Genomic DNA, 72,089 nt, shown 5'->3' with positions numbered 1-72,089 from the left:
CAATGATTATTGCTCAAAATTTATTCAAACAAACAAATTTCAGTTATAATCGTGCAGTGTAAATGCAAAAAAAATCACTCACTAGAATGTGAAGCACTGAGCGAGAACCCAGCGATCCAGCAGTAACTCTGCCTGCCTCAATGCTCTACATGGGTGCTAACGACCTTAGCGGTGATGTAAGAGCTTGTGCAGTCATTTAGCCAACTGCCATGTTAAAAGGCCATAAGTTTTTATTGATAGGATAAGGAAGCTCTTCATAGACTCATCCCTTGATAAACATGAACTGGACAGACAAGGGCAATGACCGGTGGTAGAAGGCAGAAAAGAAAAAGAAAAAAAAAATATATATATTCTTATCATTGTATTCCAAGGGCTGTAACTTTCTTTATTTTTCACTCATACAGTCATTTTAAGGAACTTTTAAATTCATTATCGTAGTCTTTACTGGTATGGCAATCTAGTATGAAATATGAAGCTGCTTTAGGGCTCAGTCCCACGGGCACATCGGCGCCCGTGTTGCTGCAGAGAGCAGACAGCCGTACCTGAAGACGGATGTCTCTCTGCAGCGCCAGAGGAAGAACATGTGACCGGCTCCATTGCTGGTCATGTGTTCTTTCATCAGCGCTGCAGAGAGACGTCCGTCTTCAGGTACGGCCGTCTTCTAACTGTCAGTCACATAGGCGCATCGGCGCCGGTGTATGGGTGCCGATGTGCCCGTGTGACTGAGCCCTCAAAAGTGACAATGGGCCCTTTAACCACTGCGCCCCTGTGTAACTACACAAATTACACATGCAGCATGTTTGCCACGGATACATTGTTATGCCTTGGGTTGCTACTTTTTTCACCCACAAATACAAGCAATGTTAGATAAACTGCTGCATTAAAAAACACCCTAAAGGCCCATTTACACACAAAGATGATCACTCAAAAGATGGCTTTTGAGCTATTATTTTGCATAAACTACTAATTGGTACTAATGCCAATTAGTAGCTTATTAATATGTGAGAGCTGCCAGGAGCTATATTCAGGGAACAGTGGGTGGTCTGTTCTCTGAATACATTTCCTTTGTTTTGCTGATGGGGTGACAGCTGAAACAATGTTATCAGCGCTCCCTACGAAGAACACAGCGTGAAGTCCCTGCTATCAGCTCTTCGGCCAAAGGAAGGATTTTATGCCAAATATAAAATCATTGTTTGCCAGAAAAGTGAAAGATGGGCACATTTACATGCAATGATTATTTCTCAAAAGATGGCTTTTGAGCGAATTTTGAGTGATAATCATTGTGTGTAAAAAAGGCATTAGCACAAGTTAAAAAGTGGGTGTGCTTCTGAGGGGTGACTTGGTAATGACTTCATAGTGTTATTAACTACTTACGTCTGAGAGCCTCAGCCAATGAATAAGTAAAGCCGTCAGTATCTTCCTCCTCTAACCCCCACTCAAGACTCTCGGGGCCAAAGAGGCAGGCAGTGTGCACATGTCTGGATACTGAATATGAGCGCTCTGACTCTGCTACCTTGGTCCCTGCAATCTCCTGATAGCATAACTTCTACATTTGACCTGAAACAGCTGCTGGTCTTAGGACTGGGCAAGCCAAGCAAAAGAAGAGTATTCAAACAAAGGGGGTATTGTAACTGTGTGACATACTGTCTTAATATATAAAAAACAGCACTTGTTGCCAATAAACAAAATATTTTAACTGGAACCATCCTCCCAGTTTTGACATCGATTGGACCAATGGTGGCAACCCTAGTTCTACATTACGTAGGGCCTAGGGGGAAATGTAGGGATTTTCCTTCTGGGGAATCACAGTGTCAAGCACTATCTTGTAAATTAAAGGGGTTGTCCCGCGAAAGCAAGTGGGGTTATACACCTCTGTATGGCCATATTAATGCACTTTGTAATATACATTGTGCATTAAATATGAGCCATACAGAAGTTATTCACTTACCTGCTCCGTTGCTAGTGTCCTCGTCTCCATGGTGCCGTCTAATTTCAGCGTCTAATCGCCCGATTAGATGCGCTTGCGCAGTCCGGTCTTCTTTCTTCTGAATGGGGCCTCTCGTGCCGGAGAGCGGCTCCTCGTAGCTCCGCCCCGTCACGTGTGCCGATTCCAGCCAATCAGGAGGCTGGAATCGGCAATGGACCGCACAGAAGACCTGCGGTCCACCGAGGGTGAAGATCCCGGCGGCCATCTTCGCAAGGTAAGTAAGAAGTCACCGGAGCGCGGGGATTCAGGTAAGCACTATCCGTTTGTTTTTTTTTAACCCCTGCATCGGGTTTGTCTCGCGCCGAACGGGGGGGGGGGGGGGGCTATTGGAAAAAAACCCTGTTTCGGTGCGGGACAACCGCTTTAATATTGAATAGATAGACATTATATCGTTTTGGGAAATCTTTACCTCTATGACCATTTTAAATAATTTAAAATGACTCTTTCACATGTCACAAGTTTTTTATTAAATAACTAAAGTAACCCTCTAGTTTCAGGATGAAATTCTGTTCTGGGACCCGAGGGGTCAGGGGCTACATTACCTGCAGTTATTCTTTTCTGCCATCCTAACAATCTCCAGTTTTGGGTCCTGTTTTCAGCCATCAAATTATGGTTGACATAGTCTTCAGACTACCTAATCTCCTACAGTGCATTGGTAATGATAGACTACTAATGCACTATACCTGCTCTCTGGTTGGCCAAAGCTGTTCATGTGATCAGTATTGACCAATCAAAAAGTAATGCAAAGTGTGCATTGGGTAGTTAATTCAAAAGGGCTGCATTGCTGCAGCTCTTTTGAACAGCAGATCGAAGGGCCATCACAGAAGAACAACTGCAGATATAGTTTATGTCCTCCCTTCCCTGTCCTAGGAAAGAATTATCTCCTGAAACTGAAGGATCACTTTATTACAGGGGTATGCCTTTAAAATCATTGTTGCATGCCTCTATATGGTCATATAGAGTCATGAGATGCAATATTATAGCTCCATGCAACATCGAGGTGTAAAGATTTACTATGTGTATGTGTCCTAAATGTAGCACTGCGCAATATATCCGTATGTGAATGGCAATTTATACATTCCCATTCATCCTTATCTAGTGACTGTGTTTTAAATTTGTTTTTAACGAGGCGTCTAGGAAAGCTAAAAAGTAATATAAAAAGAATTACAGTGAAGTAAAGAGGAGCTGCATACAATAGATTCATTGTATATAATAGATTGATCATAAATGATTCATAAGTCAGTCAACATGTGAAAATCGGTCTAGCCTGTATTGACACTTTTGATAACATTGACCCAACAGTTGTGGCTTTTGTATGAACTAGGTAAACAAGGTTATCAGATAAAGACCCACATCATCACGCCTGTGTGCTTATCAAATGGCCAGAAAGTATTGTGGAAGCAGTAGCAGCACTTTACAAACTGATCATGTTTTTTGACCGCTAAGATGCCAAAATTTGATAGAATTTTAAAAAAAGAGAATAGGTCCAGCTGCTGTGCAAGACGAAAAACTAAGGGGACGCAGCACTACACAAGAGATGCCCACCATTTATTCTCAGGATCCGTGGGAGTCCCAGAGGTCAGACCCCACCATTTATAAAGTGATGGCATATTCTAGCGATGCCATCCCTTTGTGAGATGGGAAAACCCTGTTAACGATAATTTTAAAGTACTATGACACCAAAAAAACTCCTTTACATCTGTTGCTCATTGTTAACCAATATGTTTAATTGAGGGTTATTAGCAATAAGTCACTGTGAGGTACATTGATTCTACTGGTTGCTGTTACTTTCATTTATAGGGTAATTAGCCAGTGTTAAAATATTCAAACAATACTGGATAATTTATGTGTCTTCTGGAAATCTAAGACACCTTTATATAGTTCCTTAGGCTGGTGACAGACATGCATAGTCCAGCAAGACGGATGAGTGTCCTGGCCTGACCGCAAATCTCCTGACCTGAACTTAGTGTGTTATAGATTCTTGGTCTGAATTTGACTTAGGATACCTGCGGTCAGGCTAGAAATCGAGTCTCTATTATGGACACTTAAAGTGTCTGGAATATGCTCGTGTGACACCCACTTAGGTGTCCGACAGCCGTCCCAGTGATAATCACGCCTGTGCATTAAAACAACAGTGAACTCTCAATGAATGGAGGCAGAGCGGGATGAAGATTGCTTCTGGCCATGCGCCTGCATTCACAATAAACAGGCAGTCGTTCATAGATTAACAACTGCCTGTTTGCATGGGCTGCATTGTTTAGTTTTTATGTCTACCCAAGGCTACGTACACATAGGAAAGAGCAAAAGTCGGCCCGATATTGCGCTCGTCAATGTGCGTTTTTTTTCCAGAAATCTGTGAAGTAACACTTCTCTGATGTGGCTTTCAGGTAAGTTAGAGGATCGGCAAGTGTTTCCCATTGTTTTCAATGGGCAACATCGCAACACACTTGCGTGCACATTGAAAAGATAGGACAGCGATTTTTTTCAAAAGAATCGAGTTCATGTTCGCGCACGTTTTGTACGTCTCACAACGCCCCAAACTCATGCGAGATTCTCAACTGTCTGAAACCGACCTAAACTGAACAACAAAGCAAACAAATTATTGTTCATCCTTCAGTTGCCGGCAGCATTTACACTGAAGGATTATTGCTCCATGTAAAAGGACCCTGAGTGTTCTTGTAGCGGGACAGATGCATTTTCTTGCAGATTTCCGGTTTTCTTGCAGCACGTGCAGGAGAAGATGGAGAATAAATAGTTAAACAAACATAAGGTAATCAGTAATACCTCTCAGAGGCCAACACAGCAACACAATAACAAGGAGGCCGATGACAGATAAGGGCCACCTGGTTCATTAAATGTGCGTGTTTCCCAGGCTTGCACAAAGCCTTCAGCATTGGATTTCAGCTCTAAATCCCATTGGTGTATGATGTCTACACATTAGAGGGATGAATCAAAAACTAAAAACGCTCAAAATTATTACATTCTGAGCCATCCTAAACCAGTAAATACTTGGATAAATATGGAGCGGACATTATCTTTTTGTAATTTTGTCAATTATTCTGTAATCAATCATTTTGGAAAATTACATACAGATGCGACTCTGATCTGTCAACTTAGTTGAAAATAATGTTTTATGCCCCCCTTTTATGGGGAAATTGTAAAAAGTCAGCATTAATTGGTGCTCCTCTCCAGAAGAGGTACAACGTAAATCAACTCAGATGTAGGATTTAGAGTTGGACTGTCTACAGGTTCTGACAATAATTTGGTGCAGCCACTCTGGGAGCAACTGACTCCCAACAAAACCCTCTCTGAAGTTGATATTGGAGCATCATTTACAATAGTTTTTTTGAGTAATACAAAATCTCTTAACCATTAGTGTGTGAGTTTAAAATTTAATTGTCATGTAGATATTTTTTGTAGCTGTAGGATGGGCCCCGAGAAAAATTTTCATTAGTGAATCCTAGAAACTCCATAATACAACGGTGAGTCAAAAAATTATCCGCACTCTGGCTGTAAAATTTTTTTTAACAACTTTCAAAAAGATAAATACATTCTTTTTTTTATAAAATCTCCCTGCTTTCGTATTTCCTTGTTAAAAAATGTTTTAGGCTGATCTGCAAGGCACAAATGCACTGCTGTCTTCACCTTTTCACCAGACACAAACCCTCATCCTCTTAGGGCTTCTTTCAGGGGACCTAACAGGTCTGATAGGGCAAGATCAGGACTATAGGGAGGATACTTTAACACCTCAAAACGTTCATGTCCACGTTTAATGTAGTTAGCACTCGTGGACCTGCTCCCTCTTCATGGCTGACACTTGTGCGACCTTCCTTGAACATCTCTATCTATTTATGCAAGCGTGGGCTGGGCCGGGGTGGACAGGGAGGCACAAGCCCCACAGATTGGTCCCCCAGCAAGGGTTTTGAGCCACGCCAGGCCTTGTAAGTTAATTGCTCTGCGGTTGCTGTGCATTCTAGTCATTTGTCACATGGAAGGTCCGTGCCGCGCTCCGTCTGTGCCCATGCTTTACAATGTTTGAATATGGAATTGCACCTCATTGAAGTGCAAGAGATGAAAAGGACCAAGTCAGGAGTGTTGTGCCCACCTCTTCCTGCTGATCCTGGGCTGTGGTTATGCTCAGAGTCAGCTCCCAACCCAACTTGCTTTAGCTGCTCCAGCTTTTCAATTGAAGGGAGAAGCTTCTTGCGAATCTAAAACAAATTTCGCAACAAAATCCAAACCAACGTTAGAGATTCTGACACAGTTTTTGCTGCAGAATTTGTCAATAATTTGAGTGCAGAATTTCCATACCATTTCTGCTATGTATAAAAGTACTCTTAAAGGAGCATTCCCATTTCAGACTTTAATGACATATCTACTACATACACATTAAAAAGATGTGGGTCCTACCTCTGGGACCTGCACCTTTCTTGAGTTTAGGGGCTCCACCACCCCCTGACTATCCTGAATGTGCTTGAGTGGATAGAAATAGCTGAGCGCCTAATGCTGTGCTGTTTTTGTAACTGATTGACTTCCATGACAGTTAGAGAATCTGCATATTTATGTACTAAGCTTGGCTCTGGTGGTGCATTTATGTTATGAGTTTGGGTCTGGTGCTATATTTATGTACTGAGATTGGTTCTGGTATTTTCTTTGTATTATTAGCACACAATTGGCAGTGATTTTTGCGGCTATTGACAACCATGGTTTGGATGCATGCGGCCATCTGCACTGTGTGTTTCCAACTATAGGGTGGGCCCCTACACATGGGCCAGTGCTGTTTGCTTGCCCCCCATCCTCCAACCTAAAACATGCTAGCAAGCCCCTACATTTATACACACCTCTTCACAACAAATTACTTTCTCCATACTGTGCACAAAGTCTTTAATAAATATCGGCACCAGATATACCCTCAGACCACAAAAAACGATCACTTTATGCGTCTCTTATCTTGTGCAAATCAAAAGTAGGATAGCCATTTTTTCTTGCACTACTGTCACAAATTAACTGATGTAACACATTCAAACCTGCACAGCAGTGACTGGGAAGACAGCGACCTACAACGGAAAGCGTTGATAAGACAATGCGGGCAACAGAAGTTTTAATATAATTGGAATGATGATTATTTTTTACTTACGGTATCTTTGTAATATTGGTAGAATACTGTTATACTCGGGAATCACATGCACCATACAACTGCAGTAAAACAGAAATTATTTGTCCCTATCTTCACGTTTCCAAAGCAAAAAAAAAGAAGACCCCAGCGCTCGCGGGTTCCCAGGATATTAACGGACCCAAATATCCATAGAATTTAAATAAAATTTTGATTATAATAAACGTTTGCTACGCGTTCCAGCAGACTGAACCGCCCTCTTCAAGCATAACGTAAACACTTAACACACTTAACATTTATATAGTTTACACTCACATGAGCCCGAGGACGCAGCTTGTCGGGGCCATCTTGCGGTCACGTGGTACAATACGTAGTAATCACATGTTCAATACGTCACCCTCAATATCCTCCCATTGTTACTATAGTGTTCATTCATAAAAACTGGCATTTGTTCGTTATAAGTCATTCATTATAAGTTAATATATTCTTTCACCTATTCATTCTAAAAGCGTTTATATGACATTAACTGATTATTATAATAGTAAACATAAAAAAGAGATATATATATTTCGTATATATATAAAAAAAATGGATATTGAAAGAATATATTAACTTATAATGAATGACTTATAACGAACAAATGCCAGTTTTTATGAATGAACACTATAGTAACAATGGGAGGATATTGAGGGTGACGTATTGAACATGTGATACGTATTGTACCACGTGACCGCAAGATGGCCCCGACAAGCGGCGTCCTCGGGCTCATGTGAGTGTAAACTATATAAATGTATGTGTGTTAAGCGTTTACGTTATGCTTGAAGAGGGCGGTTCAGTCTGCTGGAACGCGTAGCAAACGTTTATTATAATAAAAATTTAATTTATATTCTATGGACATTTGGGTCCATTAATATCCTGGGAACCCGCGAGCGCTGGGGTCTTCTTTTTTTTTGCTTTGGAAACGTGTGTATGCAAACAGCCGGATTTGGGCTGTCTCCCCGATGATCGCTCTCCGGTGAACACCGGATAGGAAATCCCAGGATTGTAATACAAGTGAACGAGGACATAGGTGCCGGTTGATCCTCTAGGCAGTGGATCATACCGAGCACCAGGTGAGTGTTTTCAATATTCACGCTGAAACCTTGAAACTCATTCCGATTGAGTAGGCGCTGATCTTCTTTTATTTGTCCCTATCTTGAGATATTGAAAAAATGTCTAGACAAGCTCTTTTCTCAAGCTTTGACTGGACTCGCTTACTTAATAAGTCCCAGTCTGTTGCTCAATATGCAGCTGTTAATGGGATATTCCCATCTTAGACTTTTATGGCATATCCATAAAAGTCTTGATAGGTGCAGGACCCACCTCTAGAACTCACACCTATCTTGAGTTAAGGCCCCCACTGTCCCCATTCACCCTGAATGCAGTGGCTGGAGGTCGTCAGGATGACAGAAATGGCTGAGAGCCCTCCTCTGAGCTATTTTCGTAACGCCCATAGGAGTCAGTAAAAGTTACGTAAACAGTGTAGCTAAGTGAACTACGCTGTTTCTGAGACGGAAGAGTAATGGAAACAGTGTAGCTTTGCTGAGCTCGGCTTTTTCCTTCTTCCTAACCCCTTCATAGTCAGCAGTGTTTGCATCTCCAAGGCAGGAAGGGAAGCAAGGAACTCTTGTGTCTATCTAACAGATGTGTCTCTCATTTGGAAAAAAAGCCGTTGAATCCCACGACATCTAGGGTAATGATCAAACTAAAAGCTCTTACCCCTATTAAAAACTGAATTAAAAAAGGATAAATAATGCTGAATATTAAAGCAGGAGGGGGGGGGGGGGGTAGGTCATTGCTAGTAACCAAGAAGGAATAACAAAGTGAACAATGACAGGGACACACTTGAACTTTCTCTGTTTTAAAGACCCCAAACTGTTCTGTTATTATAGAAACAGGATGTTGTCTTTGTGTGAACTATTGGTTTAAGCTATTAAGGCCTTTTTAAACTTGGCTTATTAGCAGCAGGACTTGAAGATTAAGAAAAAGACTTGGAGGCAATTAAAGGATCCGTGGGATCAAGTTCCCCTTACGACGGCACCATTGTGGAACCAAACAGAAACCGTGTTATATCTACATAATGCTTGTCTAATTCTCACTGAGTCGAAAATCCATTTCTCTGTAGAGGCTACAGATACATTGGAGACAGAACAGCGGGAGACTCCAATTAACACATCTTCTCAGACGGAAATTGAGTTAAGCTGTACACCAAGGTCTTTACCCAGCAATATTCAATTGTTGTGGTTAATTGTGTGATGACAATTGTGTGAAGCCAATGTGTAGATATTCAAATTACACTGATGGCTTTCAGAAAGCCTCAATGTTTTAATCTAATTATTTTAATGAGGGTATTTTGTGTGATACAGAAATTAATTTTGCTAGGTTAGTTAGTTGTCCAGAAGCTAATGGAGCTGAGTGACCTGCATGTCAGGAGGCTGCATGCCACCCAGGTTGACAGTACTTAATAGCTTTGGTCACAATGGAAATTTTACTTTTAACTGGTTAGACAAATCTATAAATATTGGAGTTGCTGACAAGCTGATTGAGAAAAGAAATGAATAATCCTAAATCACATCATGGGATTGAAATGTGTGCCTGTTAAACTGATAAGATAAATTTTGATAAAACAGGAACCAAGTATTGGAAATTAAGATGGCCAGCAAATAATCTCCCCATTTGATGACTGTTCTAGATTTTTTCATATTATATGTATCATATATATGCCTTAGCTTGTCCTTTGTCGGTTTGTAACTGAAATACTGCCGTCATGTGGTTGGATGACCAACATGACACGCTAAGGCTTTTATATATGTTGGCCAGTAGAGGGGGACTTGATACCTAACAGTTTATACCATAGAGGACACTGTGGCACACACTCACTAGCTGGGGCTCGGGGTTGAGGGAAAAAGATGCCGCAGCACTCACTCCATAGTGTAGTGGAAAGCGGCTCCTTTTACACTCACATTCAGCACCCACATAGAATGTACAGTGTGATGTAGGTGGTACCAAGCGGAGGTATGGGTGTAGGAAGCCATCTTATCCAAACTCACTCCGCTGTGTCATACACTCAACTATTATTCCTAATTCCACTAAGTAATTTTTGTAAGCATGGGTATTTATGTATAGATTGCAGTCATTGTCGAGGGACAAGAACTCTGCCCTCAAGGGTGGCCTCACATGAGCACACTTGCAGCAAATAATCCCATTGACTTCAATGGGTTCCTTCACATGTGGTGTTTTTTAGCGCACATTTCAAGTGCGGTAAAAAACACAGCATGCTGTATTTTTCTGCGCAATTGCACAGGGAAGACATGATTTCATGGCTTAACCCCTTGAGTGGCACGCCCGGAAATTTTCCGGGACGAGCTCCACTGCCCATAGCGATATAGCCCGGAAGATTTCAGGGCTATGTATCACTATGGGAGCTGCAGAGCACAATGCCACAAGCTGTGGCAGTGTGCTCTGCCTGCACAGTCCCACAGAGAACAAAGCAAGGGCTTTGAAAAACCAGCAGAACATATTGCCGATCTGCCGGCAATCTCCTACTTCTAAGTCTCCTGCTTTGTTTACAGGTTGCCATAGAGACCATCGGCTTGTCAGAAGCAAGCCGATGGTCTCTGTGGCAGGGAGAGCTAGTGCTTGGCTGTCAGATGACAGCTAGGTACCAGCTCTTACAGCAGAGATCAGAGAAAACCTCCGATCTCTGCTGTGTTAACCCTTCACATGCTGCAGTCTATGTGACTGCAGCATGTAAAGGGCTGTCACCATCGGACCCCCGGAATGTGATCAGTGGGTCCTGATGGGTCCCTGTGGAAGTCCCCTAAAGGGACAAAAAAAAAAAAGTTAAAAAATAAACAAAAGTAAAAAAATTATTAAAAAAAAATAATAAAAACACTTGTCTACCTTTACTTGGTAAAAAATCAAAAATAAAATCACACATGTGGTATCCGTGTGCGTCGTAATGACCCAGAGAAGGAAGTTAATACATTATTTAACCCCTTAATGACATGGCCTCTTTTTTTCTTTTTTCCCCATTTCTTTTTTTCCTCCCCCCCTGTTTAAAAAATCACAACTTGTCCCGCAAAAAACAAGCCCTTATATGGCCATGTCAATGGAAAAATGAAAAATTTATGGCTCTTGAGACGCAACTGCAAAATTAGTTGAAATTCAATGATTATACCATTTTAAAAAACCTGCCCTGGTGGGTCTGACAGGGTGGTAGGAAACTCGCCACTCAAGGGGTTAAACGAAAGCGCCTAGGTCAGCTGACCCACCTACCGAGTCTCCGGTCCTATTACTAAGTAGGCTGTCCTGCCTACTCAAACATGGCGCTACTGAGACCGCCTGATGTGAGTTGGCACAATAACGTAAAAAATGTGCCGATGCGGGATATAGCCCGCGATCATGTGCCATGCATAGAGCATATACGTCCCACGATAGTATCTTTGGAATAATAAAGTACATGCTACAAAACACTACCAATAACAGCAAAATAATAGAAGCCCTATAAGGATAATATAGGATCAGGATAAGAATAATTTTTGTGTTTTATCCTTCATCTTAATATTTTAATATTTTCTTTTTTAGTTTACACAGCAACAAGGAGCCACCATGTTATGGTTTGAATCTTTATCACTGCAAGGTATCAAAAAAACAATGCTTCAATAGCACTGTTAAGAAATCAACCAAGAACTTTAGACTAAGGCCTCCTTCCCACGAACGGATTTCCGCCGCGTAATTCGCGGCGAAAATCCGCTGCGTTGCACGCAGCTATTAGGTTCTATTGAACCTAATAGCTCCATGCTCACGATGCGTAATTCCACCGCGGAATTACGCACCGCGATTTCTCCCGTCCTCACCCGCAGCATGCTCTATTTTCTGCGGGTGAGGACGGGCTGTACGCACTGACGGCTTCCATTGCAGTCAATGGAAGCCGTCCATTCACGCTATCTCCCGCTGTAACCAGCGGGAGATAGCGTGAAAAAACGCTTTCCCGCCCACCGCCGAGCGTCATATGACGCCAAATGACGCGGTCCGGCCGCGTCACGTGACACGGCTGGTGACGCGAGAGCGGTGGGCGGTGACGAGCGGTGACGAGCGGTGACGCGGCGGTGGTGGGCGGGGAAGCGATTTCACGCTATCTCCCGCAGGTAAGTATAGGGGCTCTGGGGGGCGCCGTGACGGGCTTCACAGCGGAATATTACGCTGCGGAGCCCGTCACGCTCGTGGGAAGGAGGCCTAAGGCTGGGGTCACACGGGTCATATTCTCGGCAGAAATCTCATGGTTTTGCCGCAGCAAAAAAACGTGAAATTTTCGACAGGAAAGCGCAGCTTAAAAACCCACAGCACTTAGTCACGGGTTTTGGAGCGGCTTCACCGTATACTTTTCTGTTGCAGCCGGCTCTCCCATAGAGGAGAGTGCGGTCGCAGCAGAAAAAAAAAAGAATGGATATGCTGCATCCTGGAAATCCGTGCCACAGCGCCGGCTTCTGCCAGCTTTGCCACAACGGATTCACCACCCTGTGTGAAAGAGATTTTTGACAAATTTCGTCCACGTGTCTGGCCAAGCCCGGGACTAGCGGCTGCAGGCAGATTTGCCGCAGCGAAATTCTGCAGCAAATCCGCCCCGTGTGGCCCCTAGGCTTACTGTACTTCAACTTTTAAAGGCATAAGTATCTAATTTTGCATATCCTCACAAAAAAACAGAATAGAAAGTAATCAAAAAGTTATATAGATTATTAAGTGGTACCATTAAAAAGTACAACTCATCCTGCAAAAACCCGCTCACACAGCACTGCTGACGGAAAAAAAAGTGGTAGGGGCTTTTCAATGCGACACCCTGATCCCTGACCATTAAGCCCCATAATGTAAATTATAGGGCTCAAAGGTCATAACTGGTTGCCTTTAAACTTCATATGGACGAGGGACCCAACTAAATCTTTACCCCAGGTGCAGGAAAACCTAGGTATGCCTCTTATGTCTCTTGAGGATAATTCATCAATATTTTAGTCCTGGAGAGATAAACTTGTGTGATTCATTGCTGGCTGCCTATATGGAGAGTTGTGCGGGGGTCTTATACAACATTGTGTTTTTTTAGGCATTAAAAAAGAGACAGCATGTATGTGCAACCACCCTGAGGCTACCTTCACGCAGCACTTTTTGGAAAAAACACCACAGCAGCTTTTGATGCAGTTTTGAGAAAACGCCAGCAGTGGATCTCAGTCATTAAAAAAAAAATGGCAAGAAAAGCTGTGATGTTTTTGCAAAAATACGTTTGTGTGAAACCGCCATTAGGCCCAGCTCAGACAGCCGTAATTTGCTGAGTGCTGCCCACGAGATACATGTGTGCGGCATGCAGCACGTACGCAATGAACATTGTGTGCTTGGTGTGTGCCACCAATGCCATGAATTATCTTGCCATGTATACCCGTGTAATACGCGCGAAGATAGAACATGCTGCGATTTATCTTGCACATATTTCGTACAATATGTGTGAGCGGCACAATGTAAGTCTATGGCAGCTTGCTACAGCGTATTACCCGTGGGTAATACCCAATTGCAATACGGTCGTGTGAGAGCGCCCTTACGGCACATTGCAGATGCCATAGTTTCACAGGGTTAGTCCCAGGAGCTTTAGGGGGCCCATAAGGCCTCTCTTCTCCATATAGGAAGCCCAGTACTACTAGTAAAACATTATAATTAGGGGCCCTGCTACACATTTTCCATTGGGGCCCAGGAGCTTTAAGTTACACCTCTGTTATATTAAAACAAACTCATAGTGAATAATTGTACTAATAACTTACAAGTAGAGATGAGTGAACCTACTTGTTTCGAGTATTTACTCGATTGAGTACCGCTATTTTCGAGTACTTCAGTACTCGGGTGAAAAGATTCGGGGGCGCCAGGGGGCGGGGGGCGGCATGGCGGCGCGGGGGGTAGCAGCGGGGAACAGGGGGAAGCCCTCTCTCTCTCCCTCTCCCCCCCCCACTCCCCGCTGCAACCCCCCACTCACCCACGGCGCCCCCCGAATCTTTTCGCCCGAGTACGGAAGTACTTGAAAATCGCGGTACTCGGGCGAAAAAGGGGCGTGGCCGAGTAGGTTCGCTCATCTCTACTTACAAGTTTCTAATAAATTCTCAAATATGTATTAAAGTAAAACATGCAACCCTGCTTGATGAGAAATGTGTTACTGCAAGAAAAAAAATTGTGTGGGAGTAATATAAAATTCGGCACTGGGGAGTACATATTCAGAGTCAACAGGAATCAATTAGAAGAGATGTGTGTGAATCTGGAAATAAGTAACAGGTGGGCTGTGGAGAAAGGAAGTCAACAAGGTCAGGGCTGGAGTTTGTGAACAAAGAGCAGAGATGCTTCCATCAAGACATAAAGCGTGACTATTGTGATGATTATTAAAAATTGCTACAAAATACATTTACTATGGACCTACAGCTTGGGACCATGATGCTTCGTGGCAGAAAGCTGCATTCAAACTGCACTGAATTTATGGTACTGGCCAAATTAATATTTTATTTTGATACATACTGGGCCTCATTTATCAAAACTGTCTTTGTTGCTCATAACAACCAATCACAGTACAGCTTTCATTTTATCAGAGCTATTTCAGACGTGAAAGATGGGCTCTGATTGGTTGGTATGGGAACAAGGAAAGTTTTCCTATTAGGCAGTTTTGGTAAGTGAGGCCCAAGTATGTTTTAATTGTGTTTTTGTTGTAAAAAGGTTTTATTGGTTGGAATCTTATGGTTGCTACAGCAGGCACTGTTACTTATTGTTTAGTCTGTCCATGACATCCTGGTGGCACAATGCTACTGTGCAGGATTTGTCTCTTCATGTTGTGGCTTGTCTGGTAATCTCTTGTACAACATTGTTGGCGAGTTGTTGGAGTTTTTGAAAAATGGGCAGAAAGTGTTTCTTAAAAATATTTCAATGACCCAGGGTAGGAAATACTTCAATGACCCAGTCTGAATTGGGTAGGAAATAGTTCATAAATCAATCAATAATGTCCCACATTAGAAAGTGACTGGATTTAGATAAAGGCTTGTCTGGGAATAGAAAGGGGCGCTGAGGAAGAAAACAAATCACCAGCCCCGGGGATGACCGATCACTTTGAAATCTGTGTTGGAAAAATCGGAAGGCTCTAAATCTTTAAAGCTGCAGATAGAACAAAATGGTGTCAAGTTTAGCATTATAAATAGAGATGAGCGAGCACCCAAATGCTCGAGTCAGCGTTATTCGAGTTGAGCTTTTTATAAAATTCAAGAGCTCTACTCGAGTAACGAACCCCATTGACTACAATGGGAGACTAGAACATTTTTGTATGTGGGACGGCGGGTGCCGAGCTTTTTTTTTCCCCCTCGGTTCTCTCTCTCTCTCTCCCTCTCCCGAGCCAGCCAGCCAGCCACCCAAAAAATTTGCCAATGAAGCGCGCTGCGGCGGGGAGCGCCAAAACAGGCACGTCACAGCGGGGAGGAGCCAAAAACTGGGGCGGGGTTGAACACGGCTTGATGCTCGTTCGAGTAACGAGCACCATCGAGTACGCTAATGCTTGGTTCTCCGTTTATGGCTATGCGAAGAGGGGCTTAGAGGTAATATGCTAATAGAGCTCTCATTGTGTATCTATGATTCAACTAACTAGAACTGGCATAATAATTTAACAATATATGTAATAGTATAAAGAAGGGGTAGAAGGAGTAAGGCGGATAGGGGTGGGGTATGGACTGAAATGGGGGTGGGGGTGGGGATGTGAATAAAGTAGGAGAGGGGAACAACATATAAACAAGAAAAAAAAAGTGGGAGAAGTGAGGGGAACCAGAGGGTAGGGCAGATTCGCTTAAGAGAGATTTATACTCAGCTGTATATTGGAATGCTATCCATGGAACCCATGATGAGATGAAGGATTCGTGAGTATCCCAGAGCTACACGATGACATCTTTCATCTCCATTATCTCATCCACCCTATCTATTCAAGTTAAGCTTTAATCTGTAGGACTGTGAGGAGGAGGCTGTGCGATGCAGATGACTAAGGTTATTGATCTAGGAAGAAACTGTTTTCAGCTCCAAAAATAAAAGCTTAACGCCCTACTCGGGCCAAACAGTTTAAGAATTGGAGTTCCAAAGATTAGGAAAGAGTGTACTTCTTTGATGAGGCAACAACTGAAATGATGGATAACTGTATGTAAGGAGAAAGTAGAAAGAAGATGTCCTAGATGACTGCGTTGCCCAAAAAGTTAAATATCTGGACAAACTGATAGTCTGGGCAGTCATCTAGCTAAATGAACCATCTGCATACAGTAAAAGGAATGATAGATCAGTTTCAGTATTAGAATGCCATTGAGAATTGTCTGTTCGATTAGCTCAATGAGTGGTTTTCGAATGGGATCTGCATTTTTAAGCAGGATGGAGCTCCTTGACACGATAAAAAGTGTGATGCATATCTTTAACAAATCAAGACTGAAGGCCCATTTACACGGAGCGATGATTGCTCAAAAATTGCTGAAAATCGATCGTTTGAGCGATAATCATTGCGTCTAAACGTGCGGCCATCATGCACTTTTCGTGCACTGCTAGCTGATCGTTAAATTCAGTCCAACCTAAAAATCGTTCTTCAGCCTTATCAGCAGTTCTCCGCAGGTAGTGCTGATAGCATTGCTTCCCGCTGGAGAACAAACAAACTGAAAGCAGATAAAAGCCCTCGGGCTATTAACTGCTTCCAGCTAAGGCTTCATTTGCACACTTAATTGCTTTTAAGTAGCTGAGTAGCTACTTAAAAGTTTATGTAAAATGAGCGCTCAAAGCTGTCACTCAAACTGTTGTTTGAGCGATCTCTAAGCGATAATCTCTCCGTGTAAATGGGCCTTAAGGGTGCTTCCATGGCCGGGCAGCAGCCGGGACATGAACCTAATAAAAAAGTTTGGTGTAGCATTAAAAACAAAATTAATGCAGAAGGGCCTGTAACCAACAAAATTAAATAGATTTGAGAGACTATTGAAAGCTTGGTTCCAGGATCCCGAAATAAAGGAAATGATCATAAAATCCTTTTGAGGAATGCCAGAAAGGGTAAGAGCACTATTAAAAGCCTAAGGAACATACACAAAGTACTAAGATATGTTGTTTGATGTTGCAGGTATATAGTATTTTGCTAATTATTTTTTTTATAATTCATTTCTAACTAAATTTTAAGAAAGCTATTGCAAAAATTGCCTTATGTTATTAATCTAGCCAGTAATGTAGATTCTGTAAGGTGAGGAACAAACACCCAAAAAGATGGATGCAACTCTTGCCAAGTTTAACCTTAGGTTGGTTGGTGCCCAGTGCAGTATCTTCCATAAATGCCCTTCCCCATTAAAGAGGCCCTTTTAGGAGACAAATTCAGTGGGGCTGGCTACATGGCTTTGCAACCGCCACCCCACTAACTTTATCCTTTTTTTCTCATGCTTATCTCCTGCCCTCGGATGGGCACTTCTTAGGTCTGACTCCTGGAGCTGTGAAGTGGGCAGGCCCCACCAAAGACTGTGAACAGATGATGTTGGATTTGATTAACAGTCGGACATCAACCACTGACAGTATACTGTAAGGACCACTCATTTGACACATTGACAGTGACAAGTGTTGGACCTAAGAAGAGCCTGTCCAAGTAAATGAAAAAAAGTCAGTGGGCCATGGTAGCAAAGCAATGCAGGCAGCCCACTAACTTTATCCTAAGGCATGTCCTCTTTACAAAAAAACATTTTGTGTCCCATATAGTTGCCTAAATAATACTATTCACTCAATTAAATGTAGATGAATCAGTTACAGTTGCTTTCCCATAGGTCTGGGCACCAAGTGTGGGATCAGTGGAGAAAGCAAAAGTTATGTGCCCTATGCATCCCCTAAGGATGGTTATGGCTTCTGCTTTGTAAGCATTTGTCTCCTACGAACTCAAAAACTAAAGGCTTTTTTACACAGCTCGATTATTGAGCACAAAATGTTCCTCTAAACGTTCGTTCACCTGACAACTGAACTGTGCAGAAGTGCCAATGAACAGCTGATGAATGACCAAAAGCTCATTTGTTGGCTGATCAGTGACTTTCAGCTTACATCTCTCTGTTTGAATAGGGAGATATGCAACCAGCCTATGAGGGCGAACAATCATAACTACGATCGTTTGTCATTGTAGGCCAATTCTCAGCCTGTCTACAAGGAAATTAAATGAACATCGATTGAAATGCATGTTGATCAGCCCTCGTTATACTGCGCTGAGAATTCAGCTGATGCAAAGGACCTATTCTTTGGTATAGTGATAATGATACAACAGTACTAAAAGAAGCATTCATGGGCTTATAAGTCTCCTTACGCCTAAGTGCTCCCCTTAAGCAAAAACTTTACCGCTCTTGACCCATGTCAGGGGTGTAGCTTAAGGCTCTTGGGCCCGGGTGCAAAAGTTTATCTTGGGTTCCCTCAACTTCTCTTAACCCCTTATCCATGTCAAGGGTCTCTCACCCAGCCAACCAGCAAAACTACTGTACACTAATGAGGGGCAAAACCCTGAAATAATCTGTCTGGACTTGGTTATCTTTTCCTTTGGTAGAAGACTGGCTTTGGCTTATATTTGCAGTAGAGATGAGCGAATGTGCTTGTTTAGAGCAATTACTCGATCGAGCATCACTTTTTTCGAGTAACTGCCTAATTGGGCGAAAAGATTCGGGGGGCGCCGGGGGTGAGCGGGGGGTTGCGGTGGGGAGTGGGGGGAAGAGAGCTCCCCCCTGTTCCCCCCTGCTACCCCCCGCTCCACCTCCGCGCCACCCGAATCTTTTCGCCCGAGTAGTCGGTTACTCGAAAAAAGCGATGCTCGATCGAGTAACTGTCCTAAACGAGCACATTCGCTCATCTCTAATTTGCAGTCATTGTCACTAGGCCTCTTAAAAAGTCAGACATTGACTTGCAGGAATGATAGCTTCTAAAAGGCAGCACTGTAGAAGCATTGCTCCATCTTTACATTTGCATAACACTGTATAGCCCCTTTTACAGGGGACAACTGTCATCATAGTGATAATCGTTCCTGTGCTTTCATATAGGAGCGATAATAAACTGAGGCAGAAGGGGTCGGAGACAGGGGCGTAACTATAGAGGATGCAGGGGCTGCAGTTGCATTGGGCCCAGGAGCCTTAGGGGGCCCATAATGCCTCTGTTCTCCATATAGGGAGCCCAGTACTATGAGTAATTTATGGCTGATGGTTTTTTACTTAATGCTTCTACATTGCGCAATTATGGTGCAAACTGCTCAATCAAACAAGCGATTGGCACAATAATCATCCAGTGTAAAAAGGGATTTAAAAGAACATGCCTTCATTGTCTCATGAGGTTTAAAGCTTCAGGTTTTCTTCATTGACATGAATAACAGACCACAAGGAACTGTAATTACATTAGTGTATTGCTTGTCTATTCCTTTATGTTTCTAATTAAGGAAGTTTCTACTTAAAGAAATAGTTGCATTTCACTCCACAAATACTCTTTGGAAAAGGAAGGATATGACACGTTGCTTTTTTAAATTTTATTTCAAAGCAAGTTCTTCTGGTACTTTGTAAAACAATGAACCAGTGATACCTTAATGTGGTCCCATATTGTCACTGCAATGCTTTGTGAGCCATTCACAACTTCCACCCCTCCCTATTTCCTTCCCTTGGCACAGGCCCAGTATGAAGGTTTCTACATCACTACACTATCTAGAGACTTTTTTACTCAAGGACATTATGTAAATATAGTATATATGAGAGTTGGTAGCAATTGTCCAGTGTAAATGGAAAAATCTAATTTACCGTTGATGAAACTGATCACTCACGCATGCAAACTTTGAAAATCAAAGACATAAAAAAAAGTATAGTATCATTTTCTGAGCTGACATATTGGACAGATACTAACAAGGCAGAAAGAACACAAAATCTAATTAGAAGTGTCCAGAAAAAAAGAAGTGTCTTTAGCTTTAGGGGGCCATTAGTCAAAACTCAGGACTCCTTTGTTTGTTCCCTTATTGCCTGAAGGTACTCCTTTCAAGTTGTCAGAAAAAAACCTACATATATATCATGCTTAATATTTGCATGAGAAGACTCCAATATATTTGGGGGGGAAATGCCCTATGGGCCATTGTTTTCACAGATGAGGGTCAGTACCAAGATTCTCGGAGCCCCTCTGGGGCTCAAGTGTCACCATGCAAGTCTGAATATGGCTATTAGTGAACTTCAGTTGTATATATCGTCTACATACTGTATCATATAGCAATGAAATAAAAAAAATAGGTCAATTTTGACAATCCCTGTTCAATGAAGTATACAATTATCATATACCATTGTAGCCAGATTAAAGAAAAATTTATCTTTGACTTGTAATGCGCATTTCACCCTTGCTAAGGAAATTAAAAGCCTCCTTGTCTACCCCATCCATACAGGTATGGACTTTTTTAGTCAGATCTCCTGCTTGTGGCCGCCAGAGTCTTAACTGATTGGCAAAATGTGTTCTGCTGAGACATACATAGTAACAAAGTAATATAGTTTGTCTGGCTGAAAGGAGACAATGTCCATCTAATTCAGCCTGTTTACACCCCCTATCGATTTTGCCATCACCACGTCCTCTGGCAGAGAGTTCCACAGTCTCACTGCTCTTACAGTAAAGAACCCCCTTCTGTGTTGGTGATTAAAACTGTTTTCTTCTAGACGTAGCGGATGTCCTCTTGTTACAGTCATAGTCCTGGGTATAAACAGATCATGGGAGAGATCCTTGTATTGTCCCCTCATGTACTTATACATGGTTATTTGGTTGCCCCTTAACTGCCTTTTTTTAGGGTGAATAATCCCAGTTTTGATAGCCTCTCTGGGTATTCTTGTCCTCCCATCCCGTTTATTAATTTAGTTGCCCTTCTTTAACCCCCCTCCAAGCACTGCAAGACGGTCATACGGTGGACAATGATACAAAAAGGTGCATCAGAACAGCCAATATTTAACACCAGGAAGGTCAGGATGTAACAAATGTTCATGGTGGTGATATCAGACCATGCATGCCATTCCTATTGCCATAACAATCAGATGCAGCCAAGCACAAAAAGCAGAGTCACTGCCAGGGAGCAGGAAAGCGATACTGGGCTTTTGAGAGGTAACAATTCATCTACACAAAATGTTAGGTATTGCATTATTTATTGTGCAATGTTCCTGATTGACAGCCTGTATTCTCATTTGGAGGTACATTCATAATTCTGCAGGCTTCAGTGCTGAAATTGCTGGTTCATCATCTCCTCAGACATAAGTCTCCTATACACAAAAGAAAAAAAGTCAGTCAAACCTGCCAACATGGTGGAACCAGCCAACTATATTATTTGCATTGGCAAGGAAGGAAGGAAAGATCAGGCATGTTGAAATTGACATGCCTGTTCCATTTATTCTCAAAGAGCGATAAGCCATTGTCAGAAAAAACATGAAAGCTAACCTGCGTCAGGAGAAATAGCTGCCAGCCAACAATGATTGAAATATTCTGTGCACTTTAACAATCCAGGAGTTCATCTAAGCCATAGAGCGGTTTTACACAAGCAAATATTCTGCCCTTAACAAGTATTGACTGATTATTACATGTCGAGCAGCACGCAGGAACGTAAAGTACAGCCATGTATGTCTTATTCTCTAACACTGAGGTGGGACCCCACCAATATCTCCCTGTCCCAATCACCTATACTGACAGGTCCCTCCCTGTATACAAACAGTAAGAGCCTAATCTAGTTGATTTGGGTGGAGAGAGGCCTGTTGCAAGCAAGTTTTCCAAGTATGTTTAAATGTGGTAAGGTCTGGTACAGGTTTTGTATTGGGGTCCAGTAGTTTGAACATCCTACTCTGCATCTGACAGCATTAAAAATCAGATACATGTTTGGCCAAGTTGGAGAGCAAACAATCCCACAACATAGTGTTCATCTGCACAGGGGCCCAATAGGTAACGAGGCACATTGCCACTTTGAAAGCAGCTTTGCACTATTAGATTTCTTATAAGGGATTGAGCTAATGTGATTTATGACTTATAATTTGTGGAGTGTTAGAGACAAAGAGCGGATATACTTTGCTGAAACTCTGGAGACGCCCTCTGCTTTCTTGAGCCTTGTGTGGCGCAGAGTGTTAGGCAGCAGAAATGCAGTCCTAAGCCCTCACTCATGACCTGAAGTTTGCGAGTTCAATCCCCGCTTGGTTCAGGTAGCCAGCTCAAGGTTGACTCATTCTTCAAAGGTTGGTAAAATGAGCTTGCTGGGAGGTAAAAGATGACTGGGGAAGGCAATGGCAAACCACCCTGCAAAAACAGTCTGCCAAAAAAACGTCACAATGTGATGTCACCCTAGCAGTAAATGGTCAGATGAACGCTGATGATCCTAAGCTGTGTTCTCCATGGGAGTGGGAGATTACATTGTATTCTGCCGGCAGCCCATGTGAGAACAAAGGAACTGTGTGCAGCGCTCCGAACACATGCTGTGCTCTGCAAACAGCTCCCAGAGGCCCTTTTACACACGAATGATGCTAATAAAGCGTTAATAGACACTAATTATCACTAAAACTGTCAATCTTTCAATCATTTGCGTGTAAATGCCATCAGTCATGACTCGGTGCCTGCACCAGGGAACTTTACCTTTACTTTATCAGACTGATGTCCCTCTGCTTAATTATTCAGTCATTCATCTGATTGATAGGAAATCTGTATGTGTAAAACCCAACCTAAAACAGAGATGGTGACATGTTATCTGCAAGCTGTCAATTGACATGGGAGAAGTAACATAACCAGGAACTGAGTGACTCAAGTTTTTGAAAAGGACCTTTTGTTTAACTAGTGTACTCTTTGATAATGTAAAGTGTGCAGTGCTCCACCAGGTAATAACCTGCCAACAACACGAACAATGGCGTCTCGCTCTGGAAACTTTCTTTATCTCGAAGGATAAAAGAATGCCAGTCACATGAACACTCAAGACCAACAAAAAGAATATCAACTTTGTGCAGAAACACCTACAGACTATGTGTGAAGGAAGGGACAAAAGAACCTTTATCCGACACAGTGTGGTTTATGAGCACCAGTTAGCAGCTGTGACCATAACAGGGTCTTGATCCATCTATTACAATCCATTGGATTTCATTTTGTTACATAATAGCAGTGCACAGTTGTCGCCGTGGATTTAGCCGCTAATTACATTTAATTTGTAGGCTGAAGTATCTGGCAAGACTTTTCTTGCCCTATATAATAGCATTGTGTTGCTCAATTATGTTTTCATTATATAACATCTCAATCAAATTATTGGGCTTGCCTAAAATCACAATGACATTAAAACTGGAAAATGGCTCTATATTCAGTCTTCTGGCCTAGAACAAGCTATTATAGGTTTTCTTTTTCCATTAAGAAATTTGCTCTATGGCATAAATATAAATGTAACTTTTTTAAAGGGATCTTTATATTTGGACAACTCTTTCTCATTGTAAGAAATATGGATCAGTGATATTCCAAGAAAGCAGTGGCTCAGTGGTTAGCACTGTTCAAACATCTGCATGGAGTTTGTATGTTCTCCCTGTGTTTGCCTGGATTTTTTTCCAAGGACTCAGGTTTCCCGCCCACACTCCATAAACATACCAATAGGTGAACTTTGGCTGTGATCCCCAATGGAGATATCAAGTGATGTACAGCGCTGGGAAATAGGTAAGCACCATATAAATGTGTGAAATAAATAATATTTCACCTATAAGGCTGCCTTCACACAGGCAAAAAACACTGCAGAAATGCCGCAGCATTTACAGTACAAGCCACGTAGAGGAGATTTTATCATATGGTGCGCAAATGTTATGTGACAAATCCCAACGTTTTTAAAAACCGCTGCAGACTCTAAATCCACACCATGTCTATCTATGCTGTGGAATGATGCAGTGGAATTCAACCCTTGAAATACAAGGGTTTCATTTCACAGCTGGCCTGCAATTAAAAACGTGGCTAAATCTGCACCATTTATGTGTGAGTTTGGGCATGGTGGATTTCCTGCAGAGTTGCTGCTGGTATTTCATTGAAGAATTCTGCTCTGTAAGAAAAAACACATGGCAATAGCACTCAAATACATTTTTTATCAGAAAATACAAAATTCTAATGTATATGCTAGCCACATTACAAAATGCAAGGTTCTTAGTATATAGTTTGATCAAAGGATATTGGCCCATGCACCAACATTCCAGGTGACCATGCTTATGGAGGGTCCTAACACGAATACCAGGCTGACTTATTCCTTCTTTTGTCTGTGTGGTATGAATAGTGGTGGAGTCGTGGCTGCCTCGGCCTTGTGGTGCACTCCCGCCCATCTACCTCCTGTCCCCTTACTTTGGCCATATAAATCGGTATCCTACTTTCCTTGGTTTTACTTGTAGGCTTAGGCCCAAGAGAGATGTATGCTAAAAGGTAGGAGTCCATCTTTCTCAGGTTATGGTTAAACGGCCTGGTATTCGTGTTAGGACCCATCCATAAGCATGGTCACATGGACTTTGGTGGATGGGCCAATATATTTTGATCAAACTATATACTAAGAATCTTAAATGTTCTAATGTGGCTAGTGTATACATTAGAGATGAATCTTTTTGATAAAAAAATGTATTTGAGCGCTGTTGCCATGTGTTTCTGCTTGTAGTGTTAAGTCGCAGCCATGTTTTAACGTGCACCTCTAGATTTATATTTGTGTAGTGCTAACATTCCTTTTTCTGCTCTGTGAAAGGCGGCCTTAGACTCACTTCTCCCTTTACTTCTGTAATGGTTTTGTTGCGTCCTACCGGACGTGCAATATCCAAAACAAACGAAAAGGCATGACAGAGCAACAGAAACAAAAACTACGGGAAATCCTCTCCCTACAAAACCCCTAACCCGGGAGGGGGCCCTGCCTACTCGGCGGGCCGATCGCTCCGATAGGTGCGGGCCCGCACACGTGCCTGGGCCCCTGACAATTCCCTATCAGGGAGCCCTAGCACAAAAGAAAGGGAAACAGAAAACCAAACAAAGCAGGAAAGAGAACTTAGCTTGCACGGAGGAGCTTCAGCCAGGGTGAGTTCCTCAGCAGCTGTCCAGCAGCAACTAAAGCATTGACCAGCGCAGGACTCAATGCTAGCACTGCTTAAATAGGAGCAGAGCTACTCATCACCAGGTGAGGAATGACCTCACTCTTGCAACCACCACATCCCTCAGCTCCAGGAGAGGTAAGGATACTGCCAAACCCTGGTCTGGCCTGAAAGCAAGGTGAGGACCTCAGAACAGCTGCAACAGGTTCTAATGACCTGCTGGCAGTATGACTTAGGCCCCTTTTACAAACAATGATTATCACTCAAAATTCATTCAAACTATGGCTTTTGAGCGATAATCATTGCGTGTAAACGCTTCCATCTTTCACTCTTCGGCTGAACGATGATTTTTAGGTGAGCATAAAATCCATTGTTTAGCTGGAATGAGATAGCAGGGACTGCATGTTTTGTTCTCCACAAGAGCAGCTGATTACATTGTATTAAGCTGACAAGCCATGGCAGCCAATGCGAAGACAATGCAGCTGAGTGCAAAGTCCAGACCACATGCTGGGATTTGCAAACAGCTGCTGAAGGCTCATTTACATGCAAATGAAGGAAATAAGCTGCTAATGGACATTAGTGTCCATTAGCAGTTTATGCAAAAAGATTGCTAAAACTGTCAATCTTTCAATTGTTTGAAAGATTGCCTTTGCATGTAAATGGGCCTTAAGGGCTCATGTCCACGACTGCGTTTCTACCACGTAACATGCGTACGTTGCGCGGATGTGTGATACGCTGTGAATGGAGTCAATGGATTTTCATTGATTCATGCACACCCTTGTGTAGACACTGTGTATCCATACGCAAGAAAAAAAATCTCAGCATGCTCTATTTCTTTGCGTATGTACGCAGCGTGAGCCCTATAGACTTGTATGGGCTGCATATGATATACTGTCCATACGCAATACATGCGTATGAAAATGCTGCCCAACGTGTATGGGCAGCATTTTCATACGCATCCCCACTCTGAAAGAGAGTGGGGAATTAAAAAAAAAACTCACAGCGCATATCCGTGTGTGTGTGATACGCGGGCATGCGCAGTGCCATATGCAGTGATACGCGGTCTCTGCCAGCTCTCTGCTGGCACAGAGTATGAATGCAAAATGTGTAAAACACTGCAGGGAGGCGTTTTACGCATACGCCCGTGGGCAGGAGCCCTAAAATGAGTGTTAGTTATCTCATAATTGATTCTCTGGGTAATTTATGTGGAACAAGGGAAAAAAAATATAGTGAAGCTAGGACTTTTTAAGACCATAGTCTTGTAGTCATCTAGGAAGGTCAAAATTAGTTGCATCAAAAATGCTATCAAAATTAGAGACACAGTAAATGCAAAAAGAGAACAAGGTTACACAAAGTATAACAGTAAAGTCATACTAGGTCAGGAAATAGAAAAAGTCACTAATCCAAGTGGTGCCTATCGGACCACACAAGCTCCCCACCACTTGGATGATTCCAATACTTGTACACAGTCCAGCATTTTTCTGTTTCCTTAAAGATGTAGGGCCTTCATACATTACTTTCCGGATATCAACTGTATCAATATATGTTTTATCTTTTAACAATAAGGGAATCGGATCTCAGATGAAGAGGGGGAAAAATTTATTCATAGATTGTTTTCCCTCTGATACAAGAGAGTAGAGTTCTCAAATATGATATGCATGGGGCTAATCTGAGAAGTAATCAATCCATCTGTTTATCAAGGGGTTAATATTTTTTCAAAATTGTTATGTCGGCCTAATCCTGAAGGCTTCCAGCTGTGTCAGTTTGAAGCCCTTTTTCATGGGCCGATATTGGCAAACAAGTGTTCATTAGAATGCTTCATGTAAATACGGCAGTAATAACCCAAAGAAGGAGCAAACCCATCTTTCAGCTTATCACATCTTTTGTGCAATAGGAAAGTTCATCATTTTTGGTAGCATGTGTACCTGCGCTTACGGGGGATGCACTGCCGCCAGCGATGAAAGTGAATGAGGGCCAAACGATCGTATAAAACAATTGTTTGTCCCCCACAGTTTGAATTGGCCTGAGTCAACGGTTAACGAGTGATGACCTCAATGATTGGTGCTCGTCAAATATATGATATTGGAACATGTAAAAAGACCTTCCTCTCTTCTCCCTGTACCACTGATATGATTTCCCATACTCATGCATTTCCATTACTCGGCTATAAACCTTAGAATAAAACCACACCATACTCTTGCCATCCTTATTTGCCCTTGAGGCAAAATCATTCACTGGATCATTTTGATCTTTCTTAGTGGTTTTATTATCGTTATACGGAAACGGTATCTCCCTCTATTAGGCAATAGGGTAAAGTTTAATGATTACGTTATGCCAAGAAATCATTGGCATTCATTAATTACATAGTTACTCATACTGTGAAGTATTCAAAAGCAGGTTATGTTGGGCAATACTCTCATGTTAAAATAAGATCTTCAGAACATTTACATATAAGGATGAAGTACTTCAAAAAATCAACACTAATTATTACACTTTGTTCTCTTTCTTTCTTTTTAGAACTATACCTTTACTTAAGGAGATCCAGAAACACAACCAGAAGATAGCCTTTTCCTGATGTGTGCCTTTGGTGGCTGACAAGCTAACAACCAACTTTTTACTCGTGCACTCGACTAAATGCCAACGAACGTGAAGAATGTAAAGGTACCTTTATACTGGCTGATAGCGGACAGAATAATCGCTTAAAGGAATGATTATGAGTAACTGTCGGCCCGTATCTATAGAGCCCCAGCAGGGCACTTAGCCGGAAGTTGCTCTGTTTTAGGAGTTTAAATGGAATGCCAATTGATCAACTTCTCGCTAAGTGTAAACAGGAGTCGTTCAATCTTTGAGAAACTGACTGTTTGCAGTACATGGAGGCGGGCGGCCGGAGGAAATCTCTGGTGTGCTCTGTCTACATTCTCTGACTATCCCTTCGGTGTGAAAGCACATCGGTGATCGTTTCTGGGACAGCTGTTGGACACTGATGCGTCTGACAGCTGTACTGTGTAAATGGTACCATGTCCACAGGGAAAATCAGGCCCGCTACGGATTCTCCATGGAGAATCCGTAGCGGGTCCCTCCTGCCCCGCGGACATAAACTCACCTCTCGCACGCTGCGGATCTTCCCTTCTTCGCGGCTTCATCTTCTCTCCGTCGCGGCCGGATCTTCTTTCTTCGGCCCGGCGGATGTGCACGGCATGTCGGTTACGTGCCCCGCGCATGCGCCGGCCCGAAGAAAACAGATCCGGCCGCGACGGAGAGAAGATGAAGCCGCGAAGAAGGGAAGATCCGGAGCAGGTGAATGTATTCTTATTTTAGGTCTCCCGCGGATCCGGATGGCTTCCATAGGCTTCAATAGAAGCCCGCGGGAGACCCGCACCTAAATGGAGTATGGTCCAGATTTTTTCATGCTCCATTTTTTTTAAAATCACTTTTATTGACCATCCGCGGGTATTTATCTACCCGCGGGTGGTCAATGTATCCCTATGGGATGCGGATCCGCATGCGGGTGATCCGCTGCGGATTTAAAATAATCTTTTGCCCGTGGACATGAGGCCTAAGTCTGTAGGCCCTGCAGCAAATTTTTAGGACAAATGAAGCAAAAAGCCCCTCATCCAAGCATTTTCCAGTTCTTACAATCTACTCCTGATAAAGGAGCACATCTGAGCTTGATCGTCCATCTATGTGGAGTACTCTGCCAACCTTACTGTTAGGCCTCATGGCTGTATTACAACTCCAGACAAATTCTGACTTTTGTAGAGCCATCATAAAGCAACCATGGAAGTCTACGGAAACTTACTGTACCATAACATGGAACTCAATATAAAAAAAGATCTGCACCGATCGAATGCTGTTTTATGGATATATCCCCCCTAGAAAGTAGGATACTACATGGAGTGCTGAAAGTAGTGATGCGTGATTATTGGAATAATCAGGTCAGATTAACAGGAATCCTGATGACCTGATTTCAAGTCAATGACAGTAAAAATCGGGCTCACTAATTTGGACTCCAAAAGGTCGCTAATAATAATTATGGAGGACGAGAAGATGCTGCCTCTTTAATGAATGTGGTTTACAACCAGGCTGATTTTTTAGCAATTTTCGCTAAAAATTGGGTTTGGCTGCTGATCTGATTTTCTAAAAGACATCCTGATTTTATCACCCAAGTATGAGAAACACTGCTGATCTGTATGTAGTACAGAGCCATATGAACTTACACAGGCTGCCTGTGCACAGCCCTATGTTGTGCATAAAACTTTCGTCAGGCCCCCTGCACACGAACAGGTCAGATTCCGCATGCAGGAGCCCACAGAAGAATCCGACCATGACAGCAGCCGGCGACCCCATGTACCTGTCTTTTTCTTCTTTTCCCTGTACTGTGGATGGCTACGGCGAGCCTCCATCAGACATGCACAATACAGATTTTTTTTTTAATATTTATTTTTCCTGCGCTGATGCTAGGCAATGACACGGAATCCGCGACCCGTCAACAATGTAAATTGCGGATGGGGCACGGGTCAGACGGATTCCATTGACTTCAAAGTAAGCCTTCCATGTAGACACCACCCGAAAATAGAGCATGCTGCAATTTTTCCGCTGCTCACGGAAACCACAATTGGTTTGCATGAGTGTGCAGGAAGAATCGATTTCTCATAGAATTCTATGAACGGCATTTGCTGCGGTTCCACGGTGCAGACACCAACAACGGATTCAGCAATGCAAATCCGTTCGTGTACAGGCGGCCTCAAACTTTTTTTTTCCCACTACAACCTTTGGATATACTATACATGAGCATCAGAAGCTAGACTGATTTCACACATTGCAGCATAGATACACATCCTTGGTAATCAACTACAAAGGAGCAAATGTGACTAGCAGCCCTACTTAGCAGCAATGTCCAGGATCAGAGATCCAGGCAGTTTACCTGTATAGACATGATCACTAATGACTGTTGTGTTATCAATGTGTTTCAAAACACTTTTATATTGGAAATATTGTAATATTATTGAATGGCTAAAAAAGAACAAAGTGCTTTAATAAGGAACTGCATACAAGAACAAGGGGGCGCAATCTGAGATATAAGGGGGGGTTGCACAAGAAACATTGCCAGAAAATATTATTTCACTTAAAAAGTAGATGTTTTGAACAAACTTCAAGCAGATGTGACTGTAAAATCAATAGGAAGTAATGTAAGCATGCCAGATATAAAGGGCAGACAGGATGGATTGTGTTGATTGTCCTACCATCAGTATAATCTGTTTCTTTTGTATATACTGTATATAACAAAACTGTCTAAAGAAAGCATCACTCTTATACAGCTATGCTGATGTAAAAATAATAAAACCCTATGACCACTGGAATTCCAAGAGGCAAAACCAAAAATTCTTGTGGTCACAATTGGCTTCTTTCTTAAGGGGTTAATAAAATGAGACAAAAAATGAAAAAAAAAGAATCTACAGGCATGAGCTGCGTAGTGTTACTTTGGGGGCTGCATTTTCGGTAAGGTAATACTTTAATAGCACAACGGCATCATGATAAATTGTGACAGGCAGAATTTTTATCATATAATCTTAGTCATGCTCAAAGCGGTAATTTGAAGCTGCTGGGCCTCAATGCAGAATATGAGACAAGATAGCACAACTAGTGATGAGTGAAATTTGAAAGTTTGTCTGAATTAGTTTGAACCAAACCGAAAGTTCACCAAAACCCCTAAAACTGATATATAACACTAAGAGCCATAACAGCCTTGTATAACTATCTCAGAGGGCTTTTATGGCTTTTAGCAGCGTCATACACCAGTGTTCAGGACTACTTTTGAATGAGTTGAACCAGTAGATTCCTGTTTCGAGTAGAATTTTGCTAAAAGCTCAGTTCCGGATCGTACAGAACCAAACTTTTAGCGAAATTCAACCTGAAATGGGGTTCTACTGGTTCACTTAACTCAACACTAACCCCGTCCATCATGTGCCATTTATAATACTGGTGTCTTCTTATGTGGTAGAGGGACCTTGGGCACTTACTACATCTACATCCTCTGTAACTATGCTGCTGGTCATGCTAAGTTTCATAAATTGTTTGCATAAGCGAACGATGACAGAAATCGCTCATTCCCTTGTGCAGACAAACTAATTGTTCACAATTTCTTTCACAATTGTGTTTGCAAATCGTTCCGTCATTCACAGTTCCAGGAAATATGAATGACTTAGGCCGCCTGCACACGAGCGTTCCGGATTCCGCTAGCGGATTTTCACGCGCGTATGGTACCTAAATGTGCTTGCGGATAGGTGCGGATGCGTGAAAAATCACGCGTGGATATACGCGGATGTGTTGCGGAAAAAAACGCGCAGAAAAACCAGCAGACACCCCTTATTGTAAACCCAACCCCTAGAGAACTGCCCATTCCTTGGAAAACAGCTTAAAAACCAACACCCAGACTCCGTTTTGTCCCTCTTGCTTCTGCGAGCACCGTTAAATTATTGATGTCTTTGTGGGCATGGTTGATCCATGTAACTTTTTTCAGGCGCTTCTCCAGCGTGACTTTATTTCAGTCACTGCAAAAAAATTCACAAGAGGAATTCATTACTACAGATTTTGCATTCTTACATCCTGCATTAGCAAGAAATACTACCTATCTCCCTCTACAAATTTGCCTGTGAAGCTCTGCTGTGTGTTGTGACGCCTCCTACCATGCCTACTTCCTGTAGTCATAGCAACCAGTGACTCCATCTGCAGCTGCACTGCGGATGTACTGCGTGAAAAAACGCACCCATTCACTTGTATTGGAGGCTTCACGCGCATGATCCGACCAAAATTAGAACAGGTCGCAGATTTTTTCACGCGCGTGAAAAAACGCGATACAAATCCGTCCGTCTGGGGACAACTGCGGATCCTCATAGGAGTATATTGGCTGCGGTCTGGGGCAGATAATGTGCCTAAAATAACGCGCTGGAAATTCCGTTCGTGTGCAGGCACCCTAAATAGTCTCTGTTCACATGCAGCGATGTGCAAATAAACTTTTCACTTAGGCAGAAAATTGTCTGTAAATTAGTTAGTAGAAGCCCTTCACACTTACAAACACCTAAAATAATCTTTTATTTATACTAGTTAAAATCTTGGGCTGACAAAGACAGACTCACAAAAACACATCAAAAAACTTTCAACTCAACACCATGTTATAGGCAGTAGGCGGCACTGACTCACCATAGCAGATTGAGGGTGATAGTGTCAGATTTGTTGCAGTTGTCCAATCATGCCAATTGGCAAGCACAGAATAATTGATGGATTGCAACCTCAAATCAATCACGTAACCTGTTGAGTGGACAATATGAACAAAGATGGATCCCTGTTTTTCGTTTTGGTAGTAAATAATAAATATATTCCCAAATGTGGATGTTTCAAGGTGCGATCATCAAGGTTACATTTATGATGACTTGAAAGAAGGATCTTATTTGTATCAATATATATTTATGGTTCCAATATCAGAAAATTCTGATTAAAAATCATGTGGGTTCAGTTCGACGCGTTTCTGTGTCACGTGCAGAAACTTCATCAGGAACCAGTATGTTATGTATTCACACCAACTATCCGATATATTAGTAACGCTTATACTGTGTGATGAGAGCTGAGCTATATAATCAGATCAAGGTAAGTGACTGGAACCATTGACCGTATTAGTGCTCAACTTTAGATAGATTTCCACTAGTACAGGGTATAAGTACCCAATGGAAACAGTCAGTAAGAGGAACTAATAATTGCCTCTATATAACTTAGATTAATGTAGAGAGCAGGGGACGATCCCCATGCTCAACTTTGGATAGATTTCCACTAGCTGCGATTGGATCGAGCACCAGCCATGACATCACTGAATGGCTGTGATTGGTTTATCGAGCGCCGGCTGTGATTGGCCGGCGCTCGATCCAATCACAGCGCTGACAGCGGGATTTCAAAAGCAAGCCAAGGAGAAGACTGCAGCAGCTGGCCGCACCACCAGGGACAGCATCGCGCCAGGGACACAGACACTGGCTGATAGGTGAGTATTGAGGTTTTTATTTTTTTTACCTTACTCAAGTATAAGCTGAGGGGGGCTTTTCAAGCACATTTTTTGTGCTGAAAAACTTGGCTTATACTCGTGTGTATATGGTAAGTAACCACAAATGACAAGTGGGTGATTTTTTTGCATTCACGCTGAACAACTCTAGCTCAAACTCGTTTGTTTGAACAAATTTTGAGCGACAATCGTTACGTGTAAATGGGCCTTGAAGGCCCACACACAATCTGTGCTTAGTATTTTACGCTTCCATAAGTTGTCTTTGTGGCTAAAACCCTGACAATGTTCACAAGATTCATCAACAGCTCATTTGTATTAGGATTGTCACCTTATATCCTTTGTCAAGGACAATAAAGATCATACACATTGGATTTTAATCAGTCCTTTCACAAGAGAAAAGTGACACCAGAGGTACATAGCAGTCTCTTATCTTCATTTCATTGAATTTACATGAGACCTGGCCAGGCTGTATGAGCATGTTTATGGGGAAATCCGGGTTCTAGCTATAGGCTATATGGTCATTCAGTCAACAGATATCTGATGTCTATGACCACTGTAAGGTTACCTTCACATTGTAATTAATAGTAAAACAAGACAACACAAAAAAGGTATACTGGGCTCAGGATATATATAGGTAAATAGTAGCAGGGAAGTGTAAAAATCACTATCCACTTAGTTCACTGTTTAGGTACTTCATACCTGTGTACAAAGGTATTGGGACTAAAAGTCTCATATAATTAATTGAAAGCATTGCTATTTGTTTTAAAACACAGACTTGTGCACTTCTCTGTGGGAGACGACTGCCCAGAAGCCATTTCAATCTGCAATTAAATAAATGGAGATTAGAAGAACATAGGAGGTCCTCTGAAGAGACAAGGTGGGTGGACCTGATTTATCTATTCCAGTCAGTCACCAATCTGTGTTTATGTCTATTGTTCTATTCATTTAGGCTGTCCTTGTACATCATTAATGAACAGTCTAGAACACAGAACATAGTCTACTATGGAACTGGAGGGGGGCTTTGTGATGCTACATGACCAAGTGCATTGCAGGGACTGCCATGTTGGGACAAGTCCAACATGGTTTGATATACCAGAAGCATGGGCAAGCCTTCCTTTACCCTTTGTGATGCTACACGACCAAGTGCATTGCAAGGACTGCCATGTTGGGACAAGTTCAGCATGGTTTGATATACCAGAAGCATGGGCAAGCCTTCCTTTACCAAGGGCAAATATATTAAGTTTGCTGTCATAACCCTACAGCTAAATTCCTTGTCCAAAAATTGCTTCCCCTGCTCATTAATAGTGCCCGAGATAGCCTTCTACTCCACCTGCCTCTCACCTTGGCTTGGTTGGTAATGTAGAGAGATAACAGATCCCATACACATAGGGGAAAATTTGCTTGACTTCACCAATTTCGGCAGAATCAACCAACTACTTTATGGGTACAGTGGTCTTCCAACTCTCCACCGACAGATGATATTGGGGGAAAGAAAGATTGGGCACATTGAATTTCAATATCCAATCTTTTGTTCATCCTGAAGATAAGCCATCGTCAGGGTTCTCTTGTAGCTGCTTACTCTCCTCTGCCTATTGAATACACATGAACATTTGGCCCAACCGAGTCTTCATGTGTTTGGGGGAGTTGGAAGAAATAGCTATCAACCAAAAACTATTGCAGGCATGTTGGTACTTTAAGAGGGCATTTAGACCATTGAATTGTATGCTAGTGTAATACCCAGGAATAGGGAACGTGCGTGTTACAATTCCACTTACCGTGCATATGGCCTAGTCCTTGTCACGGTGTAGCCGAGTGGTAACACGAGGGGAATGTTTGTAGAAGTATATATCATGTTGTGATACCATCGTTCCCACACCGTTGTTCTGTACTGCAGAGTAATAAACACAGAGACTTGTGTATAGTACCTCGGGATCTCAGGAACGGATAGGACCCGGTAAACTTTACTTAGATAAACTTGAATAAACAGGTAGTTACAGGTACATTCACGACACCAGTTACAGGCAAAAGCTCAGAGGTTGGGAGGAAACACAGGAACAATAAGGCCCTATAGTTCACGTTATCTGTATGTCCTGGACATTAAATATATTCCAGAGGAGGCAAAAGGTAGGGGTCTCTCCACATACACTGTGGCAGGCAATTACTGAAGAAAAAAGCTTAGCCTAAATACACCCCGCACAACATCTTCATAGGTGTCACAATTACGTACCTCTGTGTGGTGATCCTAATGGCGGACGGCCACACAGGAAAAAATGATGCCTGTAGTGTGAATGGGTACCTGATAAGGTGGGTTACTTGGGGGTTGCTCTTACTCTGGAGAATTTTAGTAACTCACTCATTCTCCCATGCGTTTCACATGCGGTAGGGATGTCTCTCCTTTTCCTCCATATTAGACACAAGGAAACCAGAGATGTCTCCCTGCGCCCCAGCGGTTTCCCCAAACAATCGGGGAAGAGGGAAGATCCTCAGCTCCAACATGGGGAGCCTCTCTGAAGGTGCTTCCCTGCATCACTGTGGGTCCTCCAACAGCATGGGCAGATGGATGATCATCAACACCAACCTTTTCCTGCTCTCAGACACTCACTTTTATAATCTCACTTGTACCACATGACACAGTAGGAAAGATACGTTCAGCAGCTAAAGCTGACAAGTTGTGATTTTAGGGGAGTTAACCCTTCAGACGCTGCAGCTGTGCAACATACATACAGAAAATTGACATGACAGATTTGCAGAGTGCATTCACATAAGACAATACATGTATGACATTTATGGAGGGGGCCAGGATGTTGTTCTGGGACACTACACTAATAACTTACAGGCCCACCCACATTTGCCTAGCACAGCTCTTCCTATTCATGTCTATATCTTAAAAAACAAGTCTCTTATTGATACACAAAGCAGCTTATAAATGGTGCAGATATAAAGTTCATATGGGATATCAATGGATCCCTGAAAAGCTTCCTGGATGTTTAATGACATACTTTCTCAATGAAAAAAAACAGCTCCATAAAACTAAATTATAAACTGTGAAATATGTTCATAGCAGCTATTGAGCTGTGAATGGTGGTATTGTACATTTAGAACTTGAATAAAAACAGTACTTCTTACATGAAATCACAGCTTTAGTGACTGTGGAATGGCACATACAGGCTTCTTCTGTGTTAATTTATGAAATGAAATACTTATTCTAAAATATAGGAGGTAAAAGATTTTTTTTTTTTGCAAATTCATGGTACTTAGCTATACCAGTGATTCTATTAATATAATGTTATTGTCAGTATCAGGGCCAAACTTAGGTTGGTTGGTGCTCCATGCAATAATTTCTATTGTCTGTCCCGCCCATGATGTACCAAATAGTGCCCATGTACTGCCAGGAAGTTGATTAAATAAAGACTGTTCAATCAATATTTTGGGGCATTAAAGGCCCATTTACATGTAACGATTTTCGCTCAAAATGAGTTCAAATGACTGATAATTGTTACATGTAAACACGGGCATCAGGCACTATTCGTTTGACGATTTTTAAGGTGAATTTAAAAACCATCGTTCAGACACTGAGAGATAAAGTGTCTCTCAATAGATGCTATTATCTCCACAAGAGATGGCAGATAACATTGTAATCTGCTGGTAAACACAAGCAGAACAATGCAGCTGTGTGCACACTGGGCGTGTGGTTAATCGCACACTGGACTCTGTGAGCAGCTCCTGGAGGCCCTTTTACATGCAAATCAAGATGATAACGTGTTAATGGACATTAACACATTATGCAGATAGATTTCAAAATCTTTCAATCTTTCAGTCATTTGAATGATTATTTTTGCATGTAAATGGGCCTTAAGTGGGAGATCAAGGGTGCAAGTTCTGTCTCCTTAAGCCATCAAGGCAAGGGCTTTCACTACTCAATAGTTACAAATTATCCGCACTGTGCAACTGCCAGTCCCGGTTATTGCCATAGGCCTCCAGCACACTAGCTGTGAATGCATGTTGCACCAGAGAGGCTCAGGCACAACTCACATCAGAGAGTACATGAACACCAGTCCGTGTGTTGTCCGATTTACATGGATACAGCATATTGACTTGTATTGGCATGTCCTATTTCTCCTTCATAAAATGTACAGAAATTGGATATGTCATGAGTTTCTTTCACGTGGGCCATTGTTCCACATGAAAAAAAACAACAATGTGCATAGCCTCACAGGCCTACAATGGTGCCTTTTGCTGTTCATAGATTAATGTGGACAGCACACGGTCCCAAATACAATAATGTGCACCTACCCTTAAGGTAACATGCTAGGAAATTCGTACTTCCTGAACCACGAACAGAATGAAACAGAGACAGACTCCCATAAACAGGTACTTTCCATCTACTTTTCCCTGCCGAGCTCGTCTTCATTAATAGGCTTCACTGTAAACGCAAATAGAAAGAGACCTACCAATCTATCCTAGCTAGACGGAAGAAGCCATCAGGAAGCCATGAAGTTGACTTCTCCACATTCAGCAATGCAAATAACAGAAACCAGGATGGTAGCAATGCAATACAATATATCAGATCTTCTGCTCCAGAAGAAACCCTCATAGTAGGGCGGATCAACATAAAGTCACCACAGTGCTTTCCCCCACAAATGTGGCCCCTCTGCCTCTGGCCCCCTAACTGCTCTGCTGCTATGCCTACAGTTATACCCATTGTAGAGAACAATAAAATTCAACAAGTTTTAAGACATTACGAAGATTCTCAAGGAGCAATGTGTCACTGGGATACATCTTTTTTCAGAGATGTGAAGCCTCATTCCATTGACCTCAAGCCTCTTCAGACAATGTTGCTGACCCAAACACATAAGAATTTACCACTGGCATCTGAAGACAGCTTCTCCAGTAAATTTGACAGTCTCGTGGCTATATTTCACTTGCCTTAGTGGCATTCCATGTGTTGCATGCAGTATTTTTACTTTGAGTAGGAGGAATAGTCCAGCACTCTAGACTGCTTGTAAAATTCTTCTAAACTATTAGACTTATTCCTCCTTCTTGGATACCAGAACTGATACCGATGGTGTGCAGTCCTTGGGACGTATCTAAAGGCTCAGGGGCCCGCCAGGCTATACCAGCATGATCGATATCACTAAATACTGGAGATGTATAACTTATACCAGCTGTACAGATATAATTATATACAGGAGATACCCAGGTTATACTGGCATGGTCCATATCACTATATACAGGATATGTATAACTTATACCAGCTGGACATGTAGAATTATACACAGGAGATAACCAGATTATACAGCATGCTCAATATCACTATTAGAGCATTTAGTGCAGAGTTTGAAATGCCGTGGTAAACACTGTAAAAAGCATTGTGTGTCAGAGTGGTTTAGGTAATCCAGCAAAACATATATAATTATATACAGAAGATGTCCAGGTTACACCATTATGGTCCATATCACTATATACTGGAGATGTACACCTGGAGCATGCTGGTGTAACCTGGAGATCTCCTGTACATAATTATGTATGTACAGCTGGTATAATGTATAGCAGCTATACATATTTAGGTACATACAGTACTTACCACCGCATGTATTCCTCCTTCGCTCCCCGACAATGTCAGCGGGCCCCTGTTCGCTAAGGCGCTGGGTTGCAATTGCAACCCCTGTGACCACAAGCAGTATGCCACTGCCCACAAGTGTTTGTCCTCTGCATTTTGCAATGAGCTGGCTTGTAGTTTTTAGCATTTTTATTTTCCTCCAGCCAGATTTATTTTCCAATATTCTTTATGGCTTGTAGGAGACTTCCTCTATTATTTTGATTTGCTTTTGGGACTTACTATTTTAAAAGTATTCTGTATGTAAGGCCCTCCTCACCTCACCTTCATGGCTTCTGTTTATAATAGAAAAAAAGAACACTGTACCGGATTTGTCACGTGACAGACACCAGCTGGAGCCCAATGGACCACACTGACTTAGGCCCCCTGCACACGGGCGGAAATTCTGCGGCGAGATTTCCCGCATAATTTCTGCCTCTACCAGCCTGCATAGGATTGCATTACAAAACGCAATCCTATGCAGACGGCCGCGATTAGTACACGTGAAAACACACGCGGAAAACAAATCGCGGCATGTTCTTTTTCTGTGCGGGTCTCACAGAAATGTCAGTGGTGATGGGCCGGTAGCCGGCGCATAGCAGGAGACAGAAGATGTTGGGAACAGGTAAGCCGCAGGTCTGTGCAGCGGCACGGGTCTGCATCCCACTGCGAAAATTCTCGCTGCGGAATCCGACCCCGGCCGTCTGCAGGCCGCCTTAGGCTACCTTCACATAGATAGTAAACACTGCGGAATTTCCACTGATGGAGAGTTTACAGTACAAGCCATGTAGAGGAGATTTTAAAAAACCACTGCCGATTCCAGATCCACATCATGTCTGTTGATGCCATGTATTAATGCTGTGGAATTCAACCCTTGAAATTAAAGGGTTAAATCTTTCTTAAATTGCCATCAATCCAGCACAGCCAGTACTAGGTGTCCCCTGCATTTTGCTCCTATTATATGGGATCAAAAAACCCTTTAATGATGCCAGAAATGGTTCTGATGACATTTTTAATACATATGTGATAAATAAACTATAAATCCTGGGAAAACCCCATATAATTCATAAGGCACCTGGATATCGACAGCTGAGCATTGCCGATATAACAATGTAATCATCTCCAGCCAGCCAATTTCATGAGATAATATACACACAAGACAAACTTAGTTTGCATCATTCCTCTCTGGTTTTGCTGTTTAGTATCTGGACTGATTTTCTGAACACTGTGGAAGGAACTGTCTTGGCTCCTTCTACACAACCTCAAGGCATGAATCACAATGCAGATCTCTCAATCTGGAAGAAATTACACTAAAAAACAGTTTCAGGAAATTCCAACAATGGTCTAGAGGGCAGGGGTCGTGCAGAATATTTAGGAATTTCTATCATTTCCCCTATTATTTTACAATCTGAATTTACAGACATTTTGTCCTTACACATCACAGTACAATGTTCATGACCCTCTTATAGAAGCACAAGCAGCCGATTGTTCAGGGGTCTTATTTCATGCGGCCATTGACTGAGCAGACATGCTGCCAGTTACAAGCATAAAAGTTGGGAAACTTTCGGGATGTGTGACGTCATCCCGCCCATTTAACTCTTTCCCATGCTTTGTGCAGGAAGGGGGAGGAGAATGAAGAGTCTAGCTGAAAGCTGAGCTAGATGTGGATTGCATTATCCTTCTATACATCCATAGTGACACGATCTCAGAGCTGTAAGCAGGAATACTCAATAGTAGCAAATGTGCCAGCAGAATGGACTCTGATCCCTACTGAATGCAGGTAAGTCCATGTGAGAAGTCAGATAAAGGGTAGAACGTGCTCATCAACAAGTAGGGTGGCTTCACACACACGGTTTTTTTTTATGTGCCTTTTTCAGTTAAAGCCAAAAGACTGAGAACTATAAAGGAAAGACTTCTCCTTCTTGTTGCTGGATCACTTCAGGCTTTGGCACAAAAAAATGCATCAAAAACTGCATTTTCCAGAAAAATGCTGTGTGAAGCCACTGATTTCTTTTTCTGTACGATGTTTATTTTTGCTGGGTTTATGTAGGGAAATGTATATTGCTTACTATGTTACTATTTTGGTGTTTTATATTATGAAGTATCCCTATCATGTTTATGTGGTTACAAAGTGTTGCTATTTTAGTGTTTATTTTTAGTTTTGTATTTTATAGCTTTTATTCTTATTTTGATGCATATCTTCTTTCCTTTCTAACCTTTTTAGACCTATTTATCAGTGATTTATTTTTCATGCATGAGCTTAGGGAGGGGCACATGTGTTTATTAATTAGATTTCTGAGGTTGCATTGTTTTATTTGATGCTTCTAGGAGTTTTCTTGAAGCCCCCGCCCAGAGTGCTAGACGCCAAGATCAGGAAGAAGTAGAAGAGGGATCTACTAGGCGCCTCTGCTGCTTGACATACAACACCCTCTGAAAAGGACACAAGCAGCTTGTGGATAAACTCCTGTGATCTGAAAGCCCCTGGGAGTGAAGAGAACTAGAATCCTCCTCAGTAATCTGCTGAGTGATCCCTGGATTACAAAACAATAAAGATCGTGAGATTAATATTAACCAGAAGTGAGACTATCATACAGTAACATTCAGCTACATTTGGAAAAGGTGAGTTGGACTTCTAGACTTCCTTAAATGTTACTTGCACGCAAATAAAATGAACCTGCAGGTATGGTCTTGTAGATCACAGTCCTTCTAAACTTATGCACTCTGGTAATGGTAGTGTTAAATAAAAAAACTGAAGGTCTGCACACTGTGACAGTAGTAATTCAGGGTGGAAACCTCATTAGAATATTTTGTTAACTCTTTCCCCTCCATAGTTACATCTTCAGAAAGTACTCGTTTTTTTTTTGTTTTTTTTAAACTATTTCCTAACCAGAACGCACACCTTACAGGTAGCACTAGTTGGGAATGGTTCATCCTATAATCATTATATAGCGCCAATGTATTCTGCAACACTTTACAAATCAGAGGGCAAATGAATAGACAAAATCGGATATTACATACAGTATTGAGGTTCACTCACACAAACGTATTTTGGCTGCATAGTACGCAGCAAATATGTGTAACATGCGTATTCACTGTGTTATTACACGCCCCTTAATAAGGTGTATTACGCACCAATACAGGACATGCTGTTTTTTTTTTGTTTTTTTTGTTTTTTAATCTGCTTCTGTGACAAGCAGGTCTGAATGACCCAGTGTAAATCAATAGGGGTTTTAGTTCTGTGTAATATGCAGCCAAAATACGCTCCTGCGAGTGGAGTGAGCCCTAACACTAATAAACAAGTTTGACACTAGGCGGGAGGGACTTTTTAGGCAGACTGATGTCATTTACATAGCTCACTTTACAGAAAATGCAATGCATGTAGTCTGTAATTGTCACACAAGCTAATTGTTGGACCATATGGGTGGTTCTTTTCTTGCAGCCAGGGGGCTTCCTGGAGTCTGCTGGGGCCCAACACAGGGAGTCAGGCTGGGAGATCATTAACACAGGAAGTGAGTGCTGAAACATGGTGCTGGGAATTGCTGATGTTGATTTGGGGGTGTAAAGAATGTAATGCTGTTAGCATCAATGACTTGTGCAACATGTGTCTCTAGATGGCTTGTCCCATACAGAGGATAATTCTCTGCATTCTGAACTCTACTGAGGTTTTTCACTAAAATAATCATGAAAGGGCCATGCACTGAAGATGAATCACTTTCAAAGGAAAATAATTTTGTTTGTTCCCCCACCAGTCATATCACTAACAATTACGCTTGGGTACAAAGTACAGTCTGTGAAGTGCTGAATTGTTAAGCTGTAATAATAATGCAGTGTTCAGCCCTGAATCTTGTGTGAGGGTGCATTCACACGGGCGAGCACAATATTGGTCCAAGAAACGGACTACTATTGCGCTTGTAAAATTGCGATGTGCCCTGCGATTTGCAAGAAAACTGCACAGCTGTGCGGTTTTTTTTTTTTTTTTTTACGCACATGAGAATCCCATGTATTTTCAATAGGAAAAACTAAAAAATCGTGAAAAATTGCACATATAAATGAACCCATTGAAAACAATGGTTTTGATCTTTTTAGTGCAGCTTGCTTGTGTGAATGCACCCTGATGGGTTCGTATGGCCATATTGTGCATTAAGAAACTTTGGTGCAACTCGCATCAGACAACACAATGACACTCATCTGTGTGCTGTCCAATCTGCACACACATTGCATGCACTATTCTTCTCTGTGAAAACAGACAAGAGTTGAACATGCTATATAATAATTAAGAATAAGAGAAATTCTTCTCCTGATGGTCCATGTGAAAATCAGTCGTGTGATTGGACTACATAATGGGACTGTGCTGTCCATGGAATACACAGGCTGCACTCAGCCTGAAAATATGGCCATTTGAATTGGCTCTGACTGTGCATTCTCTTCATACTATGAATTTTCCAATGTGTTTTTCTGGTTTGCTTAGATTGTATGTAGCTGATCTCTTTGCCCTGCCCACATCAGCAATGGACAAACCATTTGCATTCATATCATCTGTCTCTTGCTATTGTTGTCTGTACAGTCATTTGCAGAGATTATCAGACAATGCAGTCAGATCTAAAAAAAATAGCACCACAGGACCCCTACAAGCCTGAATGTTATCACTGCCCATACAAAGTTATACTGATCCCTAGGAATTGGTAAGACATGTGTAGTCCGTGCCCCAAGCAGAAGCTTTCCAGCCACTGAATGAATTGGGAAAAATCTCCCTGAAGAGCCTTGAATGCTGCCCTTGGGATGTCACAATCTGACTGCTGCCTTGAGATTCCTATGCATTGACTCTTTGAAATGGAGATTTGTAAATTTATTCAGCAGCTTGATGAATAAGCATATGTATTCACAGCAGATACAATATAATGGCACTGGGTGCTTTGTTAGCTTTTTAAAGGAAGTGTTTCTAGTGTATTACAAGCAGCCTAGCAGGTGCAAGCATCAAAGCTGCAGTCCAAAAACGGAGACTTGAAGAAAGTTATTAAGTTATCCTCTTCTGTCAAGTTGTTAAAAACTCCATTCAGCGCTGAGTTGAGCCTTCTGCACATGGCAGAGTAATAGGCACTTTAAAGCAGATTGACTATTGAAAAGGTGCCAGTTTCCTGGTGCAAATTGGGCCAGAAAATTGTCTTGCATGTTATGTACCACATTTATGTGTTAGAAACTTGTACACACTTTTTTTTACACTGTGTCTGGTAAAGGTGCAGGGCTTCACAGCAAAGGGTGTGACTTTATGGAAAAAAGGGTGCAGACTAAAGGCACCATTGTTCCAAAATGGAATAAACTAAGCCAACTAGTGATAGCTAGAAAAGTGTCTAAAGCTATACCAGATCATCCAGTATGAGGCGCTGTGATAAGCCTGGCACACTCTAACTCTGTCGCATCTACAGGTACCTTTTACAGGAGATGACTGTCGCTCCTGTACTTTTACACAGTTGTGATGGTCCTTCTAGAGTTGTGATTGCTCTAGCTGCCAATAGTCTTGGTTTTAGCTGAGCTAAAAACCAAGTGATTCTGGCAAATGAGTGCTTTCTCGCTCAGTGCCCTTTGATAGGCCACTTGTACATGGGACAATTACTGTCCAAATTCATGGTTTCCAGTAATTCTTTGCATGATGATCACACAAAGTAAAGACACCTAAAGTTTATAGTGTCTAACTATTAGATATTAGTAAGTCTTCCCCAATGTGTGCTGCCTTCACACTGAACTCCAGTATCTAGATATTCTTTCACAGAAGGAACACTTACAGGAGAGAATACTGTATATACATGCTGTAATTTCATATGAATCTACTCCTTTGATGTTGTATTAAGCCCAATAGCATGGACCTCCAATAAGGGTGCCACACTATAAAGCCACCTGCCCTCTGCACTGCCCTGGCAGCAGTAGCGTCCTCGCGTATCTGTCTTTTTCTTTATACTGTGGATGGTCTGCACGGTTCGCAATGATGCGGAATCCGTAACCTTTTTGCAATGTCAATTGCAGAAGGTCCGCAGGTCGGACGGCTTTCAATGACTTCAATGCATGCCGTATGCATAAAAGTGGAGCATGCTGCGACTTTTCCTCTGTGAGCAGTAACCGCAGTTGGTTTCTGCTTGTGTGCAGGAAGAATCACTTTTCCATAGCATGCTATGGATGGTATCTGCTGTGAGCCCAGAGGCAAATTCCCGCTCCGGATTCCGCAATGCAAATCCAGTGTGCAGTCCTATTAGTGAATGACACCCTTCCCTGTATATACAGTCATACACATCTCTCAGTCACCAGTAGGACCGCCCATTGGACTATTAAACTCAAAGCAGCAGAGATTAAAATAAGTAAAATGTAAATTATACCGAATCTCTTCCCATAAAACTATGTATCGGTCTGCTCAGCTCTTACTGATCTATAACATGGTGCCTGCAGAATGATTGCTTTTGGAGTTGCCGGACTCCTTTTAGTGTCATAAAAAAGTTATCCTGACTGGACATATGACCTACTATAAATGTGAGGGTTTTTATCTCAGTGTATTTATTTGCTAGAGTATTCTTCACAAAGTATCTAGAATGCTTACCCCTCACACTAATATTGCGTGAACTTGCCCAGAAGAAAATGGTTTTCTTTATTGTATTCAGGGGGAAAAGGTTTACTTTGATTTTAGGCCAACTGTTATAAACTTGTCCTTTCTGTAACATGAATGTTAATCAAAACCAAGCCATACTGTAGATATAGATGCAGGTTTTATTAGGAGCTAACCATGATCTCATGTCTATAGAGAGCCTGACTGTCCCACAACATCCCATTAGTGAAAATTTGGTTTCCAAGATTAAACCATCAAAATGGTTAAAAGCAAACAACCCGCCCATGGGATGTTTCATTATGATAATCTTTGTAGATCAAAGCACTTCGGAACCCCAGGTGAAGCTGTGGAGAGCCAGTTGCCTGTCTTCAGCCATGTAATACATGAATGGTCTAGGTTCACCAGACCAAGAGACTCTTGTTGCCAACATGATGATCGGTCTCCGGTGATCCGAGTCGGGACCACTCTCTGTGAAGGCCATATGCACTAACTGCGTATATGGAAAGGAGTTGGCTTCACGAGACAAACTCTAACCTAGTCTGGTCCTACAGCACTACAGGCCCTGATGTGAGTTGGCCCCAATGTACATTGTGTGAACCAACACAAGGAGAGTGCCCCATTTTTAACTTGGAAGAGAGAAGTGACCCATAAGGACCCTGGGTGGTACAGAACATACATTTGCCCTGAGGATCAAGTAGTCTCATTACAAGCCTTACAAAGTTGTAGAAACGCCCAACTGTACAAGCTTTTATATACGTTTATATGACATGGAAGTCATGCATTAGTTGGAAAAGTTTATGGCTAATTAATATAAATTCTTTCCTAGTCACCTCTACATGTTCTTGCTGGCATTACACTAATCCTTTTTCAGGCATGAGTGTCAGTTGAAGGTGTAATCCTGCCCTGTTTTTCACCCTTATAAACTTTTTCCCAAACTTAACCCTGTCAGTGTAAAATCATATAAACATATCTGTTGCGAGTTATCGCTCACAGGATGTGCTGCCCCTTAGAGTCCCATGAACAGAGATTGTAAATAAAGCAGAGAGAGGTGTTTGTTTTCGGGTTTTTTTCCCCTTAACTGTCATAGTGAAAATTCTGCCATCTGCTCAGTTTCATTTGCAGCTGAACATGAGAATGAAGTGATTGTTCATTGTCCTTATTCTGCCACTCATAGTAATCAAATGAATGCAGATCACCTTCCATGGAATACAGATGGGCAGATGGGGTGATTTACATAGTGAGTGGGGGTGGAGGGGGTCATTTGTAGCTATTATCTGATTGTGACTAATGGGACTGTCTCCACAGAGACCACCCTTTTAAGATAGGGGAAATGATCTGCTAAGCACAGTGGGTCTGGCTAACTTTGCTGGTGAATGCCATGGCCAGCCAGACATTTTTGCTTTCCTTCCGTTCTAGTTCATAAAGGAGGATCTTGAGTTTGGGAACCCCTCTGATATTCATATGACAAAGCTGCATAAGATACTATCACTTTTAAAGCCATGTGTATAAGATCTTGTTACATCTCCATGTACCTTCCAAGTTGTAAGAGATGCCATCTGAGATATTGGCATAAACCATCATATGCTATTTTACAAAGGCAAAGTTGCTCATATCGCTATAGTGTAGCAACTCGCTGTACAGTTCTTTTGTACTTCGTTTTTGCTGCAGGCCTATTTATGCTGCAGATTTGAACTCTTGAATTTCCTCTCTCGCTCTTTTATCACCTAATAGTGTCATTTCGGTGAGCATAAAAAAAACTTGCTGGTCAGCTGCACAACCCTGTGTGAACCAGGAGATGTCAATTGATTGATGACGGCTGTATCGGGACAATCATTCATCCCCATAGACAAGAGTCTGTCCGTGTACATGGGGATGGGGTGGGGATGAGCAAGCGCTGACTGTGACAGTCATTGTTGGCCTTGGCGGATTATCTGCCCATGTGTAAGACCCATTATCTCAATCACCCCGACCCTAACCTCCACCTGAACCTATAATTCGGCTACAGTGGCTTATCTTGTGCATGTTTATTTTAGTACCAGCTTTGGCTGTCATGTTAAAAACCAGCAGTTTCAGCAAGCAGTTGGGGGAGTAGGACATATGGACTGGTGTTGCCTTTGTTAGAACGATCAGGGAACATGAATGTAATAAAAGGGGCTCCCCATTTGGGCCCCCTTCTATAGACAGTGGTTCCTCATACTGGTTCAAAGGGCCCATACACATTAGTGTCTCGTTGCCAATATGTATAGGGGCTGTTCGACTTCTGATGATTTTTAGGGAAAGATGGATGAAGAATGTTGAATTTCAATGCCAATCCTGGCTTGTTCCCCCAGAGATAAGCTGCCATCAGTGCTGTCTGGCTGCAGCTTACCTCCCCAAACAAACACTTGGCCAATGCATATGAGGAAAGCAGCTATCTGACGAATGATGGCTGTTTGTAGGTGTATGGGTAGCTTAAAGAGTGGCTTTGGCAGATCTGTTGTGTCTATGCATTGGTAGATGACCATTCATTTGAATTTCTAGCTAGATGGCAGCTGTTTCTGGCAATGACTGCTAAACTCTGGGAGTTAAAGAAGCTGTACACATACACAGTGATTGGCTGGGGAAAAAGGACCTTGTACTTTGAAACTCAACATGTTCCTAACCTACTTTCCCCTGTCAAGATAAGCTGCTAGCAGACACCTCTAGCAGCCATATGTCCTGCTCTCCCTAATGCGGGTGCTGGGAGTTATACTGTATGGCTAGTCTAAAGTAAATACTATTCCTGCATAAAAGAATTGTGAACCCTTAAATCGCCTATAATGGGGGATTTATATGATACAGCCAGCGTGGGTACGGCGGGGTCATTGTCTTCTTTCCTTATCAGAAGAGAATAATTAAAATTTTGTTTAGCTGCCCATACATATTAGAATGCGGCTGATCAGTCATCTGTACGAACAATCCCATTGGTAATATGACAGATTAATCTGGCTGATGGGGGAGTGCGTTTAAAAACTATGTACCCCTATGCAGGCTTTTTTTTTTTTTTTAATTGCATTGTTTGTAGATATTTTATTGCATATTATGTACAACAAAATACTTACTATTAGTTTTTGCTCAACATTTTGAAAGTTTTCTTCTATAGCTTATATTCAGTATATACTTCCTGATGGCCAGTCTACAACCTTTGCTCCATAGTGTCATACATGTCATGTCTTTTGTAGGTGCACTGTGCAAAATGTCTAGTCATTTTGTTATGTGTATTGCACAGCTGCAGCAAGTGAGAAGCTAAGTGTTTGCAAGAGACTGGAAGATGCTTGCAATGTATCAATTTGTCTTGTCACGTGGTATTAGTGAGCTTATAAATATGAATGTTGTAGGTGTCTCTGCAGATTCTATTGCTTCTGGGTTCTTGAGTGCTAGCCACATCGGGGTACCTTCAACTCCTGTGTGGTGAAGAATGGAGGAGGAAGAGCGGTGACTGTGGAGGAGTGGGAGTGGGAGAGAGAGAGAGAGAGACTGACTAAAATCTTGACGCCACCAAAAGCTAGTGGTTTGACAGGAGGAACGCACCTCTCACACCCCTAGCTCCCGATAGGGCCAAGTGTGGAAGGTCCTAGCAGCACACTGCATAGCTTGTAGGCAGCCCTGCTTGCTTAGGGTGACTGTTCCTTTAGCTGTAATTATCTGCTGTAAATGCTGTCCGTTTACAGAGAATAATGTACGGCTAATAAACAAGCTATGGTGACGCTGCAAATGTCACTCACCACTCGGTCCTGCGTGGCTTCTGTGCCCTGGCTCCTGGCCCAGCGGAGGATGGGGCCTCAGTCCCGGCCGCCGAAGCTGTATTTAGTGCGGTCCAGTGGCTGCCTGCTCCCTGCAGGCCAGTGGCTCTGAGGTCCATGACAGCTAGTCCCCCGCGCACAGTTCCTGCCGATGTGCTATTCCAGGACTGGTGCAGTAGTCTTCGGCTGGCAGGTAACACAGCTTGTCTAGCCGCCACTGTTGCCTCCCTGCTGAGGGCGCCGAGCTGCACATTAGATGGGGGGACGGGGGGCCTTTCCTCTGCCGCCAGCCAACTGTCCCCCTGCCGCTGTAGCCTCCTTGCTGAGGCCGGTGAGCTGCACATTACATGGGGGGAGAGGGGCATTCTGCTTTCAGCCGGCCACCGGGGAGCAACGTTGAAGCTCAGGCTGTGTGCCTGCAGCGGGGGCCGCTATATGCTGCTCCTAATCACCATTTGCTTAGTGGCCTGGCGGGACCTACAAGGCAAGCACATATGCAGCCAATCACATTCAGGGGGTGTCAACCTACCCCCCCCCCCCCCCATCAATCTAGGCTCCACCAGGACTTCCTGGTGGCGTCAAGATATACATACCGTGAGCGTTCCAGTGGTGAGTCAAGGCAAAAACCCCGTGCAGAGGTACTCTCCTACTACTGTTTCTATGCAGCTATCCTGTGCCTGGGATCCCCGCATGGAGGTACTTAAATTCTACTGTTCCTACATGGCCGTCCTGTGTCTGGGATCACCATGTAGAGGTACTAATCCTATTGTCTGCCTGCACATCAATTTTGTGTAAATTGTGCCTTTTATTCTAAGTAAAGTTTTTTTTTTTGCCAGGCCCTGACCATTCCCAGGGACCTGAGGTACGTTACTCAAGTGTGCGGCTCATATATTTACTGCAAGGGTCTTACCGGTGGGTATCACCCGTGACAATCCCTATGCTTGTTTGCAAGTTTATCGGGCATCCCTCACCTATAGTTACCCGGAAGAGGCCCAGCGCTGCCCTGGCCGAGGCTACGTGTATCCCTCCGGTAGAGAGCGTGGTCAGTGCCGCTGTGACAAGCAACCATCTTACCCTCCCAGCTCCTCAATGTTGCCCTGTGTCTGGGGTCACCCTATGGGAAGCTGCACTTTCCTGAAGGCTCAATGCCAACATCCATTTTCATTCAAAGGGGACCTGTCACCAGATTTATGTTATTTGTAGAATGAAAAGAATGGTTGGAGCAACTCTACAGTGGTGCCTAAAGATGAAGGCTGTAGTATTGGGTCAACAGGCTAAATGGAGGTGCTGCTACCCAAGTGTACTCCTCCTGGTGGTAGGCTAGGAATCCTACAAAGACGAGGTGTGAGAAAATGCTTGGCATTTGGTGCAACCTTTTCAAGTGATAACGTTTAGACAGGAAGTGAAGGATCAAGTCGTCTTAATTGAATGGTAAAGGTAATAAACCAGCATACAACTCCTTTTCAAGGAGGGGAAAACTGCTTCCTCAGTCGAGTTGGGGTAAGGACTTACAATGTTATAAGGAATTGAGAACCGTAAGAAGGGGAAAAGGTTTACAGAAAGGGTTTTATTTTGCTTCCTGTTAGGTTACAAGCAATGTATGTAGGAATCTCCACTCCATTTTCAATTTTTTTCTCATTATCATTTTTTGCATATTTGCATAACGTCACTTTTGTACTATTATACTATGTATATTTCCTACATACTTGTTTGTAACTTTTTAAAAAATTTTGTTTTTATTTTGCTTCTCATCTATCAACCCTTTCCCCCTTTTCGCTCTTCTCACTTCTAATTGTAAGCCCTTACTCCAGAATGAATGCAGAAGCTTTCCACCTTAAACGTGTTTTATGCTGGTTTATTGCTTTTACCATTCAATAAAGAAGACATGATCCGTCTTGTCTAAAGGTTCTCACTTCGAAGGTTCCACCGTATGCCAGATATTTTCTCACACCTTGTTTCCACCAGTTATAACACAATGTGCGTGGGGAAAGGCCAGCGATGCCCGATCCCTGTGATTCTAGTCTCTATTCCTAGCAGATTTTTCAAACTGTCCTTTGCCCAATTCTTCCTGGAATGCCGCAGTGTTTCAGAATAAAGCACACATGGCTGCCATGTGGGTACCTGCGTGTAGTTTATGCTGCCCCTGTGGCTCGGACGGCGGGCATGACCCTGGTGATGGGTTCCCTTTGAATCAAATGGGATGTAAACTTTAAGGCTTCAGAAAAGCAAGGAGGTTACAAACTGGCCATCAGGAGTGAGAACTAGACAGCATTGAGCAGCTTGTATTGTAGTCAAGCTATAGAATACAAAGTGTCCAAAATTTTAAACAAAAACCAATTGTAAATACTTTGTTGCACATACAGTACAATGCAATTTAAAATGTCTGCATAGGGGTCCATGCCCTTTCACATACTCTAGCAGCAATTTTAATTCTTTTTAACCCCTGTATTTTGACACATCTGTTGCTAAGCTCAGGTCAGTCTTTTCTGCATGGTTCATATAATCTAATAAGATATTGGTTCACGCTGTATCTTTTAACAAAGGTGTTAATTTGTGAACTGCTTGCACTTCAGAGGGGTTATCAGAAGCTAATCCCTTTCCCCAGGCACAAAGTGGATCCGAAGTGTAAACTCCTGGTAACCAAACGGAGTATTTTTCTTTTATCATAGCTACATCTGACATTTTTAAGTATAGCTAGAAGCGAAGAAGATTTGGACTGTCATGTTTTTTTGTCCTTTCAACTGTATAAAACTTTCTATAGTTTAGTTGGCATGATTTTGGCTGATACCTGACAAGCGTAATTTGAGGAATCGGGGAGGAAAACCGATCAGCTTACCTACAAAGTACAAGACCTGAGCAGTTTTAAAAAGCCTATTGAATTATTTAGATACTTGTTACTTTTCAGACTGCCAAATTACTTTCAACAACACAGTTTAATAGAAGTATTCAGCAAGCTAAAGGAAACCTCAAGCCATGTTATGGGGGCTCAAGGGGCTCTCGTAACACGGACAACCAAGGGTATCTAAAAAATACGTAGGGTGTTTTTAGGATTATTGGGGTGGGAGTTTAATTTCACGTACAACATTGATGGCATATTGCTAGAATAGTCCATCAAAAGCCTGGTCTCATGGGGTTTGTCACAGTAAATCTTCTACGGGCAGTTTTACACTTCCGACTAAACAGCTTACTGAAGGAGGGGAGAGTTGTAGCCCTACATTTTGCACACCCTTTGCAGCAGAAAGCACAGATGGTCCCAATTTGTGTATTTAAAATGTACCTCCTCCTCTTGCTGTACCAGATATCCATTTTATTTGTATGGCGCTAAATCTGTGGTTCAAGGGAGCACTGAAAAGTACTGCTTTTGTAATACTATCTAGTAACTCTTTGAGACCAATGATTTGCACAGTTCAGATGAAGTGGATGTCTGGGACAAAGAAAGGCGATGCATATTAAGGCTGGACTCACACAAATGTATTGTTAGAGTATTCTCTGCACTGGTTTTGCATGCAAAATACTAGCTCAAGAAAAATCACAGGATGTTCTATCTTGGCATGTATTACGCATGCGTACACGCCAAGTTAGTACATGGTGATTGGCGGCACACAGCAAGCATGCAATGTTATTGCATACATGCTGCTCATGTGTCTCTCGTGGGCGACACGCCCGGCCTATCACAGAGATTTATAATTGCTTAAGTTTCCTATTTATGCATTGTTATAGGCTGTAATACACAGAGAAAAAAAATTCGAGTTTTTAACCACAGCTATGCTTATGTAATAACTCGGAATAATGCAAATTAAATACTTCTGGTCTAAAAATATTCTTCAAAATAGTTCAAAATCACTACTCTGCTGAAAGTGCAACTTCTGCCATGACTGTGAAAAAAGTTTCAATGGTGCTATGAAAGTGCCATGCCACTGGTCTACTATAAATGTTTCTGGAAGTTTCATGGTTAGCCAGTGACTGTAATGTGAAAATGATATTAGAACAGGGCCTGTAATATGTCAGAGGTGCTGGTAGCTTTCATACCACCTATGAAACTTATCTTGTTCATGGTGTTTAGATATAAGACCAGGGCAGCAAACTGAATCTTTGTTCATGGTGAAGGAAGTTCTACTCATAATACTGTGGCCCCATGACTCTCTATTTGTCATTCACTAGTTTCTAGAACATTTAATATAAAGTGTAAGATGCTTCCAGTAAAATGCTTGGCACCATTTTAATAAATAGTACAAACAATAGATCACTCATGAAAAATCCAAGGAAGAACATCACGTCATCTTCACGGATATCCAAGACGTAGCCCTAAGCAAGAAATAAAAGATGATGACACAGCGGCCAACCCTTAAATGCCACCACCCCTTTACTGCTCCACCCCATTCCTCAGACATACGCTTGTTTTACTGAGAAGGTTTAGAAATAAACTAAGTCAGAGATAAGTCATAGCAGGAATAATAAAGCTGCCCGACAGGTTCTGGTGTTGGTTTCACCTGCTTTCACTTGCTCTTGCTTCAAGTACATTTTAATATTGTCTTCACTGGAGAAACATGGAACAGAGACAAGGTTCATTCTGAGTGGTTGTGTTTGAACTGAATCCACTGTACTATATTTCTCCTTTTTGGTGTCTTTGGTTAATCAAACAATGGAATACTTATTTAAATATTTTTCAAGGGAAATTATGAATATCATGAGGTCCAGTGGAGCTGGAAATCACAAATGTTAAAGCTATCAACTTATGTCCATGATTTTAAGTGTAGGTTACAAAACCTATATTGGAATACTTTGTAGAATGGAAATGTCAACACACTAGTAAATGGCCATTAATAAATTAAGGTAAGGGTTAACTTTTTGTGTTATCCAGGACATGACAGCTGAGAAATAAGAATAACTTCTATAGTTTGTGTTGTAGGGCAGAAATATTCCTGATTTTACTACTTCCGTGTAGTGATTCTCCATTCAAGCTATACTGTATAAAACAGCTTGGGAAAATGTATATGAATTGGCTTGCTGAACTGTAGCAGACGACTTCCGCTCTCATGTTATATAGAGCTCCATGTGGATATGTCGAGGATGGGAATACACATTTTTTGTTAAAAAAATTGATTTTAATTAGCGCTAATGTTTGCTGGAAAATCTTGTGACCCTTGATAAACTTTAAGCACTGGCATTATATTAGAGACTATTCAAGAACTAATTAGTCCAAGCTCCCTTTTAACTGCTTAAAGCAATTTTCTGACATGGGCATTTAGAGGGTCCCACTTCTGGGGCCCCTACATATCAGACCAGTGACCCCCTGTTCAGCAATTCTAGGTGACTAGCAGCAAGCAAGAAAGGGATGAGATGGCATGGAATATCCTTGGACAGTACTTGTAATTCACATAGACTATAATGGGGGAGTTGCATGCATTGCACTGGTCTCCTCTGATCCTCAATTTCTCAGTTGGATTACCGAACTGGGTTCACAAGACCTCTTTTCTGCCAATAGATAATAGTCCTCAGAGGCGTAACTTGAAGGTTCTAGGCCCCAATGCAAAACCTGTAACAGGGCCCCCAACTATAATGCTTTATTCATAGTACTGGGGTCCCTATATGGAGAAGAGAGGCCTTATGGGCCCCCTAAGGCTCCTGTGCCCGATTGCAACCGCATCTCTTGCATCCCCTACAGTTATGCCAGTTATAGTCCCGGGAATTGCTATCCTGCAGACATCTCCTTAATTGCATCCCCTACAGTTATGCCAGTTATAGTCCCGGGAATTGCTATCCTGCAGACATCTCCTTAAAGGGGTTGTCCCGCGGCAGCAAGTGGGTCTATACACTTCTGTATGGCCATATTAATGCACTTTGTAATGTACATTGTGCATTAATAATGAGCCATACAGAAGTTATCAGAAATTTTTCACTTACCTGTTCCGTTGCTAGCGTCCTCCTTTCCATGGAGCCGTCTAATTTTCAGCGTCTAAGCTCCAAATTAGACGCGCTTGCGCAGTCCGGGTCTTCTTCTTTTCTGAATGGGGCCGCTTGTGCCGGAGATCAGCTCCGTGTAGCTCCGCCCCGTCACGTGTCGATTCCAGCCAATCAGGAGGCTGGAATCGGCAATGGACCGCACAGAAGCCCTGCGGTCCACCGAGGGAGAAGATCCCGGCGGCCATCTTCAACCGGTAAGTAAGAAGTCACCGGAGCGCGGGGATTCAGGTAAGCGCTGTGCGTTTTTTTTTTTTTTTAAGTCCCTGCATCGGGGTTGTCTTGCGCCGAACAGGTGGGGGGGGGTTTGAAAAAAAAAAAAAACGTTTCGGCGCGGGACAACCCCTTTTAATGTCTATGGTCTGAATACATCTTTAAAACCTACCAAACTTTTCAGACAACTTATGGTCATTTAATAGCCTGTGTGTCAATCTTGTGAAATACTCTTAATTGTTATCATTTTTTATTTTTTTTACCACTATAAATCAAGGATGAAGTGCAGCCTCTCTGCAATCCACTGTTTGTCATTGGGCATCTAGCTTCTGTAGTAACTGGGATGTTTATCTTGGCTGTGATGGAGACTGTCTAGGTAAATATAAGATGAGAAGAGGCAGAGCTTGTGCACACACTGACTGCAGGTCTGACAGCTGGAAAACTGAGCCTGTGAAGATGGCCCCTCCCACAGAAGCTAAAAAAAAAAATGTCAACGTTCCAGTTGCTACAGAAGCTGAATGACTAACAACAAGCAGTGATTCCAGAGGGGCTGCATTGAAGCCCTTAAGCCTTGATTTATAGTGGTAAAACAAAAAGAATCTTAACTTGTTGTTCTGGCAAAAATCCTTTATCACCTATCCACAGAATAGGGGATAAATTGCTTCCTCCCCAGCAGTTATGTCACTCTGAATGCAGCACTAGCCAAGCATGCACAGTCAGTGCTCTGTTTATTTCAATTGGAAATACCTGCGCAGGTGTCTCTTGGATAATGCGATAGTCCCATTTGATAGTGAATGGCGCACTGACCGCACATGCTTGGCCAGCCCTCTATTCAGGATGATGTCACTGCTGGGGTGAAGCAACTCCTACGGTGACAGGAGAGCAGGACAAAGGAGTCGCGTCTCGAGATCGTCAGGTGTCTCAGCAGCGAGACCCTCAGCGATAGACAAGTTATTCCCTATCCTGTGGATAACGTGTTCTGATAAAACCCCTATAAAGAGTCTATTACATGATTGTGAAACGCAGGCTATTAAATGTGCATATGGTTCAACTTGGAGTGAATGCACACGGGGCGGATTTGAATTGCGGAATCCAGAGCAGGCGACTGCTTCTGGATTCCATAGTAAATACCACCCATAGCATGCAATGCAAAAGTGATTCTTCATGCACACGAGTGGAAACCAATTGCGGTTTCGCTTGCAGATGAAAAATCGCAGTATGCTTAATTTTCCTGCGGATTCCGCACTGACTACTTCCACTGATGTCAATGGAAGCCGTCCAACTCGCGGCTTTTATGGGAAAAGCAGCAGTTTAAGAAAGAAAATATGTATTGCGCATGTCTAGCGGTGAGCCATGTGGACCATTCCCAGTATGCAGGCTCCCGCATGTGGAATCCAACCTGCCTGTGTGCATGCGGCCTTAATGTGCACCTTTTTTCAATAACTGGTTCCAATTTTACATTTCATCTATGTATTACAACCAACACTGGAACACAAATGTAAAGGTGTCAAGTAGCAACAAACTGTGAAGGATGGATAGAGTCCTTGAAAAAGTAGGCAATGGCTCTATAAATGATTGACCATTAAAATATGGAGAAGTTGGCACTAAGAATGTTGCTGGCACTAAGAGCAATGTATCTGAAGAGTTGCTACTTATGCCTAACATTATGGTTGTTTTCTAATGTTTTCTGATGGCAATTTTTATTGCCGGGATACTAAAAAAAAATCAATTTGGCTCCTGGTGTGGTCCAACAGGTTCCTAAAGTATACCGAACAATACTTTAATCAACTTTGGGGTAAAAGGGAATATGTAGTCCATGCCAAAAGCTCTGAACTAAAGCCCCACTTTAACTATGTCCTTGATCTGGGGCAGCTGGCAAAAACAGCTGCACTACTAGATTTAACAGGTATGTGCCTCAAGATCTTATGTACGATTTAACAGGCAACTGCATGAAGCCCCACAAAAGCAGAACTTCTCTGCAATTAAGGTCTGATTTACTTTAGAGGGTGAACTATAAATACCTGAATACTTTTGTCTTATCAGGACATCCAATAAACTTATTTGAAAGTTTCAAAGTAGTATCGTATGTCGGGCAAGCACACAAGTCAGGATTGTGAGATGATCCTGAATGTTCCGACAAGAGACTTTACAGCTGCAAAATATTTGTGACAGTCCTGGGGTTCAATGAAAAGTAAGATACTACAAATATACCCTAAACCCATGCTATTAGTAACAAGCCTCCTTACACTCATTCAGTATGGTTCATCGTAGGTGAAGCTACACAAATCTATTAGCTGTTGGCTTGAAAACCATTCCCGAATAGGGTGTTTTGGACCCTTTAGAAACCACCCTTATATCATTTTAGCGAATTCTTAAAGTGACCCTCCGATCCTGGACAAACAAAGATGGCCGCAACTCTTCTCTGACTACCTGATGCACACTGTATATTAGTATGCATCATTAGTCTAAGGCTCTACACCTGCTTTGCTTTACCAGTGCTGGCCAATCAGAGCAGCATGTAGTGTCTTAGACTACCAATTTATACTAATGTACAAGGTGCAGCAGGTAGTCAGAGAAATGCTGCGGCCATCTTTGTCCAGAAATGAAGGGTCACTTTAAAACAGTTTGTCCCTGGACATCAAGAAAACTAGGATTGTGTTTAGACAAATTCTACTAATGAAATCAAAGCAGGGGCGTAACTATAGTGGATGCAGGGGATGCGGTTGCACCTGGGCCCAGGAGCCTTAGGGGCCCCATAAGGCCTCTCTTCCCTATACTGGGAGCCCAGTACTATAAAAAAAAAAAGCATTATAGTAGGGGGCACTGTTACAGGTTTTGCACCGGGGCCCAAAAGCTTCAAGTTACGCCTCTGAATCAAAGCGTGTCTAATCTACATGGAACACCATGTATAACTAACCTTGCATATGGAGGACTCCTATATAGATAATGTTTGGGAAGGAAAGTTAAATACCGTATATACCGGCGTATAAGACGACCCCCCAACTGTCACCTTATACGCCGGTATACAGTGGAGAAAAAAAAAAAAAATCATTACTCGCCTCCCACGGCGTTCTGTCGCGCTCCGGCAGGATGTCGCTCGCTCCGGCAGGATGTCGCTCGCTCCTCGTCCCCGGCGCAGCATAGCTTTCTGAATGCGGGGCTTGAAATCCCCGCTTCCAGAAAGCTAATACACACGCCGGCAGCCATGACATCATTGAATGGCTGTGATTGGCTAAAGCACACGTGGCTTCAGCCAATCACACTATTCAATGACATCATTGAATGGGTGTGATTGCTAACACGTGCGCCTTCAGCCAATCACAGCCATTCAATGATGTCATTGAATAGTGTGATTGGCTGAAGCCACGTGTGCTTTAGCCAATCACAGCCATTCAATGCTGTCATGGCTGCCGGCGTGTGTATTAGCTTTCTGGAAGCGGGGATTTCAAGCCCCGCATTCAGAAAGCTATGCTGCGCCGGGGACGATGAGCGAGCGACATCCTGCCGGAGCGCGACAGAACGCCGTGGGAGGTGAGTAATAAATTTTTTTTTTTCTACACTTTTTTTTTTTTTGTATTACCGGCGCATAAGACGACCCCCGACTGCAGAGCAGATTTTTCGGGGTTCAAAAGTCGTCTTATACGCCGGTATATACGGTAGCTCTAGATCTCAAGCCAGAAATTAATTTTATCATAAAAGGGCTTGTGCACTTTTTAAGCCTTTTTCATAAGCTTTTTCCAGGGTTTTATTATAGAAGTGAAGAGTGCTATAAGACAACACTGCAAAATGCCGTACGCTAAAAGTCTAAACATATATATTGGGCTTTAAATATTTTCCTACAAAATGCCCTAGAGATTCTTAGGGTAATCTCATCCTTCTGACCATGTGCTTTTCTTAATTTGGCTTTACGGAGACAGATTAGTGTCTCTTTGAAGCTATCCACTTGCACTGATTTACTCTGGGCAGATTTGAAAACCTCACACAACCCGCTGATGAAGCCCATCAAGCGTGGCAGACACTGGCAAGCCATGTGCCAAGCATTATCACTGCACTGTTTGTTCTGGAGACGGGGCTGGTGTGAAGAATTTTTTTCCCTTCCTTGGAATAAAGACTCTTCATGTTCCAATTGACACTTTACTCATTAAGAGATTCCTTGATATAACTTTATAATTGGGGGTTTTGTTTTTCCTCAATAAGTTATGTCAACATCCAGCATTCCAATTACACACAAAACAAAGGATGGCTGCTCCATGTCAAAGCAGTGGAGTAGCTGGCAAGAACTAGTGGGGAACTGGCCAAATATTTACTTGTACAGTACAGGTGGGCTTAGATGAGCAAAGACATTTCCTGCTTCACTTTGTGATTGCATGGGAAGTTTGTCAGCTCTGAAAGTCAGCTGTTGGGTCTGCTGAGGCTGAAAGGAAATATGTAATAAGGACCTGATTAACTCCTGCCCTTCCTTCCTTCCTCTCTCACTCCATCTGCACATGAATAAGCCTCATACTGAGGGATCACATTGGGTAGATGTATGTGACGAGTTCCCATTTGGCAGATTATCCCCCTTTTTTTTTTCTTGTCCCAACTGTATCTTAATAGCATAATGGTTAAACATAGCGCATGTTCGGTGGCATCACATGGAGTCCAAACAGGATGTGACCAGGGACTAAATTAGAACTGGTAGAAAATCATGTCTCAAATTAGTCCCCTGAAGTCTATGACAGCACAGCCATGTAATATAATGACTTGATACTTTTTAGAGCTGTAGTTTTTATGCACTCCAGGCAAAATGTATAGACTGACACCGGGTTACTCTACAGAATTTTCTTTGAACTCTTGTGTCATGCACCGACCCCTCAGGTTCTGCACTAGACATACCAATGTATACATATGTTCTGCCTGGAGTGTTTCTTCTAAGGAACTACTGAACATGTGATGCATGTTATGGAGCATTAAAGGACAACTTCATGTGCAGCTACAGATATGTCCACCCTTAACCCAACATGTCCCACGATGTGTGGTGCAAGATGAAGAGAAAAAAAGAAGTAAAAATACACAAGCGGCAGATGCGTCTGACAGATGCTATCCATCACTATAGGCTGCCATGTTTTGAGGAAAAATGTTTAGAGTAGAAGCCGTGTTCCCTGCCCCCATCCCAAGTGAAGGAATGAGAATGTATCATGAGAAATTAGAGACCTTAACGAAATTCAAGTTAAAGTAATTACGGACAGATCAGAACCCTTTGTAGGGTAATTAGAATGTGTAAACTTGCAATAAGCACCCATCAAAGTAGTCATGTCACATTTTAAGAAAATACAGCACTCGGGGCATGGGTATTTATAGAGTTCTGTGAAACGTCACAAGGGCTTCCGTAAAATTTTTGATTTAGAAGGACCTGTGCAGAACGTTGTTTAAAAACTTCTTCATACATCAGATAGTTCACTTTACAACTCTTCTGCACGACATGAATGATAGAAAATTCAAGAACACGTTCAGGCTTTATTCACACAAGCGTATACACGCAGCTATTTAGCCGCCTAAATACGCCGGCCATCGGATTCAATGCATTCCTTCTGATGGCCGGCATATTTACGCGGGTAAATGGCTGCGTATATACACTCATGTGAATAAAGCCGAAGACCGTCTCCTGTTTAACAAACTCCGTATGTAAGTGTTAGATACCCAGGTTACTCGTTTTCTTTCTTTTTTTAACCTTTTTATCTTTTCAGGTGTTTGTAGCAGTTACTTTTATTGTAGATACATTTAGGATCAGTTTTACTACTTTTATGTCCCATTTGGACCATTTGTACAAAGCATGAAAATGTGCAAATCTGAAAATGATCGCTCGCCCTCTAATTTATCCTGGCATCAGCGAGAACTGCTGACAAGACTCGTCAGCAATCACTTTAGCACTTCTCATCCTCTTGAAGGGCCATGATCTTTCTGCTCTCAGCCTCTGGTTCACCAGAAGTACTATTTTGCATTTCTGTTCTTCGTGAAATAGAATACGATCTACTGTTCCTTTTAGTATTTCAGGTTGGAGAGAGGGTTATTTGCAATAGTCTCAATGAAGTCACTGACAGGAAATTCCCGAAAAATGTCTTTCGTCATGACTATGCTACGTATTTCCCTTTCTGAAAACCTCCAAAAGCATACATGTAAGATTAGCATTAGAGATGAGCGAGCGTACTCGGAAAAGCACTACTCGCTCGAGTAATTTGCTTTATCCGAGTATCGCTGTGCTCGTCCCTGAAGATTCGGGTGCCGCTGCGGCTGACAGGTGAGTCGCAGCGGGGAGCAGGGGAGAGGGGGCGGGAGAGAGGGAGAGAAAGATCTTACCTCCGTTCCTCCCCGCTCTCCCCTGCAGCTCCCCGCTCCGTGCCGACACCCGAATCTTCAGACCCGAGCACAGCGATACTCGGATAAAGCAAATTACTCGAGCGAGTAGTGCTTTTCCGAGTACGCTCGCTCATCTCTAATTAGCATCTCTTATGATTTGCCTTTTTTTTTTGTTTGTTTTTTTTAGGGTTGGTTCACACTGACATTTTGCGCCTGTGCTTTTCTGTCTCTGTTCTATTTTTTTGAGCAGAGAAAAACTAAATTAAAATTGAAAGGTTTTTTTTTTTTTTTCCCCAATGGGTTTTCAAAAAAACTGAATGCTTTCAGTTTGTTTCTGTTCAATTCTTTTGTTTTGTTGTTTTTAACCTGAAAAACGCTGAAACAGAAGCCAACTGAAAGCGTTCAGTTTTTTAAAAAAAAACCCATTGATCAATATGGGTAAAAAGATCGGTGTATTTCAGTCTTACTACCATTTTTCTCTTCTTCTCTGCCCAAAAAATGGAACCGAAACAGAAAGGCGCAATGGATGCAAAACACAAGTCTGAACTTACCCTAAGTTTTGTGCTCCTTTTTAAGTGAAATTGAAGCTCCTTCATAAAGTTACTGTCTCCCAGCAGTTTTTGTGCTTGGCAGGGTCTCAAAATAAATAGTCCTTCTCCATAAGGACTTTGAAATAAGATTCCAGGACGTCTCTTCAGCCTCGGTTGACACAGGCTGTGTGATTAGCAGCACCAGAGCAAAGCGTTGATTTACAAGGTTTAATGTCGCCAGAAAGCAGCAGACAATATGGCATTTGGATCATATTTGTAGTAGTGGAAATGTATTAAACAGAACTAGAGTAATATTTACTTTTTATAGCGATCGTAACTCAATAGCTGCCATGATCAGATGACACTTGGTACTCATCACCACCGCATACCTGGGGCTCTCCATTCAAAAGCGGTGATTTCAGTAAATTAAATGGATTTAAAGGGGTTTTCTGGCTTTTTTTGGTCCTCTTTTAGTAAATTCAGAGAGTGACTGGTCTATAAAGCTCTATGTAAACTGTTTGCACGGGGCCCTTGGGCTGAGCTGTATGTAAACAATACGGCTGCGGGAAATGTCTCATCCTTGGCAACATTCATACATATACAGCTGCAGAGCTTTTAAACATTGCTAGGTCATGTGACTGGTGACACATTATTAAAAAGCTGGGGAAGAGTTGCTCTTTAAGGGGTCCATCTTTTTTTTTTTTTTTATTTACTTTTTACAGTCTGTCTGTCTGTCTTGCACTAACCTTGAATTTCAGCCCATTTTATACTTCCAATTTTGCAGGCTTTGGAGCTGAATTCTCCCAAAATTCCTTGCTGGTTCACTGTCCGCAGTCTCTAAGTTCTTTAGTCTGTACACCAACCACTGTACAATAGTTGGAGGGTGTGCAAACTGTCCCAATGCATTACAGGAGCTCAGCTAAGTTGTTAGCAGTGTACCTGAAACAAGCTTATTGACTGTTTCCAATGGCAAACTGCAAAATTAAGAATTCTTATATGGATTGTAATCGAAACCTAGAAACCTGATGGCAGAAAGATATCACATGGTCCAACTAGTCTGCACTTATTTGTGTTTTATTTTTCTCTTGGGATAGAGAGATGCTTATTCCAGGCATACTGGAAAATAATTATTCATACTCCAACATCATCTGCTGGAAGTTTGTTCCAAGCATCTACTACTTTCAGTCAAACCTTTCCTAATATTGCTTCTACAAAATATTCCCTCCTATATGAAAGGTTCCCCCTTCACCACCTATGTGCATAGAGCCACCTGCTCGGCTGTTTTCGTAACCCTGGCCAACGCACACAGCCGAACAGGTTGTGGTAGACTTTGCTTATGGATATGCCATAAAAGTCCCTGGGGGAATACCCTTTTAAAATTACTTTCATCCTTGAACACTTTTTTTTTAAATTTCCATGTACAATTAAAGGGGTTGTCCCGCGAAACAAAGTTGGGGTATACACTTCTGTATGGCCATATTAATACACTTTGTAATGTACATTGTGCATTAAATATGAGCCATACAGAAGTTATTCACTTACCTGCTCCGTTGCTAGCGTCCTCGTCTCCATGGTGCCGTCTAATTTTCAGCGTCTAATCGCCCGATTAGACGCACTTGCGCAGTCCGGTCTTCTCCGTGTTGAATGGGGCTGCTCGTGCTGGAGAGCTGCTCCTCGTAGCTCCGCCCCGTCACGTGTGCCGATTCCAGCCAATCAGGAGGCTGGAATCGGCAATGGACCGCACAGAAGACCTGCGGTCCACCGAGGGTGAAGATCCCGGCGGCCATATTCGCAAGGTAAGTAAGAAGTCACCGGAGCGCGGGGATTCAGGTAAGTACTATCCTTTTTTTTTTTTTTCAACACATGCATCGGGTTTGTCTCGCGCCGAACGGGGGGCTATTGAAAAAAAAAAAAAAACGTTTCGGCGCGGGACAACCCCTTTAAGGTTAAAAAGTTGAGTAACTTTGTATATACACTTATGACGTTTCTTGCACTGATCCTGAGTTGCAGCCTGTATTCTAGTCCGTACCAACATTCATAATTTTGCTGTTTGCCATTGGAAACAGTCAACAAACTGTTGTCAGACACACTCCTGGGAATTCCATTTTTAGAGAACTAGTCCTCTCCTACTGTCCATATTGAAGTAGTGCAGGCGATGACTGCTTTGACAGTGGACGAACACCAAGGAAGGCAAGTAGAAAACTCACGTTCCCGGATTTGGTGTTTAAGTTCCCGGGAGCCCCTAAGTTTAGTTTATGGGGTCATATCACCTGACAAACTCCCTTTTATACAGCTATAACAAAATAAGTTGCGGGTTAATAGTTAAAATTGTATTACAAAGAAAGGGGCTTTCCACCCAGAGCCGCTGTACAGTTCTGCTGGGAAGGAGATGGTGTCTCACTTCTGAGAAAAGACTTAAAAAAATGGGGATTCTGGTCTCATCTGAAGTTGTAATTCATGTGCCAAAGTCAGACAGAAGGGGCTTTGTTCCCTATTCAAGTGTCAGACACTCTGCTGCAGCCAGAATCTGTTAAATATTTAGTTTTGGGGTGGGGGGAGTCTTATTGTAACACTACAGAGTAAATGGCGCAGACACAGATCTGTCTGATATACCCTGTATTATGAGTGAAAATATTGTGCTACGTGGACATTCCATGGGAATGGTTGATTTGTGTAAAGAAAAAGGCGGCAGGGGGTGTGCATTAAATTTGTGGGGTTTAACTTTAAACCCCAGTCCTGTAGAGTCAGCAGAACCATGAGGTGTAAGAATAGGTATATGCATCGTTCTATAGTAGTAAATCAGAAGTTAGATCTGCAGGTATAGTTTGGCTATTTTATATCCTTTACTTATTGGAATTTTTCTACTCCCAGTTGTGGTTTCCATTTTTGTTAATGGAACGGGAAGTGCATCCTATCGCTCATAAGCCTTGAAGTAGCTTCTCAGAAACTAAGGGTAAATGAATCCACATGTGAGCGGGGCCAATTGCACAGCTTTGCAGGAAACTGCATGCTGTCAATCAAATTTGATGTCGCCCAAGTACAGTGAGCTGTGGGAGCCAACCACTTCACACATTTTAAGTGTTTGGAGCTGAATCTAAGGATGGCGCAAGCGGGGGAATGGGGTTGAGTTGAGTTGGGAGGGAAAAAAACCGTGACCGTGTCAGTATGACATGGAAAGGGAAAGAGACTATTTATTTGTATAGCGCCAACTTATTCTGCAGCGACTTCAGGTAATTTATTTATTACTCCTGGCATCATGGTACCCAGGATGTTGGTGCTGATGCCAGGAGAAGAGGTAGTGATGCTGCATCAGTTACCTGACTTCTGCTGTCTGTACAGACCATGAGCACCGCAGGACCCGGTGCCACCTTTTCCCGGGAAGCAAGATAGGCGAGTATTGCTTTTTCAAAGCCAGACAACCTCTTTAAGCACCTAACAGTCATCTTGTGTAAACCCCCCTTTAGTCATTTAACCCTCAGTAATTATGTGTTCATAAGTGCTGCTAGTGGTATATCCTAAAGCCACACCATTACTGCAGAATAACACAAGGCACCAAAACCTTAAACAATGTTCAAACAAACCCTATGGGTCATCCTATGTGGGCAGATGAATTTCTATAACAATCGCCGATTTGATGATAAAAGAACTTTGCTGTTGCACTTTACATAAATTTTTACTTCCAATTTTTGATCCTTTGTTCAAACTCCTCTTCTCATAGAAGCATGTTTAAGACCCTTTTCAGGTTCAAACATTCCTCCCCCCCCTGATCATTGGGCCATATGAAAGGAACAATGATCAGCCAGTGAACAATCACTCTCAATTTTTAACTTTTTCTATTTATTTTTATATTCAGAAGGTTGATTAGTTAAACACAATATTGCTGATAAGGGATTGATTATTGTAAAAGTGGATACAACTATTGAAGACCTCAGTTACCAGTTAGATCCATTCACCTGGTAGTGGGATGGTCTGCTGGTTGGCCATACAAAAACTTGCCTAAGCACTAGGGAAAAAGATGCTGGCAGAAAAGTTCTAGGTGCATCTGGTCCCTGGGATTCATACCATGGTCTGCTTGGTCCCCTGTCTTTAACAATCCTATGCAACCTCTTTTTAAGGACATATCCGTTTTAAGAAATTTAATTTAAAAAGAATATATGTATTTCATAGTATACTACTCCTTTTATCTGTCAGTAATTTGAATTGTAAGAGGAGGGGTACAGTAGACCTTCAGGACAATGTGCCCAGCACTAGATGTTAATGTGTTGCCTGCCATGTAAAGGCCAATTTACACTGGACGAGTATCGCTAAAAATTTGCTAATCGGCGATCGTTTTTGCGATAATCGATGTGTGTAAATGGGCGTGGGGCACCCGCATTTCGGGCACTTTTTGGTGATCGTGAAAATCAAGCTGCCTTGATTTTAATGATCACTTTTATCAGTCATTCTCCGGGGGGGGGGGGGGGGGAGGGGGGGGTGTTGATAGCATTGTTTCCCCATGGAGAACAAAGGATCTGAGCGCAGATAATACTGAACTATTATTATTGACTTTTTCCCCCAAAAGGGCTAATTGGCTTCTGCTCTTGGGGTTTTTTGCCTTCCTCTGGATTAACAACACAGGAGGATAAACAGGCTGGACTAGATGGACATTGTCTTCATTCGGCCTTACGTACTATGTTAAGAGATTTTGTATAACTATGCCATTTTACTTGTAGACCATTAGAGATCAAGATTATGTTCACACTGCTATTTGACAATTCCAACAGCCTTGACGGACCTCATTATTAGTCAGTGGGATCGATCAGATGCCGTTTGTATCCTAAATATTATTGAGTATAGCGCTCAATGAATTATTTCCTGCCTTTCTGTTGCATTACTCGTTGACATGCTTGGCCTGGTTCTTGCTATCCAGGTATGTGTAACTTTGTTACAGAACAATACGTTGATTACAAGGGTAGGGCCCTTTAGACTGCACTTTGAAGTTTTTATAGCAGGCAAGATTGGAGTCTGTTTGGGGTGTTTTTGTGTTCTGAATAGTAGGGTGGCGTTTGCTGTAATGAAAACTGTACACAAGTTATATAAGAGGAACACCTCAGATATGCCAGATGAATTTAATAAACCTGTTCTTGCCTTTCTTGGTAAAGCAGGGGTGTAGTGAACAGGTTACGGGGGTCCTACATGATCCCAGCACAACACTTACACTTTTTTCTAAGGACTAGGTATATGCCTCGGTTCCTTGTTTCTTTCTTCTCTCCTGACGTACAAAGGTGTGCAAATAATCGCATCACATGCTCCAGTCAGTGTTTGATATTGCAAACCTCAGAACTTTTTTTTTTCTTTTTTTTTTTTTTTTTTTTTTTCCTTTTTTAATTTTAAAGGGAAACTGTATGTCTTCTGCCTGAAGCATAAACAAAGGGTATTTCTACAGTTAGTGACAACCGTTTGCTGGAGCAGTCGGTTTAAACACAGAGATAATTTATTTTATTTTTTTAAAACAGGATTGTTGACTTTAGTGTACCAGTAAATGAGAACAGAACGGTCTGTGTTTATACCGAAGAAGTGGCGAACGAGCTAACAATGATTTTCATGTTTGCATGAAATAAACGATAATTTGTTAACTTATCATTATTCATTCAATCGTTGGCCATTTTTACATTGAATGTTTATCGTCCAAATTCAAACAAGCCAGTCAAATATATACTTTATTAAAAAAAAAAAACAATCATTCCTTTTCAAAGCACCTTTACTTGTGTTGCTGTTAAGACAGGTGACGGGGAGCCAGCTGAGAGACTTTTCATATGTACCCGCTTCCTGTTTCCCGTGGTGCCTGTCTGTGAAGCCCATGCACCGACCGAAACTCTGTGTTCGGAAGGCTATTATTTCTCCTTAGGGAGAGCATCTAGGTGAGGAGACTTGCCTCAAGGCCAGCCATGCTCCTCTGGGAAATATGCAAATGCAAAGATGGAATAATACCACTACAGTGCCACCAATTGAAAGGCAGCATTCCTACAAGTCAATGTCTGACCCTTTAACAAGCCCAGTAACAATGATTGGGACTTGTGAGCCAAATCTAGAATTTTATACAAAAATAAGATAACCGTGCAGACAGCTGTTTCGGGGTGATTGCCCCTCAGCAGTGCACAGTAGGTTTCTGGCTTGCCAAGTCTATGGAAAAGCATGTGCACAGGACTCTGACAAGAGTCGGACTTTACAAGCGGGTGCTGCAAGAAAATACCCCACCCAACTCCCTATTGATACTATTGTTTCAGCTGTATCCTGCTCCCTGATGACAGACTGGGTATGAAGAACAGAGCGGTCCAGCTCTGTTCTACATACCCCACTCGGAGCGCTCGGCTGTATAACAGCTGGATGCAGAAGACAAGTGGGGACACCCTGCTTGTCTTCTGCATCCTTTGCTTCGAGTGCTCATCTGTATAACAGCCGGCCGCCCGGAGTGGGGAACAGCTGGATGCAGAAGACAAGCGGGGACACCCTGCTTGTCTTCTGCATTCTCCGCTCGCAGCGCAAGGTGATCACTCATCTTGAGCAATCATGTTGCGCTGTAAATGACACAACGATTATCACTGAAGACATCTTTTGAGCGATAATCGCTGTGTCTAAATGGGCCTTTAAGACTCCAATGGTTGGTCAGATTTACTATCCACTTCATATTGTACTATTACATTTTGCTGCAACACTGTGTGAGCAATTGCTGTATGGAAAGAACATTAGCCACATTCTCACAAGAAGCTGTATCTTATGTCAAATTTTTTATTTTAGTGTTCTTCATTAATTGACTCAAGGTATACAGATTGCACTGACTAGAGATTAGGGTAAAAGGGAGGAACTGTTATGACTGGGTCAGACCAACATATCAAAATTATGGGGACTTTCAATATGGGTTGAGGATGATAATTTATAATTGTTCTATACTGGATTCTTGGAAATTATTCCTGTAGAAAACCTTTATCTAGAGGTCTAGCAATTTGATGATATTTGGATGCCAATATACATTAGGCTACCAGGACTACAAAAAGTCAGCAGTTTGAAAGACCTCTGATAGACCTTATTAAGGCATGTCATTGCACAACACTATAACTAACTATGTCCATATCCCTTTTCTTTTCTTGTAGATCCTGTCTCAAGATGCCCATCCTCAAGCAATCCAGCTCCCACTCAAAAAAGCGAACCCGCATTGATCGAGAGATGATCAGTGCCCCATTGGGGGATTTTAGACACACCATGCATGTTGGAAGGGGAGGTGATGTGTTTGGGGATACCTCCTTCCTCAGTAACCATGGTCCTACTGCAGCCCCACCAGTGGATCTGCCAAAGAAAAATGGTCTCATGAAAATGGCAGGTGACCATGAAGAAAACAAAATGGCCGATTCATTAAGCCAACTTTCACAGTCCTCTGGAATTGGCTCTGGGACTGGAAGTGTCTCCTCAAGCCCAGTGAATAATATATCCTCTAAAGCAGACAGATTGTGGAATAACAGCAATACAGGTGGAAACTCTGATCAGTTTGACTGGATTTCGCCCGGAGACACTGGTCTGAAACATGCAGAATCCATGTTATCCTTCCATCTTGACTTGGGACCCTCTATTATGGATGACGTACTAGGTGTGATGGATAAAGATCCTCTGACTTCTGAGTGGAACAATCCAGACGATCAGAGAGATTTTGAATTAAAATTTGCTGCTGTCCATGCCACAGATAGTGAGAAATACATACAATCCTCCTCGGTTACAGAACCACAGGGAATCCGTTATAGTCTATCCAGTACAATGCCAAAGACGAACCCTGCTTTTGAACCTGTCTCTGTTACCACCCCAGACCATCCAGAAGGAAACCGATCAGTGTATGAAGATAGTGAAGAAAAACGTTCTGTCTATGAAGGCATTGCGGATAGTCCAGAGCAACATGACAACAGTCTACATATTAGTCACCGTGCAGAGCTAGATGATGAGGAAGACTATGAAGAGGAAGGTCAAGGATACACATTTGATGATGACCTTGATGATGAGATTGGAGTATAGGAGTGAAGAATACAGTAATTTAAACTTTATGGTGTATCTCAAACATCCTTCTTGACCACGAATTAGTCTTCATAGGTCAACCAATACAGATGGTTTAAACGTTCTATGATGGACTTCCTCAAAAAAAGGAAGAAGAGGGGGGAGAAAAACTCTTAGGTTATTAAACTATTCAAAAAGGATATACTTTTTACAGAGGAGATGTTATACATTTGATCAGCTCCTGTACTTCTAAGGACTTTATAGTATTTTGGACTTCAAGTGGACATGGCTTTTATAAGTTGGATACTGCGAGGGAAGTCGGGTAATCTATAAGGACTTTGTAAATGTCTCAATTGTGATTGATCAGAAGAAATTAAATTGTCCAATGTTCTATGTCCTTTTTATATTAAAAGGTAATTTATAGCCTTATTACATATGGGTGTATATATAGACATCCTTTAGAAGAATTATCAAAACTGCTTACAAGTGGAAAACGTTCAGCTCTGTAGTTTGTGAACTAAATATGTTGTAATGTCTACTGGTGCCATGCTAGACATCAAAGATTGAAATATGCAACTATGTAAAGCATTGCCACTCCTGTAGCATACATGCTGAAAAGTTTTTTGTTTTTTTTTAACACTTTCTTTTCATATACCCGCAAACTTTTTTTTTTTAATTTTTTTTTATTGAACACAAGGTTGGATTAAACCTCAACCAAGGCCATGAAAAGCCTCTCTTTGTACTACATCTTCTGCTGGGGTGCATATCCTATTTTTGCATGCGGACACTAAGCCCCAATGGAGATCTTGAAGTGTATTTATATTTCTTACGCTAATTTTTGTTCTGTACAACATGCTGCAGTTTGTTCGGTGGCTGCTTGTCCTAGAGGATCAACCAAACAGATTTATCTTGGTGTCGACTTTTCTGTTCCACAGGAATTGATCAGAAAGTGTTTACTATGCAGTACAATAGAGCTAATCTCCTGTGTATTCATGCATATCACCTTACTTTGAAAAAAATTGACATAATGGTAGACTGACAGCTTGCAGATGGCCTAAGAAATTAAGCTGAAAACTGTGTCTGTGCCATGGTCAAAATGATTTTGCACACTACAAATGTTTCACATAATTTGCACATTCGCCCTGAATTTATATCCTATTTTTTTTTCTAATAGCAAGTAGCTGTCAACACGCCACAAATCTGTTGTAATTTGTCTTCGGCAACCCATCTTAACACTGTCTGAATAAGCAGGAGTTTTTTCTTTATGCATATCTTTTCAGCCTGTGTATAGTAAAACCTACATCACACATGTATTTCATATCATATTTTTTATAAAGATTTCTTCTGCAATAAAATAGTTTGCAGCCTTTTAAGTTTCGAAGTTTTTTGGTCCCCCCCCCCCCCCCCCTCATTTATATAGAATTGAAGCCCCTTTTTAGGGCCACAGTGCGGTGTAATCTATTTGCTTCACTAAGGCCTCATGTCCACGGGATAATTGTTATTTAAAATCCGCAGTGTTTTTCCCACACACGGATCTGCGCCCCATAGGGATGCATTGGACACCCGCGGGTAGATAAATACCTGCGGATGGTATTTAAAAGTGATTTAAAAAATTTCCGGTGCATGAAAAAAAACGCGCCATGCTCCATTTAAGTGCGGATCACGCTCCGGATGGCCCCCATTGATCTCTATGGCTGTGGGAGATCCGCTGCGGATTTCAAGGCTGAGAGGTGGAGAAAGTACTAGGAGGTGGGGTAAAGTGAGCAAAACACCAGCGTAAAAACTGCATCCGCGTACATACGCGCGTGAAAA

The 72,089-nt window shown here is 42.2% G+C and overlaps 1 protein-coding gene across 1 annotated transcript; it reads left to right on the top strand.

The window, feature by feature from the left end:
* Positions 1–40,496: 40,496 nt before the first annotated feature.
* Positions 40,497–71,650, top strand: CDC42EP5 (CDC42 effector protein 5). The gene is made up of 3 exons (XM_066607793.1): positions 40,497–40,651; positions 41,200–41,490; positions 69,392–71,650. Exon 3 carries the CDS (start codon positions 69,405–69,407, stop codon positions 70,296–70,298), a length of 894 nt encoding a protein of 297 aa, XP_066463890.1. The 5' UTR covers positions 40,497–40,651; positions 41,200–41,490; positions 69,392–69,404; the 3' UTR covers positions 70,299–71,650.
* Positions 71,651–72,089: the final 439 nt, after the last annotated feature.

The sequence above is a fragment of the Eleutherodactylus coqui genome, chromosome 6 (assembly GCF_035609145.1).
Source record: "Eleutherodactylus coqui strain aEleCoq1 chromosome 6, aEleCoq1.hap1, whole genome shotgun sequence".
Lineage (NCBI taxonomy): Eukaryota > Metazoa > Chordata > Amphibia > Anura > Eleutherodactylidae > Eleutherodactylus > Eleutherodactylus coqui.
This window is presented reverse-complemented; position numbering and strand designations above follow the sequence as displayed.

Excerpts from the sequence above, each read along its gene's own strand:
- CDC42EP5 (XM_066607793.1), top strand. The coding sequence starts at position 69,405 with ATGCCCATCCTCAAGCAATCCAGCTCCCACTCAAAAAAGCGAACCCGC.